This window comes from Arachis ipaensis, chromosome B4 (genome assembly GCF_059453495.1).
Source record: "Arachis ipaensis isolate K30076 ecotype BB chromosome B4, ASM5945349v1, whole genome shotgun sequence".
In the NCBI taxonomy this organism is placed as follows: domain Eukaryota; kingdom Viridiplantae; phylum Streptophyta; class Magnoliopsida; order Fabales; family Fabaceae; genus Arachis; species Arachis ipaensis.
In genome coordinates, this window is record NC_142439.1 from 39,724,761 (window position 1) to 39,796,849 (window position 72,089).

General features: G+C 38.8%; 1 protein-coding gene across 1 annotated transcript; it reads left to right on the forward strand.

Moving 5' to 3' along the window:
* Window positions 1-28,294: 28,294 nt before the first annotated feature.
* On the forward strand, window positions 28,295-29,200 carry LOC148567274 (uncharacterized). Its single transcript, XM_088484548.1, has one exon. The coding sequence runs from the start codon at window positions 28,295-28,297 to the stop codon at window positions 29,198-29,200; it is 906 nt and encodes a 301-aa protein (XP_088340674.1).
* Window positions 29,201-72,089: the final 42,889 nt, after the last annotated feature.

Sequence of the window (72,089 nt, forward strand, 5' to 3'; positions counted from 1 at the left end):
CCATGGAAGAACACCCACATCCATCAATCCAAAAGCAAGATGATCCCAATTATGCTATTGATATGGAACAGGAAAGAAGGAATCATCTTCGCGAATCCATACTTCATAAAGAGCTAGAGGAGGCCCTACGGGTAAGGGTAGGAGAGACCCTTGAAGATGAAAGAATAGTTGAAAGGAGTTGTCATAGAAAGAAAAACATCGAGGATGAGTACGATTTTATACTTAAACAACTGGATAAAGCAACAATTATTAAAAAGGAAGAAGTGGTTGCAGACTTAAGAGATACTGTACCTCCATTGGAAAGTCCAGTCACGGAGCCTCCTTCCACAGTGTTTGATGTTGATGTTGAGAAGAGAGTACAACCTCCAAGGTAGATCATGGTTGAAGATTTTGTAGAGGTTGATTAAGAGGTAGAAGATGTCAAAGAAGAGCACAAGGGAGTGGAGCTCGAAATTACCTTGCCAAAGTTGTTGGAAACCCCTCCCCCTAAGTTGCCATCATCCTTCACAACATTCAAGTGGGTAAATTTCATATCCCTTAGCTTTCTAATCCCACTTGAATATGGGCTACTAGAGATGGATGGTCAACTTAGAGCACTTTGTGGCATTAAGAGTAAGAGGAAGATGGTCAGTTGTAAGAACTGTCCTGCAAGGTTCATTATGGTTGGAAGCTTTAAGTTTAAACGCAAAGGTTGGTGTAGAGCTCAATTGAATGGGTCTAGGAAGTTGTTTGGACACTTCAGTGAGAATTCTAAAGCTGAATCACCCGGATGGAATCATGATAATCAACTTGAAGACGGGTGCAAAAGCAAGATTTGGAACCCCAGAATTCATTCTGGAAATCAACACTCTTGGGGCCTTGTAACTTGCTTCAACTTACTTGAAGGCTCTCTGCGCCTAGTTTGGGACCCCGGAGGTTACTGGAGATACAAACATTGGTGGAGATTCCTGGATGAATACAAGCATAAGCCACCATAACAGGAAGCTCATCAAATGTCCAACTTAAGGACTCTAACTAAAAGTGCTAGGTGGGAGACAACCCATCATGGTATGATCGTTCATTTTACATTTTTATTTAGTTTTATTTGTTTTCAAGTTTTATTTTATTTTATTGAACCTGGAGTTTTGCATCACATTCATATTAACACTGTATTTTGCATCTTTTCAGATTAAAAAAAAAAAGCGAGCACGCGACGCGACCGCATAGCGACGCGTCTGCGTCGCAAGGAGATGGGAGACAATATTAATATGAACAGAGAGTTACACAGGAGCAGCGCTGGAGGCGTGCCAATGGCACCAATTACCCCACGCGACCGCGTCATATGGGAATATTGGCCTCCCACGCGATCGCATACCCCACGCGGCTGCGTGACCTGGATTTCGACGTCAAAAGGTGCATGGCCGAAAGTTGAGCTGGAGTTGTGCTGGACTCGTGCTGGAAGCTTAAGCCTTACCACGCGAACGCGTGCCCCACGCGTCCGCGTCGTTTTTAAAAGATGGCCATTCATGCGATTGCATGCCCCACGCGATCGCGTCACCCAGAATTTCGGCAAAAAGAGTTTCGAACAGAGAGTTGCGCGACCGCGAGGCTGCACTCGTGCCAATCACACAAAACAGGCCACGCGATCGCGTGACCCACGCGTCCGCGTCACCTGACCTTCTTGCGCACCACCTGACCGCGTCACTCACGCGTCCGTGTCACAAGCGGCGTACAGAATATCCAGATCAGCCAATTTTCTTATCTTTTCTTCTCTAATCCTTATCTTTTCTTATTTCTTTCTTCTTCCTTTCTTATTTTCTCTCACCTCCATTCTATTTTATTTGCATATTTCATTCATTTCATCTTAATTTTGTGCATATTTTTATTTTCTTTTCTAAATTAATTATTTTTCCTTTGGTGTTAAAATTTTCATATTTAACTGTTGCATCTTCCCTTGAATTATTTTTGGGTGCTTAGTGACTTGTTTTATTCTGGATAGGTAATATTATTTATATCAATGCCAATCTTTTATACCTGTATTACTTTTTGCATTGACATGAATTTACATTACCTCTCCTTACCCACACTCTCTTCCCTATTGTTGCAAATTATTGCACTCTTGAGTTGCCATGTGCTTTTATTTGTTTTCTCACGTACATGTTGAAGCTTCCATGTAAATGAGACCCTTATCATTTGGCATTAACCCAACCATACTTCATTTATTTTCCTATCTCTATTATTGGGTTAACTTTTTTCCCTTTTTCTTTCAGGATGGCCACCAGGAAGAGAACCAGAAGACGCTTAAAAGGGGAGACAAACAAGTCCATCTGCACAATCCTTGAAGAAAAGCATCAGTTGGAACAGCCCGTCCACTTGTACATCTTAGCATGCACCGAAGACGGTGCAATCTTTAAGTGTGGGGAGGTCGATACCAATCTCCGTGGGTTAGTACCTTCCTATCTCAAACACCAATGGTTTATTTTTTGTTAGTTGTTGCATTTGCATATTTAATTGCATATTTGTTTGATTTTTTTTGCATATTTTACCACTTGGTTAAAGTAATATTTTCTTTTTCAAGAAACCTTTTAGAAAATTTCACTAATTTGAATAAAATTTAATGTTACAATTGTTTGAAGAAATATTATACTGGAACATGGTTTAGAGCTCGAACACACAAAACCTATGAGATTTTGAGCCTATTTGAATTGGTTGCATTTTTCAACCAGTATTTTATGTGTGTATTTTTCTCTCTAAAATTGTGATCTTTGTCTTGCTTAATTCTATATTTCCATTATTTTATGTATGCATACACTTACATGATTGAGGCCTTTGTTTCACTGAGCTTACATACCCATATGGCCTTACCTTTCATTATCCTTTGCAAACCAATTTGAGCCTATTTTACCCCTTTGTTCTTTACTTTAGCTCATCACTAACTCTAAGCAGAAAAACAATAATGTCCTTAATTTGAATCCTTGGTTAGCTTAGACTAGTGAGAGTGCTCATGAATTAAGTGTGGGGAAAAGTGGGATTGAAAACATTTGGTTTGAAAAATTGAGTATGTTAGAATTTTCTGAAAATGTGAAAGAAATGTTTAGGACATGTTCATGCATTCAATAATTTAATCATATGCATTGAAAAATATATATATATATATATATATATATATAATATAAAAAGAAGAGAAAAAGAGCAAATAAGAAAAAAGGGGACAAAAATGCCCCAAAGTAAGTGGTGAAAATAATGCATATGTACTGTACTTGAAACTAGAATGCATGAATATGTGGAAAACATGGTTAATGGATAGTTAGATGTGGTATTATGATTACATGGATTGTCTAAAGTTAGGTGGAAAGTTTAAGTTAATTAAGGATTCAGATTTTAGTCCACTTGGCCAAATACAATCCTACCTTGACCCTAACCCCATTACAACCCTTAAAAGACCTCTTGATTTGTGTATTTATGCATTAAATTTATGTTGATTGTTAGATAAAGAGCAAGCCTTAGAAAGTAAGGTTAGTAGAGAATTGAGAGAATCGAACCTAAAAACACTTGAGTGATTGGGGTGTATACACTACCAGTGAGGGTTCGATGCTCAATTCCTTGTTCCCTGCTTTCATGAGCTATTTTCTTCTTGCAAGTCTATTTGTACTTCATTTTCATGATTTGAATTAGTGAAATCCAGTTCATATTTCTTCTTGAAGGATTTGTTTACTTTTAACTAAGTAGGTAGAATCATTTTGCATGTAGTTGCATTCATAGGTTGCATTGCATACTCTCTATCATTCCTCTTCATCTTTATAGTTTCTCTTGAGCTTAGCATGAGAACATGCTAGTGTTTAAGTGTGGGGTGGTTGATAAACCACTATTTCATGGTTTATCTTGTGCTCAATTGAGTGGATTTTATCAACTCTTTACCCACTTATTCATACTATTTGCATAGTTTTATATTTGCCTTCCTAATTATGTGCTTTGATTGAAAACATGCTTCTTTGGACTTATAATTGCTAATATTAATTCTCTCTTATTACCATTAGATGCCTTGATATGTGTGTTGAGTGATTTCAGGGATTACAGGGCAAGAATGGTTCAGAGGATGGAAAGAAAGCATGCAAAAGTGGAAGGAATACAAGAAGTTGGAGAAATTGCTAAGCTGTCCAGCCTGACCTCTTCGCACTCAAACGGCTATAACTTTAGCTACAGAGGTCCAAATGACGCGATTTTAGTTGTGTTGGAAAGCTAACGTCGGGGCTTCGATTTTATATATAATATGATATAGTTTTCCTGACGCTAGGCGACGCGACCACGTGCTCCATGCGGCCTCGTCGCAGTGACGGAAATCAGCGTGTTTGAATTCTTCTCTAGCGATTTCCGGGCTGTTTTCGACCCAGTTCGTGGCCCAGAAAACACAGATTAGAGGCTATAAAGTGGGGGATTGCATCCATTCATAGGAGGCTCTCATAATTCACTTCTCATGATTTAGATTTAGTTTGGAGTGAGGTTCTCTCCTCTCTCTCTTAGGATTTAGGACTTCTCTTAGTTTTAGGAGTAACTCTCAATCCCAGGTTCTTTATTTTTATTTATTTTCCCAATTTAGTTTATGAACTGTTCCAGATTACTTGAATTAATGTTATTTGAGGTATTTCAGTTATTATTGCTCTCTTTTATTTACATGATTATTACTTCCCATCTGAAGGGATTCTTATTCCAGTAGATTTACTTTTCCCCTTTTGATCTTGGTTAAGAAATTAGTAACTCAGGAATTATCTAACTCAACAGCATAATTGATAACTGTTATCTTTGCTAATTGAATTGAGCTTCAATAATCCCAACCTTTTCTTAGGAAATAAATAGGATTCGAAGATCAAACTAATTAGTCCCTTGACTTTCCTTTATTTTAGTAAAGGCTGACCAAGTGGAATTAAGATTCGACTTTCATTGTTATTGATAAGGATAACTAAGTCTGGACTTCCAATTTCTTATACCTTGCCAAGAGATTTTATTATTATTGTTTTATTTTACTTTTCATATAACATATTCCCACCTTACTTCCAAAACCCCCAATTTACAATCTTCATAACCAATAATAAGAACATACTTCCCTACAATTCCTTGAGAAGACGACCCGAGGTTTAAATACTCGGTTATCAATTTTAAAGGGGTTTGTTACTTGTGACAACCAAAACGTTTGTAAGAAAGGTTGATTGCTTGGTTTAGTAACTATACTTGCAACGAGAGTTTACTATAGCCTCTAAACCATCAATCTTCAGTTCTTCACCGCGTCACTTCTCGCTGGTTATCTCCTTAATTCTTGTGTTCCTCCCATTTTTGCTAGCTTCCTTTCCAATCTCCAACTCATTCATGCCCTATAAAGTCTGAAACAATCAACACACAGATCACGGCATCGAATGGAATAAAGGAGAATTAAAAATACATAATTAAAGTCTCTAGGAAGCAGTTTTCAAACATGTTATAAATTCAGGAAGGAATTATAATTTCATGCTAATTTAATGAATAAGTGGGTAAGGATCATGATAAAACCACACAATTAAACACAATATAAACCATAAAATAGTGGTTTATCAGTCCTTTCAGGTTTAGTGTCAGCTTCAACAAGAATGTTCTTATCCTTGTTCCTGCTCATATGAAAAATAAGAAAACAGAAAAGAAGAGGAATCCTCTATATCACAGTATAGAGATTCCTTATGTAAGTATAAGAAGAGAATAATGGAGGAAGGAAAAGATAAGAATCCAAACACAAGGGAGAGGAATGAGTTCGAATTCTTGGGTGAAAGAGGGGTGTTAGTAGATGAATAAATAATTAGAAAGAGATAAGGAGAAGAGAAATTCGAAAATTAAATAAATTAAAATAAAAGTATTTTTGTTTTTAAATTGAATTTAAAATAAAAAATAAAAATTAAAGTTCAAAAATTAAGAAAGGAAAATTGAATCAAATTAAATTAAATTTAAAACAATTAGTTAATTTAAAAAAGAATTTTGAAAAAGAGGGAAGGAATTTTCGAAAATTAGAGAAAGAATTAGTTAGGTAGTTTTGAAAAAGATATGATTGAAAAAGTAAACTTTTAAAATCAAACAAAAAGTCAAGCAGTTAATTGAAAAAGATTTGAAAATCAATTTTTGAAAAGATAAGAAGTTAGAAAAGAAGTTGGAAAAGATTTTGAAATTGATTTTGAAAAAGAAATTTAAAAAGATTTGATTTTTGAAATCAAAGTTGATTACTTGACTAACAAGAAACTAAAAAGGTATTATTCTAGAGTTTAAAGATTGCACCTTTCTTACTAGGCAAGTAACAAACTTAAAAATTTTGAATCAATCACATTAATTGTTAGCATTAATTTCGAAAATATGAAATAAAAATAAGAAAAAGATTTTGAAAATCAATTTGAAATTTTCGAAAATCATAAAAGAAAAATGAAAAAGATTTGATTTTTGAAAAAAATTTGAAAAAGATAGAATTTTTAAATTGAAAATTTGATTTGAGTCATAAGAAACAACTAAATTTTAAAAAGTTTTAAAAAAGTCAACTCAAATTTTCGAAAATTTATGAGAGAAAAAGGGAAAGATATTTTTTTTATTTTTGAATTTTTAATGATGAGAGAGAAAAACACAAAAAAAAAAGACACAATGCATGGAAATTTTAGATCAAAATACATGATGCATGCAAGAACACTATGAATGTCAAGATGAACACCAAGAACTTATTTTTGAAAATTTTGAAGAAAAGAAAAATATGCAAGACACCAAACTTCGAAATTTTCAAACTTTAGACACTAACAAATTGAAAATGCATATGGAAAACAAGAAAAGACACAAAACAAGAAATTTTAAAGATCAAACAAGAAGACTTACCAAGAACAACTTGAAGATCATGAAGAATGCAATGCATGGATTTTCGAAAAATGCAAGAAAGAGATAAACATGCAATTGACACCAAACTTAAAAACTGACACAAGATTCAAGCGAGAAACATCAAATTAATTTTTTGGTTTTTATGATTTTATAATATTTTTTGGTTTTTTTTTTGGAAAATTATTTTGGGAAAAATGAAAAAGAAGAAATTTTTTTATATTATTTTCAAAAATAAGAAATAAAAAATCTTAAAAATAAAATAAAATTATCTAATCTGAGCAACAAGATGAACCGTCAGTTGTCCAAACTTGAACAATTCCCAGCAACGGCGCCAAAAACTTGGTGCGCAGAAATCGTGACGGTTCATTCCTTGGTAACGGCGCTAAAAACTTAATACGCACGTTCATAATCTTAGTTCTTTGTCACAACTTCGCACAACTAACCAGCAAGTGCAGTGGGTCGTCCAAGTAATAAACCTTACGTGAGTAAGGGTCGATCCCACGGAGATTGTCGGCTTGAAGCAAGCTATGGTCATCTTGCAAATCTCAGTTAGGCAGATTCAATTGATTATGGAGATTTAATAATTAAAAGATAAATAAAACGTAAATTAAAGATAGAGATACTTATGTAATTCATTGGTGGGAATTTCAGATAAGTGTATGAAGATGCTTGTTCCTCCTGAACTTCTGCTTTCCTATTGTCTTCATCCAATCATTCATACTCCTTTCTATGGCAAGCTGTATGTTAGGCGTCACCATTGTCAATGGCTACATCCTGTCCTCTCAGTGAAAATGGTCCAATGCGCTGCCACTGCATGGCTAATCATCTGTCGGTTCTCGATCATACTGGAATAGGATCCATTGATCCTTTTGCGTTTGTCACTATGCCCAGCACTCGCGAGTTTGAAGCTCGTCGCAGCCATCCCTTCTCAGATCCTACTCAGAATACCACAGACAAGGTTTAGACTTTCCGAATCTCAAGAATGGTCGTCCATGGATTCTAACTTATACCACGAAGACTCTGATTAAGGAATCCCAGAGATATTCATTAAATCTAAGGTAGAACGGAAGTGGTTGTCAGGCACGCGTTCATAGGTTGGGAATGATGATGACTGTCATGATCATCACATTCATATTGAAGTGCGAATGAATATCTTAGAATCGGAATAAGCTTGAATTGAATAGAAAAATGATAGTACTTTGTATTAATTCATGAGGAACAGCAGAGCTCCACACCTTAATCTATGGTGTGTAGAAACTATACCGTTGAAAATGCATAAGAGCAAGGTCCAGGCATGGCCGAGTGGCCAGCCCCCATAAAGGTCTAAGATAGCATAAAACTGATCAAAGATGTCTAATACAATAGTAAAAGGTTCTATTTATATCAGACTAATTACTAGGGTTTACAGAAATGAGTAAATGATGTAGAAATCCACTTTTGGGGCCCACTTGGTGTGTGCTTGGGCTGAGCATTGAGCTTTACACGTGTAGAGGCTTCTCTTGGAGTTGAACGCCAGTTTGTAACCTGTTTCTGGCATTTAACTCCACTTTGCAACCTGTTTCTGGCGTTTAACTCCAGAATGCAACATGGAACTGGTGTTGAACGCCAGTTTGCATCATCTAAACTCGGGTAAAGTATGGACTATTATATATTTCTGGAAAGCCCTGGATGTCTACTTTCCAATGCAATTGAGAGCGCGCCATTTGGAGTTCTGTAGCTCCAGAAAATCCACTTTGAGTGCAGGGAGGTCAGAATCCAGCAACATCTGCAGTCCTTCTTCAACCTCTGAATCTGATTTTTGCTCATGTCTCTCAATTTCAGCCAGAAAATACCTGAAATCACAGAAAAACACACAAACTCATAGTAAAGTCCAGAAATGTGATTTTTTTATTAAAAACTAATAAAAATATACTAAAAACTAACTAAATCACACTAAAAACTATGTAAAAATAATGCCAAAAAGCATATAAATTATCCGCTCATCACACGCCAGCTTCAAATTGTTACTTGGGTGTGCCACTTGAAGGCCCAGGCGTGGCACACCAAGCTTAAAAGAGCCACACTAAAGGGGCGTGCCACTTGAGCATCAAGGCGTGGCACACTAGTACAAGTTTCTAGAGAAGAGGTTGAAAGCCCAAAAGGCTGGGCGTGCCACTTGGTGTCGAAAGCGTGGCACGCCAGCTCTTAATTGTTACTTGGGTGTGCCACTTGAAGACCCAGGTGTGGCACCCCAACACTCAAGGAGGCCAAAGCAAAGCTAGGCGTGCCACTTGGTGTCGAAGGCATGGCACGCCAAGATCTCATCCTCACTTAGACGTGCCACTTGAGCATCCAGGCGTGGCACGCCAATGTTAAAAAAGGCCAAAGCAAAGGCTGGGCATGCCACTTAGTGTCGAAGGCGTGGCACGCCAGCTCCAGATTCTCACTTAGGCGTGCCACTTGAAGGACCAGGCGTGGCACGCCAGCTACTGGACCAAGGTGAAATGCTGGGCGTGGCACACCACACACTAGGCGTGGCACGCCAGTTCTATTATCCAGAGAAGAAGAACCAAGCACACATAGTGGGCGTGGCACGCCAGAACCTGGGCATGCCACGCTAGTTCAATGGACCAGAGAAGAGGAACCAAGCACACATAGTGGGCGTGGCACGCCAGAACTTGGGCGTGCCACGCTAGTTCAATGGCCCAGAGAAGAGGAACCAAGCATACATAGTGGGTGTGGCATGCCAGACCCTAGGCGTGCCACGCTAGTTCAACTTTTCAGAAGAGAGAAGAAGAAGAAAAAGGGCTGGGCGTGCCACTTGGGTTCGAAGGCTTGGCACACCAGGCTAACACCAATACTTAAGAAGACCCTAGGCGTGCCACTTGGGCTTGAAGGCGTGGCACGCCAGGGACATTAACATATGGAGCGTGCCACTTGAAGAGCTTGGCATGGTGCTTCAAGCCAAATTGGAGGTTGGGCGTGGCACGCCACTCAAACGCTTGTCACACGCCAGCTGGAAGGTCATGCTTATTGAGTTTTTTTTTCTCCAAATTGTAATTTTCTTTTCTTTTTTGTATTTTCTTTATTCTAGTGCTAGGAGTAGTATAAATAGTCCCTGGAAGTAATCAGAAAGGGAATGGGGTTGTTGAGTAGAGTTTTTAGTTAGATTTACTTTTCACTTCATCATCTCTTCCATCTCTAGTACTTTTCTCTGAGCTATGAGTAGCTAAATTCCCTCTCATTGAGAGAGGGAGCTCTGTTGTACTTGATGGATTAATGATAGTGAATTTCTTCTTCTCTTCATCTTCTCTTTGATTTGCTAGAAAAAATTTCGTTTTAATGTTAGTGTTCAATCATCTTGGGAAAGAGGTTGAATGCAAAATGGGTTTCATGGGAACCTTGGAAAAGGAAACATGAAATCATGCTAGAAATCCCTTCTTACACTTGAGTAGGATCTGGGTTTTGGTGTTTGGATATGGTGACATATAATCCTCCCTCTACTTGGACCTATGATGATGTGTGGTATAATCAAGGACCAAGCATATCTCTCTTCATGAACAATTAGATCAAGGAATTGGTTATTGATCAAGATCTGAGAGATTGAGTCACCAAGGGATTTGGGCTCAATCAATCATGATTGCCAAGAGGTCAATGAGTTGCATGATTGAAGATGAGATAAACTAGATTTAATCCAAAGAGAACAACATATCCTGATCTGAATGAATTCCCCTATTCTTACCTTCCACTTTCTTTATAGCTTTCTTTACATTCTGTCAAATCTCCATTCCCATTTACAATTAAGTCATTTATGTTTCTACACTTTACATTGTTGCCATTTCCTTTTCTGCACTTTACTGTTTCTCTTTACTTTTGAGTCATTTATGTTTCTGCCCATTTACAATTCTGCAATCACAATCTATTTTGCTTAGCTTAACTAATTCACCAATTGATTAAAATTTCTCAAAAATATCAATGGATACGATCCAACTCCATTGTGGGCTATTACTTGACGAAATTTTTTAGTGCGCTTGCCAAAAGAACGGATTCATCATTTTTATATGGGGTGTGAATTCCGGTCATCAGTCGACCAATGTTCGGTGAAGGTTGGCATTGGCTAGTTGATAAACCCGAATTTTGTGGTTTATCTTCTGCTTATTTTAGGGGTTTTTATCACCTTTTTCCACATTTATTCAATGAAATAGTATGGTTTTGTAATTCTCCCTTAATTTGTGCTTAAGTGTAAAAACATTCTTTTTAGGCCCTTAAATTGGTGAGTTTAATTCACTTTAATTCCATTCGATGCCTTGATGTGTTTGTTGAGTGATTTCAGGTTCAGAAGGCAAGTATTGGATGGAAGAAATGAAGAGGAAAGCATGCAAGTGGAGAATTCATGAAGCAATGAGCAAAATGGAGAATTGAGGGTGATGCCAGGGCATCTTGGCTAGTTTTACTAGCCATTTTTTGTATGCTTTAGGTTGGTTTCATGCATTTTCTTAGGAAATAAGCAAGTATTTGGTTAAAAATGCATTCATACCATGATTCATGCAAACATTATGAATTTTGAATGATTTCATGATAATTATGCATGAATTGAATGATAAAATGAATGATGCATGATCTCATGATTTAGAGTAAGACTTTGATGTACTTTGTTTGATTGATTTCAGGTAACAAGAAGCAGAGAAGAGCCATGTTAGTGCCACTAATGTGGCCAATAAAGTGGAAGGAAGGAAAGCTTAGAAAGTTAGTGAGAATGATAACGCCACTAACGTTAGCGAAGGGCAAGAAGGCCCACGTTAGTTGCCCCGTTAGCGTCACTAACGTGGGCACTAACGTGGAAGAAGAGAAGAAGCCTCAACATTAGTGAGAAAGTTAATGGTATTAACGTGGAACAAAGGAGGCAGCTGTGAAAGTTAGTGGAAAAAGTGAACACCACTAACATTTGCGAAGCAAAGAAGGCCACGTTAGTGCCACTAACGTGGACACTAACGTGGGCAAAATCTCACCCGGCAGCCTGACTGTGCCTTCTTCAAACAAGAATAACTTGAGCCACAAAACTCCAAATGAGGTGATTCTAGTGGCATTGGAAAGTAGGAATCCAGAGCTTTCCAAGCATATATGGCACTACATGGTGGACACTAAATTTGAGGGAGAAAACCTGCCGCGAAAGTGCAAAGATGAACATGGTATCAACCTGTAGTAAGGCCAGCTGACCTCTTCACGTTCCAAGAAGTGTAACTCGAGATGAAGAGCTCCAAATGATGCGCTTCTAAAGGCATTGGAAAGTAGACATCCAGAGCTTTCCAACAATATATAATAGTATGGGGTGCACATTAAGTTTGAGCTCCAGAACCTGGCAATATTAATCCCCTGAACGCGGACGTTATTGGCACTCACTTTTTCCAATAACGCCAGCGACTATGCCAGCGACCTTGTCCACTTCAAAGGAGCATAACTTGAGTTACAGAGGTCTAATTGAAGTGATTTCAGTTGCATTAGAAAGCTGACATTTAGAGCTTTCCAACGATATATAATACTCTATAGTGGGCATGAAATTGAAGCACAAACAAGGTCACACTAACTGGGTAGCAATTGTGACGTTAGCCACACTAACTTCAGCACTAACGCCACACTTGTAGCATTAATGTGGCTAACGGTAGCACTAACATTAGCGCCTGGACCTCAACTTGATTCACTACTCTTTCATGGACCACCCAACCTCAAGCAAGCAAGCCCACAAGTGTCAACCAATCAAGGCCACAAGAAGCATCTAGAATAGGAGTTTTTATTTAATTATAATTTGCTTTTAATTTCATTTAATTTCGTAATTTAGGAGAGCCTATATAATGGCCTTAGTTTTTACTTTGAAATCATTCCGGAATTGGGGATTGAAGAGGGGTCTTCGGACTCCCTCCCCTCACACGCTTTTCCTTCTCTTTCTTTTCTTTGTGCTTTTCATTTATGAATTTTGAAGTTTCACTTTTAGTTTTAATCTTCATCTTTACTTTTCTGCACTTTCTTTCTTTTCTATTTTGGTAGAGCAATGATCAACTAACTCTTTTCATTGGGTTAGAGAGCTCTATTGCATTTAATGGATCGATTGTAGTTTTCATTCTTCTTCCTATTTCTTGTCTCTTGATTTTACTAGAAAGCTTTCGGTCTTCATCCAATTGGTTAGCTATCTTGGAAGAGAAGCTCTCCATAATTGGATCTCCTCTGAGCCTTGGAAAAAGGATGAGGAGATCATGCTAGAATTTCTTTCTCATGTTGGACCAAATTGGGATTTGGATGGATATAGTGACATATAATCCTACCAACACTTTGATTTGGAAATACGTGTGGTATAATCAGTGACCAAACTTCATCTCTTCCCATGAGCAATTAAATCAAGGAATTGGGAAATTGTTCAAGCTTAGAGAGATTGGGTTGCCAAGGAATTGGGACCTAATCACTTAAGATTGCCAAGGAGATCAATGATTGAGGAAGAGATGAGAATGAACTTGATCCGGAGGATTGCAATATCTCTTGATCCTAATGTTCATTTTATTTTTAGTTCTTACATTTATTTTCCTTGCCATTTTACTTTTCTGCACTTTATAGTTTCCCTTTACATTCATGTTATTTACACTTCCTGCTGCCCATCATCCAAATCTGAACCGTCTAACTAGGATAATCAATCAACTATTGATTGCTTAATTCGTTAATCTCTGTGGGATTCGACCTCACTCTTTTGTGAGTTATTACTTGACGACAATTCAGTATACTTGTCGAGGGAAATCTGTTGAGAGACAAGTTTCCGTGCATCAAGTTTATGGCGCCGTTGTCGGGGATTAATTGTGATTAACAAACTACCGGTTGATTGATTTACTAGATTAGACACTTTTCTTTTGTCTTTATTTTCTTTTGCTTCTTATTTTCTTTTGCTAACTAACTGTTTGTGATATTGCCTCACTAAGAATCCCTCATTTATTACAATGGAGATTCCAATTTCTTTTGGTGATTATTGTTTGAGACAGAGCTTTTTGCAGGAAAGAAAAGAGCATCCATCATATTTTAGCCAATCAAATTTCATGGGAAACTCTCCACCAATACAGAATGATCCACTTTACTATGCTCATGGTGGGTGGGAGTATCAAGAACATGAAATGGGGTACTTTCCAGAGCCACAAAATGGTCCATATTTTGGTAAAATTGATCACTACTCAAGTTGTGGCTGGGAAGATCAAAATCAAAGATATTTCACTCATTCATACCCCATTCATCAAGAGCCATCACCTCTCAATTATCCAACCTCACCTCCAAGTTTTACATGCCTAAATTCTTCATCACCTGAGTATACCTCAACACAAAATTCTGTCCCAAATCCATACAATTTATTTCACCATCCACAAAACTCAATCCACTACCCACAAGAGTCATACCACTTTCAGAACACACAACCACAAAATAACCAATTCCATTCACAAGCCAACCCCGACCAACCATTACAACCTACCCAACCTCCTTTAGATAGACTTTCTAGGATGGAACTCATCATTGAAGAACTCAAAAAAAGTAGAGAAGAAAAGAGACTCACTAGGATAGAACTCCTCCTTGAAGAAATGATAAAAACAAATGAAAAGGAGAAAATAGCAAAAAGAGACCATGAAGGAAAATTGAGACAGAATGCACAACTCTATTCTGAAAAACAATTCATTGAAGAGCTGAGATTACAAAGAGAGACCACTTCACTCTCTCCAGAAATAGAGGAGTTCATTCAAAGGTCAAAAACAAGGGAGGAATCAGAAAAACAAGAAAAAGAGGCAGCCATACCAAGTGAGATTCATATGAAGAAGGAGGAGGTTGTGAGAGTATATCAGCCCAAAGCTCCATACCCACAGAGGCTACTAAGGGTGACAAAGAAACATACAAACTTACTCCCAAAAGGCTTAATGCAACATCATGCAGTAGAAAGGGAGGAAGTCAATCAAGGGAGTCCACACTACTCCAATAAAACAGAGAGTTGCATAAAGGATGAGTTCATTGAACCACCAATTCAAAAAGCTCTTGATGAAAAGGATGCTCCAACCATCATACAACACCCAAGTACTGAAATTAAGGTGGTAAAGGCAATCAATATGAGCACTAAAAAGAGGATGGTGACCAAGAAAAGAAGGACAATATCCATGAAGAAGAAAAGGTCAACCAAAAGTCATCCCACCCCTACCCCAACAAGCAAGTTTACTCAAGCTAACAACAAAAGAAGGCTTGCTAGGGAGAGGCACTCAAAACAAGGGGAATTAACTGGTTCCTCTTTCCTCTTGAGGTCATTCCTCTTAACAAACTGGAAGAAGAGGAAGAAATTCATGAACAACATGTCAAGCTAATGACATTAAAAGAGCGCTTGTTGGGAGGCAACCCAACCGTAGTTAACATTTTCTTTCCTTGCTTAGTTTACTTTCAATAATTTGGCATATGATTGCATTCTAAGTTTGGTGTTGCCATGCAACAATTTAATTTTCAATCTCCACTAGGTACTTGCAACATTCTAAATTGAGAGTGTCATACTAAGTTTGGTGTTGCCACTTATCTTTCATGCAAGGTACCAAGCACACCACTTATTAATGCAATCAAAATGTCTTTGTTTGTATCTCTTGTGCCTTTATTGTATCCTTAATCTTGCTTGCTGAAACACATGCATACTCACACTTCATTTTAAGACATTCATGATCCATCATAGACCCCATTACCACTGCTTTAATTGTTGCTTGAGTATAAGCAATCATTCTAAGTCTGGTGTGGGAAGAGGAAGAATAGGAGGAAAAGGGCAACAACAATGAAGATGAACTACAAGGTGGTAAAGTTCCTTTTTCTTCTTACTTATTTCCAGTACTTTAAATTGCATGATTGTCTTCTATTTTCTGTGTATGCATGTGTGGTTACTCCGTGTGAATAAGCATAATTTGATATTTGATTTGTAACATGTTGCTATGATATCATGATTATCATCTTGAATTTTACTTGCACCCAATATCTCTAAGAATGCAACAAGGAAATCATTCTTTTGAAAGGAAAATATTGAAGAATTTTATAAATCTTGGGGCAAGCAAAAGAGTAAGAGGAGTGGAGGTTCTGATTGTATGATTATGTATTGAGGTTGCATGTTTGTGAAAACTTGCATGGGAGCTCATAGACAGGAATTGAAATTTAGAAAAGTATTATGGAATTTCTCAAATATCTATTGATCCAAGAAGCAGCAACAAAAGAAAACAAAAGAATAAGAAAAACAAAGAAGAAGCCTAAGGCTCTGAGCATCAATTACTAGGAAAAAAAGAAAGAAACAAGAACTCAAAGAGTTATTGTCCTAGTTACATGCTTGTGGTGGATTTGTGTCAAAGAGAGAGGCTTGAGCAAGTATATCCTAAGGGGTGCTTCAACACCTAATACCTTAGACCAACTGGTTTGGGAGTATTGATTGAAAGCTTATCTTAAAAAGCCGCTTTGAGACATGATACCTAGAGTCAAGGCCAAGATACAAAAAGAAAAGAAAAATTCTAGAAAATAAGTGCTGCTTCAAAGGTGACAATCTATAAAGAGGATTCCATAATATCATTTGAATGAAAGTCCTAAGATCTAAGACCTCCAAAATGTAAGGACTAATGAGCACTGGAATCCTTGCATAAGCATACAAATTAGAGTTAGGGCTTGTTTGGGTGAGCTTTTAAAAAAAGATATTTTTTCGAGTTATCTTTTTTAAAAGATCTTATAGAGAAGTAAAAGTAATTTTATGTTTGGATATCTCATGTAAAAAGGTCTTTTTATCTATCAATTATGTTTGGGTATAACAATATAAAAGTACTTTTTTGTTCATTTATTACATGAAAAACATCTTTTTTTTAAAGAAAAAATATCTTTTAAAAAAAGATGTAAATTACAGCTTCTCAAAAAAGATCTTTTTTTTATTTTACTAGTGCTTTTACTTTTACTACTAAAAATTTGCCAAACACGTTAAAAAATAAAAAAAAAGATCTTTTTTCACTGAAAAAAGATCTTTTTTTAACAAAATAATGGCGCCCAAACATGCACTTAACCTCACTGTCACTTATTCACTTCAGCCACTAAGGCATCATAAGCAATTCTTCAATACATTCCAATTAAGAGAAATCTTTATGCATAGTTCTTTTCTTGCTTGGGGACAAGCAAGATTTAAGTTTGGTGTTGTGATGCCAGGGCATCTTGGCTAGTTTTACTAGCCATTTTTTGTATGCTTTAGGTTGGTTTCATGCATTTTCTTAGGAAATAAGTAAGTATTTGGTTGAAAAAGCATTCATACCATGATTCAAGCAAACATTGTGAATTTTGAATGATTTCATGAGAATTATGCATGAATTAAATGATAAATGGATGATGCATGATCTCATGATTAAGAGCAAGACTTTGATGTACTTTGTTTGATTGATTTCAGGTAACAAGAAGCAGAGAAGAGCCACGTTAGTGGCTACGTTAGTGCCACTAACGTGGCCATTAAAGTGGAAGGAAGGAAAGCTTGGAAATTTAGTGAGAACGTTAATGCCACTAACGTTAGCGAAGGGCAAGAAGGCCCACGTTAGTTGCCCGTTAGCGTCACTAACGTGGGCACTAACGTGGAAGAAGAGAAGAAGCCTCAATGTTAGTGAGAAATTTAATGGTATTAACGTGGAACAAAGGAGGCAGCTGTGAAAGTTAGTGTACAAAGTGAACGCCACTAACGTTTGTGAAGCAAAGAAGGCCACGTTAGTGCCACTAACGTAGACACTAACGTGGGCGAAATCTCACCCGGCAGCCTGACCATGCATTCTTCAAACAAGAATAACTTGAGGCACAAAACTCCAAATGAGGTGATTTCAGTGGCATTGGAAATTAGGAACCCAGAGCTTTCCAAGCATATATGGCACTACATGGTGGACACTAAATTTGAGGGAGAAAACCTGCTCAGAAAGTGCAAAGATGAACATGGTATCAACCTGTAGTAAGGCTAGCTAACCTCTTCACCTTCCAAGATATGTAACTCGAGATATAGAGCTCCAAATGATGCGCTTTCAAAAGGGTTCGGAAGTAGACATCCAGAGCTTTCCAACAATATATAATAGTATGGGGTGCACATTAAGTTTGAGCTCCAGAACCTGGCAATATTAATCCCCTGAATACGGACATTATTGGCACTCACTTTTTCCAATAACGCCAGCGACTATGCCAGCGACCTTGTCCACTTCAAAGAAACATAACTTTAGTTATAGAGGTTCAATTGAGGTGATTCCAGTTGCATTAGAAAGCTGACATTCAGAGCTTTCCAACGATATATAACACTCTATAGTGGGCATGAAATTGAAGCACAAACGAGAGGCATCTTTTAAGCCCTAAAAACACCAATTGGGTAGCAATTGTGACGTTAGCCACACTAACTTCAGCACTAACGCCACACTTGTAACGTTAGTGTGGCTAACGGTAGCACTAACATTAGCACCTGGACCTCAACTTGATTCACTTTTCTTTCATGGACCACCCAACCTCAAGCAAGCAAGCCCACAAGTGTCAACCAATCAAGGTCACAAGAAGCATCTAGAATAGGAGTTTTCATTTAATTGTAATTTGCTTTTAATTTCATTTCATTTTGTAATTTAGGAGAGCCTATATAATGGCCTTAGTTTTTACTTTGAAATCATTCTGGAATTGGGGATTGAAGAGGGGTCTTCGGACTCCCTCCCCTCACACACTTTTCCTTCTCTTTCTTTTCTTTGTACTTTTCATGTATGAATTTTGAAGTTTCAATTTTAGTTTTAATCTTCATCTTTACCTTTCTGCACTTTCTTTCTTTTCTATTTTGGTAGAGAAATGATCAACTAACTCTTTTCATTGGGTTAGAGAGCTCTATTGCATTTAATGGATCGATTGTAGTTTTCATTCTTCTTCCTCTTTCTTTTCTCTTGATTTTACTAGAAAGCTTTCGGTCTTCATCTAATTGGTTAGCTATCTTGGAAGAGAAGCTCTCCATAATTGGATCTCCTCTGAGCCTTAGAAAAGGGATGAGGAGATCATGCTAGAATTGCTTTCTCATGTTGGACCAAATTGGGGTTTGGATGGATATAGTGACATATAATCCTACCAACACTTTGATTTGGAAATACATGTGGTATAATCAGTGACCAAACTTCATCTCTTCCCATGAGCAATTAAATCAAGGAATTGGGAAATTGTTCAAGCTTAGAGAGATTGGGTTGCCAAGGAATTGGGACCCAATCACTTAAGATTGCTAAGGAGATCAATGAATGCATTGATTGAGGAAGAGATGAGAATGAACTTGATCAGGAGGATTGCAATATCTCTTGATCCCAATGTTCATTTTATTTTTAGTTCTTACATTTATTTTCCTTGCCATTTTACTTTTCTGCACTTTATAGTTTCCCTTTACATTCATGTTATTTACACATCCTGCTGCCCATCATCAAAATCTGAACCGTCTAACTAGGATAATCAATCAACTATTGATTGCTTAATCCGTTAATCTCTGTGGGATTCGACCTCACTCTTTTGTGAGTTATTACTTGACGACAATTCGGTATACTTGCCGAGGAAAATCTGTTGAGAGACAAGTTTCCGTGCATCAGAGGGCCACGCGCACGCGTAATGCACGCGTATGCGTGCATTGAGGATTCACAAGCCATGCGCATGTGTCAAGCACGCGTACACGTGAGTAGAGGTTTTGCCATCGACGCGCATGCGTCAAGCACATGCACGCGTGATGCTCGGCATGTGACGCATTTAAAGTGAAATCGCTGGGGGTGATTTCTGAGCTAGCCAGGTCCAATTCCAACTCGTTTCTGAGGATATTTCATGCAGAATTCAATCTAGAGCAAGGGGGGAGCACTTAGTTAGTCATGATGAGCCTTTAGTTAGTTTTCTAGAGAGAGAAGCTCCCTCTTCTATCTAGAATTAGGTTAGGATTAGGTTAATTTCTCTTAAATCTAGGTTTGATTACTTGATTTCATCTTGTTTCCTTTATAATTTCTTGCTTTTACACCATTATTCTCTTAGTTTGTGATGTTGATTTGACTTTTATGCCTCTTTTATGTTCATGCACTCATGTTGGATTTGGATCTCTTTTAATGAAATTTGATGTTGATGTTCTTTTATTGTTGAATTGAGTTGTGAATTTTACTTTCCTTGCAATTGGTAGTTGGTAGATTTATATTTCTTGCACTTTTACTATGCTTTACTTTTATTGCACACTAGGTGTTTGATAGAATGTTTCCTCTAATTTTTGAGTAGTTCTCTTTACTCTTGGCATATGCTAAGGGTATTGTGTGACCTTGAGTCATTGGGTCTCAGTGAATTGGTGATTTTAGAACCCTTGGTGATTAATTTGATAACCATTGACTCTAGCCTACTACTAAGTCAATTAGTAGCTAGGTTAGGACTTATGGATTGATGTTGATCAAGCTATTTGACGTACTTCAAGCCTAGGAGTAGATATCACGTACTTAAGGCTTTTGTAAGTAGACTTAATGAGTTTGGCTCCTCATAATTGTCAATACATGGTTTGTAGACAAGGATGGTGATCCCAATTTCCCATGTCTTAGCCAAGAGTTCCTTTCCCTTCTTTATTAGTTAATTGTCATTCAGTTCCTTTCTTTTATATTTTCTTGAAATTATAAAATCAAACCCCCTGCGTCTTCATAGCCAATAACTAAACACTTCATTGCAATTTCTTGTGAGATGACCCGGAGTTTAAACACTTCGGTTAATTCTTATTTGGGGTTCGTTACTTGTGACAACCGAAATTTAATTTGATACGGGAGTTGTTTGTTGGTTTGGAGCTATGCTTACAACGAAATTCTTCCTTCTATAAGAGAAATTCCTAACCAACGTGATTCTCGGGCATCAAATTAATGGCGCCGTTACCGGAGAGTTGCAATGGTGTTATATTATTGGCTATTGTATATAGTGTGAATAGTTTTGGCTTGTTTGTTAGTCTTTGTTAGTTTTAGGATGTTGTTGCTTATTTTTGCAGCTTTGGTTTTTATTTGCTATTATGAATTCTCATCGTCACTTTGGCTATGAGTTTGGTTCAAATTATGTTGCAAGAAATGGGAGCTACAATGATAACATGCATCAAGGATGGAACAATCAAGGATGGAAGGAGCCTCGAAGGATTCATCAACCCTCTTGCCAACAATCCCCTCCGATTCCTTATAGGTATAATTCCAATCCTAATGCATATCAACCTAATGTGGTGACCCTTATTGTGATTGTCAACAACCAACACCATATGCCTATACACCACTTCCTCAACCTAATTTTGAACCACCTTACTCACAAGCCCCATATCACCAAACCCTTCCGTATGAACCTAATCCTTATCCATCATACCAACCATCCTACAAGCCATATGAACCATACATGGAACCAACACCATTCCAACACAATTACTCTCAAGAACCACCTCAATATACACCACCTCCACACCCTTACCAAGATGAACCAACTTCCAATTATCAAACCCTCCCAAACAATGAACCATCTTTTCCCCCTCCACCTCTGATGGATGATTCTCTTCAAGAATATATTAGCTCTTACCTCCAAAGGCAAGAAGAGACCCAAAAGGAGTTCAAGGAGTTAGAAGCCAAGATTGACACCATGGCGGAAGCCGTTTACAACATAGTCTCCTTCCGTTTAAACCTACGTGATCAAGGCACTTCTGTTGATGAATGTGGAGAAGCAATCAAAGAGCTTAGTGAGGGAGTGAATTCGAAGCTTCAAGGTTGAGAAAAGGAGTTGAAGCAAGATTTGCATCAAGAGGAGGAAGTTAAGGTTATCAATGTTATTGAAGTGGATAATGAGTTGAGAGAAATTGATCAAGAAGTGGATTCCATCGTTAGCAATTTTTTGTCCACCTTGACCAATCCCCTTCATATCAATGTTGAGAAGGGTGTGCAACCTCCAAAGCAAATCATGGTCGAAGATTGTGAGAAGATTGATCAAGAGAGGGATTCAATCATTGATAACTTCCTCTCTATAATTGAATCTTCTTCCGTTGAGCTTGGTGTAGAAATTGGGGAAGAGGTGGAAGTTGTAAAGGAAGCGAACAAGGGAACGGATCTTGCATTGGCCAAGTGTGGGGAAGTCTCCCTTCCGAAATCACCATCACTCATTACAACATTTAAGTGGGTAAAATTCTTATTCCTAAGCTTTACCTTCTCACTTGAATATGGTTTGATTGAAAATGATGGTCAACTTAGAGCTATTTGTGGAGTTAAGAGTAAGAAAGAGTTATGTAGTGGTTGGAAGCATCACTCTAAGCTCATGATGGTTGCATGCTTAAAGCTGAATTGCAATGGTTGGTGTAGAACCAATTTGCATGGGTCTAGGAGAATGTTTGGATGCTTAATTGAGAATTCACAAGCCTTGTCACCCAAATTTCATTATGGCAGTCAACAAGAAGATGGGTGCAAGAACAAGATTTGGGACCCCGGAATTTATTTCAACAACCAATACTTTTCGGGCCTTGCCATTTACCTACGCTTACTTGAAGGCTTTATGCGCCAAATTTGGGATCCCGGTAGACATTGGAGATGCAAACATTGGTGGAGATTCCAGGATGAATTAAAAAATATGGTTAATTTTGCATTTTGGCTGGTTTTTGAGTCATAGGGAAGGATAGGAGAATTTTGAGCTATTTTTAGTGTTTTCACCAAAAAAAAGAGGAGAGAGCGATGCACGCGGACGCGTACATCACGCGTACGCGTCGATGCCTCAGTACAACATCCATACTTTCTCTAGAGAGTTGTGCCAACTCTGGGCCCACCTTGTGCCCCTGGCCCAATTCTCAACCCACGCGGACGCGTACATGACACGTATGCGTGGAAGCACCCTTTCCCTGTCGACGCCTAAGCGTACGTCACGCTCCCGCGTCCATTGTATTTTCACCCAACCCACGCGGGCGCGTACATGACGCGTACTCGTCGATATGTTGGCACAGCCTCATACTAATGACCTGAGAGTTGTGCCACTCTGAGCCAACCTTGTGCCTCTGGCCCAAATCTCGACCCACGCAGACGCGTGTATCACGCATTACAAGAAAAAGGCCTATGGCCACGCTTTTTTCTTGCCACGCTTCAAAATCGTGGCCAAAAGTGGTCTATGGCCACGCTTTTATGAGGGTGGCGATAGATTAGAGATTTGGCCACTTTTTTTATTGCCACGCTTCAAAAGCGTGGCAAAAAGTATCAACGGCCACGCTTTTGTAAGGGTGGCAATTGATTAGAGAAACGGCCACGTTTTTTTTGCCACGCTTCAAAAGCGTTGCCATAGAGAGAAACAGGGACGTTTTGAAAGCGTGGCAACAGGGTTTTATTATGGCCACGCTTACAAAGCGTGGCCATATCCTAGTACTCTTTTGGCACGCTTTAAAAGCGCGGCCAAAAGGTTCTTTTCTGCCACGCTTCAAAAGCGTAGCCGTAGAGCAAAACAGTGACGTTTTAAAAGCGTGGCGAGAGGGGCTCCAACCCATTGACCCCAACCCGGCCCCCAACCCGGCTCCCAACCCGAGCCCAACCCGGTCCCCAACCCAAAGACACTAACCCTAATCACTCGAAACCCTAAGCCTGGAAGAGCGCCTCCCATTACCCTCGCACTTCGCCCTTCACCCTTCGCCCTTCGCCCTTCGCCCTTCGCCCTTCGCCCTTAGCCTTCGTCACTCGAAACCACTTCTTCTTCATCTTGTTAATCTTCATCTTCGTCTTCATACTCTTCTTCTCTTTCTTGTTATTCTTCTGATCTTTCTGGATCTCTCTGTTCACCTTCGAGCTCCACCAAACATGGGCGACGGCAAGGTCAATCTCCCCGGCGATCTCTTCTCCTCCAAGCCCTTCGATTCCAAAGGTCTGATCGATTTTCCTCTTTTTATTTTCTCAATTTTTTTCGATTTGTTTAATTTTAGGGCTTTCCCTTTCCATTTTCATTTTCCCTTGATTCGTTCTCTCTGATCGCATGTTCCTTCTTGGTTAATTGATAATGCTCAACACGCGTTGCTTGCGATGTTGTGGACGTACATGGTTTTTTTCTGGAATGACAAAGCCACAAAGGTGCACTCTGTTTGTTGCCACCACTAGGCCGCCACCATGTTGCTCCGGCCATTCACTCATCATCATCAATCTTTCCCATGTATGTGTACTAATAAAAATAGAAAATAGACTTAGAATATTGAATAACTTTTTAGTATGCTAATTCAACATATGAATGGGATAGATAATACTGCTGCAATACTTGCGACATTCAGGATACTTAAAATGATCAACTAATTATCATCAATGTAGAAGTCAATACCAAATGCCTTTTATTACACCATTTTGATTATTAATATCCCGTGAATTATTTTTTAGAAAGATTATGACTGTGAATAATCTTAACTTGTCCAGGTTGTAATATTTAGAGATGGGACATATCTGACCTTAAAAGAAGTTTTTGAGAGTTTGGACTAGACTGGGTAAAATCTTATTCCTAAAGCAGGATAATCTCATTCAAGGTAACTATTTTTTATGCTATAGAAAGAAAAAGCTGCTCAATTATGCTAATATAAATATCTCTTCAAATTTTGTGTGAATTTCCTAGAAATTATTTATTGATTGATTTTTGGTGATGTTTTTCAGGTATAGAGAGGGAAATTGGAGCATTACAATTGGAAGTATGTGAAGCAGTTATTCATTGATCACTAATTATTTTCTTGCTGAACTTTGGGATTATCTCTAATGTTTTTCTTTCTTACTGTTTTTAGGAAAAGAAGCTTCTTGCTGAGATAAAGAGAACTGCTAAGACGGGAAACAAGGTATGATCCACATTTTCTCATAGGTTTCTTATGCATAATTACTTGATAAGCTGTCACGTTGATCTGAATGTGTTCGAATTGGCTTACTTTTAGTTCGAAACATCTTATATATTGAAATAGCCTTCTGTCAAAAGTTTTAAAAGTATTAAAAACTGTTATTTCTCTCTAGTCTCTGGATAATTTATTGTGCCAAACATGCTAATATATTCTTCATTTCTTGTGCAATATTCAGGCTGCAACTAAAGTTCTTGCTCGACAGTTGGTAAGGCTTACGCAGCAGATTGCTAACCTTCAAGGTAGTCGAGCTCAGATGAGAAGCATAGTAACTCACACACAAGTAAAGAACAAGCATTCAGAATAAGCAAAAGTTGTATGGACAAGTAAATTTAACCAGTTCTTGAACAAGTAAGGACAATTATGCTATTATAATTGTTTTATTTTGGCAAATGAACTTAAATACTTAATACTGAGGCAAGTTGAATGTTTAAATATGATTGTTCCATCCAATAGTTTGTAACTAAGTTATGTTAGAGCTGGAAGAAGTTTAAAAGAATGACTATACTTTTAGTATTCAACAGCACAAGATTAAACAAATAATGGGACAACTTGATTTTTTTTGGTACAACTTTATAAAGAACAAGCATTCATAATAGGGGATCTGCTACCTATATGGATTATTTTTATATTGTATGTGTACAATTTTATAGTAGTAACATGGCAATTAAATAAGGAAATATAGATTGGAGGGAACCCTACCTATAGTCTATAGGCAACTCTTACCACTACTACTATATGTATTATGTTTTCTCATTTAATTTCAACTTCTCTTTTTGTATTTAGCACTTATTGCAATGAAGAGACCTAGTAGATCTATAAATTATGCTATGTTTAACTGTATATAGCATGCTGATAACTCTGATTCCGATCTTTTACTGTGGAGATCTAAGATCTGGTTGAACTTGACTGATTTTATTTAATGTGCATAGCTTGTGTGTTTATTTTTGGTTTTTCTTGTTGTCTTAACTGTTCGCCGGCCTTATTGTCTGATATAATTTTTCTTCTGATCTGGTTGCTGGACGGCCTTTTGTTTGATAGAGTATCATATTATGGTGTAGCTCATATTTTTCTTGGCCCCTTTTTTTCTTTAAATAATATAGCTCATATGTAATTTATGGTGTAGTTTGTGTAATACTGCAGTCTATTGTTTCCATGCTCTCACCAATAATTGATTGATCATGCTCTCACCAATATTTCTGTTTGATTAATCTGGTTTAGCTCATTCTGTTTAGCTTGTTTAGTTCAACTAATTTAGTTTAGTTGAATTAGGTGGTTAATTAGAGAATCTGGACTGTTATATGAACTGCAATGATTTCAGTTTGTGGAACTGGTTAAGTCTATAAATTCTGTTTGCTGCTTGCTTGAACCTGGGAAACAGCTATTTACTACTACTGTTTAATAAGTGTTGCTGCTTTGTGCCATGTGTTAGAGACCTAGTAGATCTAGAAATTGTGCTATGTTTAATTGTATATAGCATGCTGATAACTTTGATTCTGATCTTCTACTGTGGAGATCTAAGATCTGGTTGAACTTGACTGATTTTATTTAATGTGCATATCTTGTGTGTTTATTTTTCATTTTTCTTGTTGTCTTGACAGTTCGCTGGCCTTATTGTCTGATCTAATTTTTCTTCTGATCTGGTTGCTGGACGGCCTTTTGTTTGATAGAGTATCATATTATGGTGTAGCTCATATTTTTCTTGGCCCCTATTTTTCTTTGAAAACTGTAGCTCATATGTAATTTATGGTGTAGTTTGTGTAATACTGCAGTCTATTGTTTCCATGCTCTTACTAATATTTCTATTTGATTAATCTGGTTTAACTCATTCTGTTTAGCCTGTTTAGTTCAACTAATTTAGTTTAGTTGAATTAGGTGGTTAATTAGAGAATCTGGACTATTATATGAACTACAATGATTTCAGTTTGTGGAACTGGTTAAGTCATATGAATTCTGTTTGCTGTTTACTTGAACCTGGGAAACAACTATTTACTGATGCTGTTTAATAAGTGTTGCTGCTTCGTGCCATGTGTTAGCAACTCGTTTCCTCGTTGCGATTCTTTGTGCTTATTATGCATTCGTGCTTATTATGCATTCATGCTCATTACATCCGTAATCATTGGCTGCTGCTGATTTCTCAATTTGCATTTCCTCTTTTGCTCACTAATTAACAAAGTAATGTTATTATGCTTTGTGTTTTGCAGTAACAACCACTAACAACACTGAAGCTATTGAGAGAGCAGAAGAACAAGTTTGAAGAGGTTCCGCTGTTTCCGCTTTGCTCTTTCATCCCTGCTAGTGCATTCGTCTTTGCCATTCCCTACTCAGTCTTCTCTGCCATTAGTCACTGAGTGTGCAGTTTATTGGTTAGTTTCAAGGTGTAATGTAGTTTCTATGTTTTTAAATTTATAAGGTTTAGAGTGTGATGAAATTAAAAGATGTAGAGCCTGGACCATAGCAGTATTTTGATTGTTGGATATTCCAGTTCAAAAAGCTTGATGACCATTTCTATATATGCTATGAATACATTATGCATATGGTTTTTTGTTCTCACCACTGGCCAATAATTGGAAATTGCGACAACTAGATTATAATTCTTTTTTTCAAGCCTTTTATTTGCGTTCGAGTTCTAAAAAAAAGCTTTAGATAAAAATGGTTATCCCTTCACTTTTTTGTCTAAGAAAAAACAAATTTAAAAAAATAATATTTTAAAATTGGGAATGCTATTAAATGGGTCATATCAGTTAAAATAAGCCTTATTTAAATTTGAATTTTCTTTTTACTTATTCAAAATTTGAATTTAAATTTGCTTTTTTAAAAGGGGTCCTAATGCATTTCCCCATCAGCAATGAGTAGCTCCCAACACTTGCTTCTATTTTCCCTTTTTTATTCCTTCACAATCACATCAACCCACTTTATACTTTGCATTAACTAGCAAATTGTATTAAAGTTTAAGAAAATTGAAAACAAAATTATGGGTTAGGACTTAGGAGTATAGAAGTATAAATGGCACAGCATGATGAGTGGATTTTAGTAGTAGTAGAAAGAACAAATGAATTAGGCCATTTAAGGACATTCTACTATCTTGCTATTTTTAATTAGTAGTTTGGGTTTCAATGTAGCTTATTTTTGTTCAGGCTTTTGATAGTTATCTATCCAATACTGCTGCCACTTCTTTGTTCTGCTGCTCTTGTGGTAATATAATAGTCTGCTGCTACTGAATAGCTGTTCCCTGCCGCTGCTACCTCTCTAATTCTGCTTCTGCTGTGCTACCACTTTGCTACTGTTGTGGAACGGATTAAGACAGTAATTAAGGTTGGTTTATAAAAATTTAAATACATCTATTAATTTGTTATTGATGTTATGCGTGCAACTTAGTGCTTTCCTGTTGAGCATTGCTAAAATTCAATTTTCTCTGTTATTTTATGTCTAATGCCTTCAAAGTATTTTGGAGGCTTGCACAACATTGTCTCTTAGTTAATTAGAAAGTTAGATTTGCAGTTAGTGAGACTAATAGTAAGGACTTCAATTTAGAAACTTAGCTATCTACGTGAAATATATAGGTTTTCGATGGATATGTCGAAAGACTGGATGGATACACCACGTCATGAGAAAGAATATCAAGTTGGTGTAGAAAGATTTTTACACTTTGCTTTCTCATCAAAGGGAGTTCCTCAAGGGGAAGAAATTCAATGCCCTTGTGCAAAGTGTTGTAATATATTTTGGTTAAAGAGAGATGACGTATATGATCATCTAATATGCCAGGGTTTTGTAAAAGGTTATAGGCGGTGGTTTAATCATGCGGAATCACTTTTTGCTATAGATATTGACAGTGACATAGGCAGTGAATATAACTGCAATAATAACATTGATGAGTTGTTACGTGATAAATTTCGAGATAATACACAAATTGATGGACAAAACATGGGGCCTAACGAATGTGCAAAGGAATTTTATAAATTGGTAGACGAGGCAAGCCAAGAACTATACCCCGGGTGTAAAGGATTCACAAGATTATCCTTTACCATTCGTCTTTACTTGTTAAAATGCTTGCATGGTTGGAGTAATGCGTCATTTACTTCTCTCTTGAAATTATTGAAAGAAGCAATGTCATATTTGAATATTCCTATTTATTTTGGTAAAACCAAGAATATGGTGAAGAACTTGGGTTTTGACTACCAAAAGATCGATGCATGTCACAATGACCGCATGTTGTATCGGAACGGGTATGAGAATGACTCATCTTGTCATGTCTGTGGAACATCCCGTTATATTGAGCATCATGAAGAAGAATATAATGTTACCTCATCTAGAAAGCCTCGCAAAGTTGCTGCGAAAACTCTAAGGCATTTCCCTTTGATTCCCAGACTTCAACGGCTTTTTATGTGCACAAGAACTGTCGAAGCTATGTTTTGGCATCACAAGGAGCGTGTTAAAGACGGGTCCTTAAGGCATCCTACCGATGGTGAATCTTGAAAAGTATTTGACAATCGACATGAAGATTTTGCAAAGAAGCCTCGTAATGTGAGACTTGGGTTAGCAAGCGACGAATTCAATCCATTCCGAACTTTGAGCAGTACACACAGTACATGGCCTGTTGTTTTGATAGTGTATAATCTACCCCCTTGGATGAGTATGAAGCCTGATTATTTTATGCTATCTTTACTTATTCCTGGACTACAATCACCGTGAAATGACATTGATGTCTATCTTCAACCGTTGATTGAAGAATTAAAAGAATTATGAGAGTCAGGTGTCGAAACATATGATTCGAAAGAAAACAAAACATTCAACATGAGAGCATGCCTTTTGTGGACAATTAATGACTTCTCTGCGTATGCTATGTTATCTGGGTGGAGTACAAAGGGAAAATTGGCTTGTCCATGTTGTAATGATGAGACTTCTTTTATCTATCTGAAACATAGTCACAAAACTGTTTATATGGATCACCGAAGGTTTTTACCCATGAATCATCCATGGAGGCATAACAAAAGATCTTTCAATGGAAAAACTGAATTCAGGTCTGCACCGCAGTTGTTAGAAGGTTCAACTGTATTTGATATATTGCAAGAGGTAGATAATTCTTTTGGGAAGAAGTAAAAGAGATCAAAAAATGGCATATCAAATTGGAAAAAACGGTCAATCTTTTTTGATTTACCATATTGGAAGTCCAACATGTTTAGACACAACCTTGATGTCATGCACATAGAGAAGAATATAGTTGATAGCATAATTAGAACTCTTTTAGATATTCCTGGAAAGACGAAAGATCATGCAACTGCTCGTTTTGACCTTAAAGACATGGGTATCAGGAAAAACCTTCAACCAAAAGATACGAAGGATGGAAAAAAAACTAAGTTAGCAAAGTCACGCTTTTTAATGACTTCAGCAGAGAAAACAATCTTTTGTAGTGTCTTGAAAGCGGCAAAATTACCTGACGGTAGCGCTTCTAATATTGCTCGATGTGTGCATGAAACAGAAAAGAAGATTTCTGGTTACAAGACCCATGATGCTCATTTCATGTTGCATTACTTGTTGCAAGTACCAATCAAGAGCATACTTCCTGACCATGTTGCCATCGCTCTAGTTTGATTATGTTCATTTTTTCGTTGAATATGTCAGAAAGTAATTAGCCTAGATGAGGTAGTTAACTTAGAAGCAGAGATTGCTGAGACATTATGCCAATTGGAGAGGATTTTCCCTCCTAGCTTTTTTGACATAATGGTGCACTTGCCTATTCATTTGGCAAATGAGGTGAGGTTAGGTGGTCCAGTTCAATATCGTTGGATGTACCTTGTTGAACGGTATATGTGCACACTAAAATCGTATGTTCGTAATAGAAGTCGTCTAGAAGGATCTATTGCCGAAGGATATTTGGCAAATGAGTGTATCAATTTTTGCTTAAGATATTTGCATGAAGATGTTCAGACAAGATTTAATAGAATCCCTCGGAACAACGATGAGTGTGTTTCAGATGAGGTGTGAACTCCTAGTTTGTTTCCAAGCAAAGGATGTCCTCTTGGTGGAAGAATAGGAGATTTATTTATTTTAGATGAAAAATCAGAAATACAAGGTCATGCATACATCCTAAACAATTGTGATAAGATCGAAGTCTACATGAGGTATTTTCTTCGATTCATTATCATTTGTTAGATCTCAATCATCATATTTAACTTTACTAACAACTAAGACTATGAATATTTAATCTCTTCAGAAAGCATGAGGAGGCAGTTAATGATAACAATCCATGAAGAACAAAGTGGGAGAAAGCCAATGACCGCAGTCAACAATTTTCAGAATGGTTTAAAATTCGTGCCATGAAAAAAGATGTGCCTGGTTGGGCAAAAGGGTTGGCTAGGAGTCCAAATCGAATTGCAAAAAGATTTTCAGGTTATATTATCAATGGGTATAGGTTCCATACAAGGCACCGTGATGTGAGACGTAAAACTCAAAATAGTGGTGTCACATTAGAGGCATTGACTCCTAGTTTTGCTAGTGTGAAAGATAAGAACCCAATTGAAGCAAAAGTAGCCTACTATGGTAGAATAGTTGATATGTTTGAGTTAGATTATTATGGCCAATTTAAGGTAGTCTTGTTTAAGTGTGAGTGGTATACAGTTGCAAAAGACAACTTTGGTCTTTCATATGTGTATTTCAATAAAAAATTCTACCAAGAAGAACCATTTGTGCTAGCATCTCAAGTAAACCAATGCTTTTATGTACAAGACCCATATGTTAGGGACAAGCACTATGTTATGAAAATAATTCCAAGAGATTTATTTAGGGTAAGTGATGACCTTGAGTCTAATTCTCCCATAATATATGCAAGGGAGCCATGCGAACCTGAAGTGATTCCAAGTCTTCCAAATGATAATGGCGAAATTGATCTAGTGAGGAATGATCTACGAGCAACTATTATAGATATGGATCAAAACATGTTTGCCAAACAATATTGTGAGGAAGACGAGGAAAGCGAATATGAGTACATAGAGGACCTTGACTCTGAAACATCTTGACAAGTTTTTTTGGTAGAATCCTAAACAACCCACTTTCCTTAGTTGTTTTGCTTAGTTAATTACTTGCTTCAGTTGATTATGCTCATTTTATTCATTGTTATTATTTTGTGTATGCAGAATGGAGAAAGGGGAGATCACTAAAAGAAAACGGATACTTACCTTAGGCCAAAAAATGAAAGGAAAAAGCCCAAAAAAATAACAATTCCTTTGAGGTTACACAAGTGAAGTCAAGTGCTGAATTGCTAAAACAATACAATATTAAGAGAGAAAAGATCATGGCTGAAAATGAGAAGGTTAGCTTGCAAGCTCAAGCTCCAAAGGATCCAACAAGCAAACAACCCATCACAATAGTAGAGGATGCATTTGAAGAGCAAGTTAGGACTTCGAAGAAAACAAGGAAGGCTCAACCAACGGCACTTTTTCAAGAATGCACGCATAATGGAAATGGGAGAATGTTTGAAGTTGAAAAGAACTCTAAAACTAGGAATCAAAGGACTGCTGAACCTGATGCAATTGATCAAAATGACAGAAATTCTGATGATGACGGAGAAGATACAAGCGAGATGAGTGCAATTTCAAATAAAAAAGGAATGAGTCTTGACATGTATTTTAAGGTACATGGGATAAATTTGGAAGATGAAGAAGATGAGGAAGATGAAGAAAATGAGCTTGATGATAATGCAAATGATGCGGGTAGTGGAGGACAAACTAGTAATGAAGGTACTTTTCTTGTTTAGTTTATTGTCTAATTAGAGCTTATATTACTTCTCAATTGAATTATGTTATTTTATTCGGACTTAGGCACAATAAAGAAGAAAACCCGTGGAAAAACTACGTGCAAAAAGCTTCATGCCACAGATTTTAATGATCGACGGGAAGTGGAATTTTTTCAAGGGCAGCCTGTAGGTCCAACCAACGAGGTTGTATCTGACCTCAACCAACTATTGGGCACAACAGTTAGAAATCCTCGTTTTGTGACTTTGTTATATACTAGTTGGAGTGGTGTGCCTAGTAAACTCAAAGAGGAAATGTGGGAGTATGCCAATGTATGTAAATATGGCATTATAGATAATTTTTTGTTAATTTATTTGTCACATTATTTGTGCTAACTGTTGATATTTTAATGTGTTGTGTTGCATAGCAAAAGTTCATTCTTCCCATAAGATCAAAGCCGTGGGTAATGCAGGGATTTTGTGGTGCATGGAAAAAATATAAGAGAGAAATAAAAAAAGAGCATTTCGTGAAGTACAACACAAAGAAAGAAATGATAAAGAACCGACCATTAGAGATTCCCGAGGTTCAATTTCGCAAACTAATTCGGTATTGGAGTCTTCCGGCCATCAAGGTAATATTGCCTTTTATTTCTTCCTATACCGTCAAGCATACTATCATTGATTCTTCATGTTTCTAAACTTAGGTGTTTTGGAAGAAATTTGATTCTTCATTGATTCTTTATATTTAGGCTATCTCTGCTAAGAATACTGAAAATAGGTTAAAACAAACATCTCCTCACCGAATGGGATCCACAAATTTTGGAATAGTTGTGTAAGCAGCTGGTAATATAACTTATTCTTTGTGATTTCTCTTTTATGTGTATTCATGGTGTAGTTGCCTAGTTAGTATGCTTCATGTAAACTTTTCTCTATATATTCTAGCGCAACTCTAAAGAGAACAGTGAAGAACCATCAAGGGCTTAAGTTTTCATAGCAACTCGCACAAGTAAAAAAGGAAAAGAAATTGATGCTAAAACACAAGCCACAATTGTGAGTTGTTTGTATTTTTATTTTGGATATGTACATTTTGAATTCTGATGTGATTTCTATCTAAATTGAGTTAATGTGACTTTGAACCTTATTGGTTGTTGCTTTTTGATAGACTGAACTTCAGAACCGCTTAGAAGCAGGAGAAAATGAAGAGGATGCATTTGTAGGAGTGTTAGGAAAGGACCAACCAGGTCGAGTTCGTTGTTATAGGGCTTCGATTACAAGAAGCTCTCTTAAAAAAGATGAGGAGATTCGCCACATAAAATTTGAATATAACACTAAGGTCTCATCATTAGAGAAGAAGATGGATGGTGTATGTGGTTTATTAAAGGTATTGGTGCACCAACTCAACCCTGGAATGAGCGATGAAGAGGTAACAACCTTAGTTCAAGCTGCCCAAGATTCTCCTTTGGATACCTCAAGTAGCAAAGCAAGAAATACTCCTCGCTCCTCCGAAGCAACTCACATTCCACACAAAGATGATGTAGGTAAAATTATAATATTTTTATTAATAAAAATGTTGGAATATAACCAAGTACTTCAATTTTGTTTGTTGTTGCTGAATTCGAACTTGGAAGGTTCTAATATGATTTTGAATAACTATGACTGGTGGAAAGAGTTAAGTTTCTTAGAACTTGGAAGGTTTGAACTAGTTGCCATTGTTGTATGTTTTACATCTTCTTTTTCACTTGTTTCACTTATTGGTTCCTTCTATCTGAAAATTATGAATGCACGATTCAAATTTCATAGTGTGTTATGAAGTTTTAGAGAGATATTAATGGTAATGGCTGATATCATCATACTGTGTAGGCGCATGATTCACATCTTTATTTTGTTAAAAGTAAGTAATATATGTTTCAGTTTTAGTTTGTTAGGTTTAGGCTTGGCTCAATAATAGAATATCAAACATTGGCTGAGGGAACATGAATGTTGTATCACGTTTTCATTGATGCTATAAATCAGATTTATTTATTGAACAATAAGTTGTTTGTTTGATATCAAATTTAAAGAAGATTTTGAGAATCCTTGTGCAGATTAGTGGATATATGTAGCAAAATTAAATCTGATTGTTAGAATGCTTTTTATGTTACAAAAATTAAGTTTGATGTCAAATCTAATTGTTAGAAAAATTAGTGGGCTGAAGTTTACTGCATCATCCATTTTTCATTTGTAGTTGTTCATTTGTGTTTTTTATTTTGCAGGGCACAGGTCAAAACAATTTAGCTTGCAATGATACATGAAGTTTTTATATCTTGGCATGAAGTACAAGAAGACTTTGATTAGGAATTCTAATTCATGTATTAGGAATTTCATGAGAAGTTATGACTTTCACTTTTGGTATTTTGAAGAAGATTTTGATTAGGAATTCATGAGTAGTTATGACTTTCACTTTTGGTATTTTGTTAGTGTATGTTGTTATGTGATCACACACTTATTTTGGTGACAATTTTATGAAAGTTGGATTACTTGATTATTGGTCATTGACTAAACTATAAAATTATCTATGAATTCATATAAGGTTTTATTTATGAAGATTAAAAAGGGAACTAGGTTACTGACCATCTTTTTTGCCACGCTTTAAAAACGTGGCCATATGGCCATATCTCTATCTATTGCCACGCTTAGAAAGCGTGGCTGTATCTAAGCTTTTTTGCCACGCTTTTCAAGCGTGGCCATACCTCCTCTACTACTACGCTTTCGCCATGCTTTACATGCGTGGCCGTACCTCCCCTTTTGCCACGCTTTAAAAGCGTGGCCGTATCTCCTCTTGTTGCCACGCTTTACAAGCATGGCCATATTTGCTCTTGTTGCCACGCTTTAAAAGCGTGGCCATATCTGGTCTACTGCCACACTTGAAAAGCGTGGCCAGATCTGCCCTATTGCCACGCTTTGACAGCGTGGCCATACCTCTACCTATCGCCACACTTTAAAAGCGTGGCCGTATTTTCCACCTACAGCCACGCTTTTACAAGTGGCAGTTTGTACAAAAGCGTGGCAATAGGCTGCAAAAAACGTGATGATAGAGCAACTGCCACCCTTTGATAGGTCACCCTTTCAAAAGCGTGGCGGTAGCTCAAAAAGCGTGGCGAAAAGTTATCGCCACGCTTTTTTCAGCTTTTCGCCATGCTTTAAAAGCGTGGCAATAGACGTGTTTTCTTGTAGTGACATGTACGTGTTCCTCCATACACCCTCATCCACGCTTAAGCGCACCTGGTACTGCTGCATCCCTCTATTCCTTCGCCCATCCACACGCACGTGTACTGGACGCGTACGCGTGGATTCAAAACTCCTTAATCCCATCCACGTGAGAACCCTAACACTCGCGTGCTTCACCCATTCTCTCTCTCTCTAACATTCCCTCTTCGTTTCTCCGATAACCACCATAACCGCCACTGTCTGGCGACTCCATCCCGCCACTGGCCGCCCACTTCTCTCCCCTTTTTGCCTTTGCAATTTCTCCTCCCTTCCCCTTCTCACCTCTGTCTCTCTTGCCCTCTCTCACTACTCTCCGCCAGCGCCGCCGCAGCCACTCACTGTCGCCGGCAAACCACCCCTAGCCACAAACACCCTCGCTCTCCTCTCCTCCCTTTTTCCCTCTCTCTCCTCGTGGCTTCACCACTTTTCCGCCCAGAATCCAAGCCTCTGCCCCTGCCCTGTTTCGGCGACCCCTGAGTTGCCCTGCTGCACCACTACTGCCACCACTGCTAGCAGCACCACACTGCAGCACCCGCACCCCTCTTCCCTTCCCTTCATCTTCCATTCTCTCAGCTCTATTTCTCTTCTGCTCTATTTTCAGGTTCCATACTGCCTGCTGCTCTGTTTTTCTTTCTTTCATTAATTTTGTTTATTAATGACTAGATTAGATTAGTTAGTTGATTATTCTATTTGTTAGGTTAGATAGAAATGCATGCTGTTAGGTAGTTAGGATGTGGTTAGAGGATTCTAGGTCTGATAAGTGCTCCGTTCTTGTTTACTTTTCGAATAGTGCATGCTTTGCTGAATGATGGTTGCTGTGGTGATTTCTGTTTTACATGCTATTACCTACTGCTGCTTTGCTGAGATTCAATTGTATGATTGTGTTTGATACTGTCTGAACATATGTAATCCATGCTATTACCATGCTTGTTGTAATTCTTGGATTCATATGTGATTTTTGCTGCTATTTGCTATCCGGGAACGTCCAATTTACTGTCGGAATGCTACCCAAATTTCTGGAAATTGTTTTGTCCTTAAACTTGCTACCTAAAATTGAACTTGAAATCTTGAAATTGAGATTTTCTTGACCTCACCAAGTTCAATTCTTAGGCTACTCGGTTGGCACTTCCGTGTTTATTTTGATTCCCATTGATACGTATTGAAAGGGTTGGTCCAAGGAACTCTTTGTCGGATTTCAATGACAAATAGTATCTTGCCTAACCCTATTTCTTCAATTTGAACCTTTTTGTGTTTTCACTTTTCAAGTCAAGTCAATTGCCTTTTGACTCATGCTAAACTTATTATTTGACTTTAACTTGTGATTTTCTCCAATAAGGTTCATTCATTTGCATTAATTGGTGGATTTCACTAGTGTGACCCTGTTGATTCAAAACTATTCCCAACTTGTTTTTCGTTACACATAGTGCATATTTCAATCTTTCCACACCAATTGTTACAATTTTAGTGACCAGGGCATTGTTAATGACTTGATTTTCCAATATATACTTTGATGAAATTTCATATTTCATCATCAATGACTGTATCTTCCTCATGAATGTGAGTATGCTTCTTTTCCATACTTTGTGCACTTCTTTTGATTGAGCCAATAACCGTCATACCACTAATCTTTGAATCGGTTCTCTAACCTGTAACTCAATTAACCAATTAACTTTTCCTTTTGCTTTCAAACTAACCCTTTAACCATTCTTCTGGGTATGACATTTCTTAGGCTTAATAAACAAGCATTGTGCAAATATGTCTTGAACTCTTGGTTGGTAGGTTTGTCTGAATTCTGTATTTTGTCTGCTTGCATTCCAAGTTTTCATTTTTTTTACTCACTTCATGAATATGGCAATCCTCTTGCCTTTTGTTTATGTTCAATGCCTTGCTTTGTTTTCCTCTATGTGTCTTAATTGTTTATATCCTGTATATCTCATTTTCAGGATGGCCAACAGAGGAAAATCTAAAGCTACTTCAAGAAAGAGAAAGAAAACTCAACCATTCACTCTTTCTCCTTACCACAACTATGCTAAGAACCCTCTTAATGAGGAGGACAAAGCTAACCAGCAGCTGCCCGCCTATAGATGCACATAGGTTCCCTAACCTATACTGCGAGCTCCGCTTCCCGACATACCGAAAGAAGAATCTGAATATAGAAAAGAAACTGGCCATCCCAACTGACTTAAGGCGAGCCATTCAGACACGTATTCAGGGGATGGGACTAGGATTTTTTGATAGGGAGCTAGGCAGGGTGAACTCATCCTAGGTGAAGGAATTTTACTGTAACTTCTTCAGACACACCCTTGAGTTAGTCCACCTGCGATGTGGTCAGATATTGGTTACGTAGGCAGCTATTAAGGATAGACTCAGTTGTCTGCCTAGGACCGGTGGCACAGATGCCATTGAGCAGGTAGAGGTGGTGATACATTGTATGACCTTTGATTATGATGCTCTGAGGGATGTTATTGCCACCCCGGATGCCCCATGGGTGATGGATGCTGACAACAAGAAGCCCAAAGAGATGCTGTTTACTTATCTTTCGAGTGAGGCCAGGACGTGGCAGCAGATCTTTGCCCATTACATCATGCCTACCACCCAATTTACCGAGATCCTGATGGACATGCTCGTCCTGATCGGATGTGTTATGGAGGGAAAAGAGGTATATTTCCCCCGACTGATCAGGAGATATATGTGGTGAGCACATGTCCGTGGCCTACTTCTATTTCCCACTTTGGTCACCGAGATGATTCAGCTGACTAGTGTCCCATGGGAGGTAGATGATGAGACACCACCCCCCGACCACGGAAGGGAAGAAGTGATTCCATGGGGGACTTAGGTGAACGAGAAGCCTCCATCCCGGTGCCGGTCTAGAGCCAGAGCAATAGCAGCCGGACCCTCTTCTTCATCAGCACCAACAGCATCCATTGCACCACTACCAGCACCCCAGCTGACATATTTCTTGGTAAAGCATCTGATCCGCTTCATGGAGCGCAGTGAGCACCGCATTATGCAATGCTTAGACAGAGTGGATCAGATGTTTGTGGCGCTGGATGTTGAGTTTCCCTCTCCTCCTGACTCTTCCGCATCCGAGGAGGAGGAGCACGAGGAGGAGCCAGCTCAGATAGAGTCACCTTTACAGACACAGGCCGTTCTAGAGGCTCAGCAGCCCCCTGAGGAGCCACAACCTCAGTCCCAGCAGACAGATGCGACTGTTGACCCCCACTCTGAACCTGAGCAGTAGCATCGAGGACGATGCTCCATTTTAAGTATGGGGAGGTCACCGTCGTCGACGTCAGTGGATAGTAATTTTGGGTGAACATCTCTGGACATTTATCTCCTAGTTTATGTTATTTTGCTTTATCTTGCATTTTTTTAGGATTATTGTATATACTAGTATTGTCGATACTTATACTCTAGTTGTTACATTTTGCACCTTAGATTGGATACATTTTATATTTTTAGTAGATTTTCTTTACATAGTTGTTTTTTATTGTCTTAGCTTTTTCGTTGTGATTAGAAAAATATTTTCGATTATTGAAACCTAGTTAACCCTTTTTGTTTATGAATTTTGTTTTGATTGAAAAAGGGATAAACTAAGGAATTTTTTTTAAATTCTCAATCACAACATTGCATCAATAAGCTTAGTCAAAATAATCAAATTTTCCAAGAAATTCATTTATAATAGGGCACCACCCCAATTGATTGAAATTTTATTTTTAGAACTTGCTTGAATTATACACTTTGTGGATCATGTTTTGAGCTAAGAACACAATCTTGTGAGATTTGAGCCTAATGGTGTGGTTACATCTTATAACCACTTATTTTCCTTCTTGTGTGTAATTATTCTCTTTCTATGATTGTGATCCTTGATTTGCTTAAATCTATATGTCCATCATCCCTTGCATACATGCACTTATATGATTGGGGCCATTGTTTTATTAGCTCACTTACCCAAATAGCTTACCTTTTACTCTCCATTTTTAGCCAATTTTGAGCCTATGCTTAACCCAATTGTTCTTTATCTTAACACATTACAAGCCTAAAGCGAAAAACAATAAAAGTCCCTTGTTTGGATCTTTGATTAGCTTAGGCTAGTGAGAGTGTTTATTATTCAAGTTTGGGAAAATTGGGAACATTGGTTAGGATGAAAGGGTATTTTTATATCTCTATATTTGAGAATTGGGTGCATGCTCATGTATAGACTAAATATATTAACCTTATGCATTGATGTTCTTGTGAATAGTTCCAAAAAAAACAAACAAACAATAAATAAGGGGACAAAATGCCCCAAAGTAAAGTTCAATAAAATCAATGCATAAGTGTTGTAAAATGAAGAGAAAATGCATGAGCATGTGAAAAGTGAAGAATGGGATAGTTAGGTTAGCATTTAATTGTATAGGTTATTATATAGGTTAGGTGGGAAGTCCAAGTTAATCAAAGATTCAAATTTTAGTCCACTTAACCATATATGACCCTACCTTGACCTTAACCCCATTACAACCTTGTGGAAAGTCCTCATAATGATTGTATGCATGCATTGAATGATTGTTAGATGAAGAACAAATCTTGGAAAGCATGATTAGGGGAGAATTGAGTGAATCAACCCCTAAACACTTGAGTGGTTAGAGCGGATACACATCCGGTGAGGGTTTGATCGCTCAATTACATGGTTTTATTATGATCATTCTTCTTCATGCAAGTTTGTAAATCTTTTCTTTTTTTAATTCAATGCAATTGTGGGTTTGGTTTGGTTCGAATTGATTCCTATTGCTCTAGCCCTTATGCCTAGAAGTTGAGTTATTTTGACCAAGTGGTTGCATTCATATAGATAGTTACATTTAGATAGGTTACAATTAGGTAGTTTACATTGAATAAATATTGATACCCTTTTGCCTCTTTCTTGATTTTTAGCATGAGGACATGCTTAGTTTAAGTGTGGGGAGGTTTGATAAACCCCAATTTTGTAGTTTATCTTGTGCTTATTTTAGGGGATTTTATCACCTTTTCCCACATTTATTCAATGAAATAGCATGGTTTTGTAATTCTCCCTTAATTTGTGCTTAAGTGTAAAAACATTCTTTTTAGGCCCTTAAATTGGTGAGTTTAATTCACTTTAATTCCATTCGATGCCTTGATGTGTTTGTTGAGTGATTTCAGGTTCATAAGGCAAGTATTGGATGGAAGAAATAAAGAGAAAAGCATGTAAGTGGAGAATTCATAAAGAAATAAGCAAAATGGAGAATTGAGGGCCACGCGCACGCGTAATGCATGCGTACGCGTGCATTGAGGATTCGCAAGCCACACGCATGCGTCAAGCACGCGTATGCGTGAGTAGAGGTTTTGCCATCGACGCGCACGCGTCAAGCACGCGCATGCGTGACGCTCGGCATGTGACCCACTTAAAGTGAAATCGCTGGAGGCGATTTCTGAGCTGCCCAGGCCCAATTCCAACTCGTTTCTGAGGGTATTTCATGCAGAATTCAAGCTAGAGCAAGGGGGGAGCACTTAGTTAGTCATGATGAGCCTTTAGTTAGTTTTCTAAAGAGAGAAGCTCCCTCTTCTCTCTAGAATTAGGTTAGGATTAGGTTAATTTCTCTTAAATCTAGGTTTGATTACTTGATTTCATCTTGTTTCCTTTATAATTTCTTGCTTCTACACCTTTATTTTCTTAGTTTGTGATGTTGATTTTACTTTTATGCCTCTTTTATGTTCATGCACTCATGTTGGATTTGGATCTCTTTTAATGAAATTTGATGTTGATGTTCTTTTCTTGTTGAATTGAGTTGTGAATTTCACTTTCCTTGCAATTGGTAGTTAGTAGATTTATATTTCTTGTACTTTTACTATGCTTTACTTTTATTGCACACTAGGTGTTTGATAGAATGTTTCCTCTAATTTTTGAGTAGTTCTCTTTACCCTTGACCTAGGCTAAGGGAATTGTGTGACCTTGAGTTATTGGATCTTAATGAATTGGTGATTTGAGAACCCTTGGTGATCAATTTGATAACCATTGACTCTAGCCTACTACTAAGTCAATTAGTAGCTAGGCTAGGACTTATGGATTGATGTTGATCAAGTCATTTGACGTACTTCAAGCCTAGGAGTAGATATCATGTACTTAAGGCTTTTGTAAGTAGACTTAATGAGATTGGCTCCTCATAATTGTCAATACATAGTTTGTAGACAAGAATGGTGATCTCAATTTCCCATGTCTTAGCCAAGAGTTCCTTTCCTTTCTTTATTAGTTAATTGTCATTCAGTTCCTTGCTTTTATATTTTCTTGCAAATATAAAATCAAACCCCCTTGCGTCTTCATAGCCAATAACTAAACACTTCATTGCAATTCCTTGTGAGACGACCCAGAGTTTAAATACTTCGGTTAATTCTTATTTGGGGTTTGTTACTTGTGACAACCAAAACTTAATTTGATGCGGGAGTTGTTTGTTGGTTTGGAGCTATGCCTACAACGAAATTCTTCCTTCTATAAGAGAAATTCCTAACCAACGTGATTCTCGGGCATCACTAGTATGATGGTAATGACCACGGGATCATCATTCCCCGGGATGATACCCGCGGCGTCTTCTTAAGTGAAGGTGATGGTGGGGTGATGGGTGAAAATTAGATTTCCACACAAACTCACCAGCAAGTGTATCGGGTCACATCAACTAGTAATAACTCACAAGAGTGAGGTCGATCCCACAGGGATTGATGGATCAAGCAACTTTAGTGAGTGATTAGTTTGGTCAAGCACATAGTTGTAAATTGAATGAAATTAAACTAACAGAGAGTGAGTTGCAGGGAATTGTAAATTGCAGAAGGTAAATTGGCAGAATCTTAAAGAGCAAGAAATGTAAATTGTAGCAAATGTAAAGAGAATTGGGTGCAGGGAAATTAAATAAAAGCAGTAAAGCAGAACTCAGAACAATTACATAAGATATAAATTACATGAAAAGTAAATTCAGATCATAGCATACTCAAATGTAAAGTTGCAGAAAGTAAATGTGCAAAAGTGAATTTGAAATAAAACTGAATTCAATATTGGAATGTAACAATTTGCAGAAAGATAAAAGTGTATCAAACTATGCTAAGCTCTCCGGAGTCTCTAATCCTCCAAGAGAGATCTGGAGTCTCTAATCCTCCAGCCTGAGCCTCTATTATAATCCTACTCCTACTGTGCGCTCCTCCCTCTTCTAATAGAACTAAAACCTTTTTATAGGCATTCCTAAATTACAAATGAAATTCAAATTGAAAACAAATTACAATTAAATGAAAAATTCCTATTCTAGATGATCCTTGTGCCTTTGAGTGATGTCAATTTGGGCTCTGCTTTCTTTTGTGTGTTGATGGGCTTGGAATCAGATCAAATGAATCAAAATTCTGCTCCCAGGAGAACGTAGAGTTCAATTGGACAACAGAGCGTTTGGTTACCGACGCTGACGCGTCCTTGGTGCATGCGCGTCCCTGGCATTCCTCATCATCGGCGCGAGTGCATACTGTGCGCGAGCGCGTCCTTGAGCAGCGTTCATTAACTGAACGCTCCGTTCGCGCTATGAACGCTATGTACGCGTGCGCGCCTTGTGCGCTTGCGCGTGTATAACAACATATCAATTTTTCCTTCCAGCGTCTTGTACGCGTCTGCGTCCATCACCACTTTTATTCCATCGGTGCAAACGTGGTAGGTGCGCCCGCGCGTCGATTTCCTTCTTCAAGTTCGAATTCTGAAAGTATCGCAGACGCTCACTCAGACTGAACGTAGCGTTCGTTGTTGGTGAACTTTGATCCTCAATCCGTACGTGCGCGTGGATCTCCAACATGTTATTCCGCGCTTAAGCGCCTAGTGCGCGTGCGCATCACGGATGAACGTGCCAAGAGTGACCTCTCTTTTTAACTCATGTGCCACGCTTTTAAAAGCGTGGCCTAAGGCTCCAAACGTGCTCAAACTTTAGAAGTATGTCCAGAATTCTTCCTTTGAGCTTATTTTGTACTTTCTGCTTCTTTTCCTTCATCTTTTCACCTATCATCAACCAAACAGATACATCAAAGCCTTGGCATAATCATCAAATCTTTCATCATTCATATTATTAACAAAATCTTGCAAGAAATCTAATGAAAATGCATAAAATTACCAATGTTTGATTGAATAAAGACAAGCATGAAATTATCACTCAAACACTTACTTATTGCCTAAAAATGCATGAAAACCAAAAAAAAATTAATGAAAAAGGCTTGTGAAACTAGCCTAAGATGACTTGTCATCACAACACCAAACTTAAATCTTGATTGTCCCCAAGCAAGCAGTAAAGCATAAGGAAAATTAATGGCAGCAGAGAAGTGTATAAGCCCTTTATTGGAAGACATTGAATACTGATTAATGGGGTTTTCATGCATGGTATCTTATAGACTTTTATTCTGTGACTGAGACATCAACATTCCTTTGAATCCTTACTTGAATTACACAAAAAAATGAGACATGTTATTGCTTGGTCCTTAGTTTTTCTTGTTCTCTTTCTTGGCTGAGATTTCTTGTTTGCTGAGGCTTAATGCTATATGGTGAGGCAGCTTTTTAGAGTAAGCTTTCAGCCAGCATTCCTGCCCCGGTTGATTCAAGATGCAAGGTGTTGAAACACCCCTATGGGCTTACTTGCTCAAGCCTCTCCTTAGCACACACACATCATAGGCATTTAGCTTGTTTTGTCCTTTGGAAATTGATGTCCAGCACCTCTTTGGGTCACTAAATGCTTTGTCTCAAAGTAGCTCTTGATGGTGGACTTTTGTTTGGCAATCCCGAGTTAGTTAACCCAAGTTGCCAGGTGATGAAGTACCCCTTAGAACCTAGTTATCCAAGCTTATCTTTATACAAGAACATCACAGGTATTTATCCAAATTTCCAGCCATTGGTGCCCAGCCTTGTTTCTTTCTTTTGCTTTTTCTTTCTTTTATTTTGGACCTTTTTTCTTTTGTCAAGTCTCATGAAATGTTACTCAAGTTCATATCACAAAATCATGCCAACATTCAGTCTTATTTATAAATCAACTAATGAACCAACACATACCACCACATAACCTCATTCTGTCTCATATCATACCAGACTTTTACTCTTTCTCTGTTTCACAGTAATTTTTCTTTTATTCAAGCATGAGGAACAAATGATATAATTCAAGTAAGATGAAAATAAATCAAGCACTTAGACTCGCAAGCCATAACAACATGAAAACAAACAGACAATAAATAAATCTAATAGAACACTAATCAACAGGGGACATTTGTACTTTCAATCAGCATATTTGAGCTAAAGTTAGTTAGAGAACAACACAACCTCTTGGAGTCCATTTGTTTTGTCTGTGTTATCATCATTGTTGGGTTCCATGTCCTTCCTTTGTCGATGATGATGTATCTTTTCCTCGAAGAGATTGAATGACTTCCTACAAAAGATATTGAAAGTTGCTTCTTCCCAAGCACTTGAGAAACAGTTAGCATGCATGTATGCTTGTAATTCTCTGAACTCAAGTTAGTGTGGAAACACCAAACTTAGTTCCTTACCTACTTCTATATGCAGCAAAATGGATACATGCATGAAACATCAAGTACTTCTTATTAAGAAAATAAACTATGAACTAGAAAACAACCATGAACTAGAAAACAGATGTAAACTAGAAAACAAACTAAAAACTAGAAACATAACAATTATTAAGTAGTTTCTCTGATTGTTTGGAGTCGATACTAGTCATGCTAATGGTGTAATGTGTCCTTAATGAAATTTTTGGTGGAATACTAAACTTAGAATCCAACATCCACCCCTTAATTATTTTGGTGTGTAACACCAAACTTAGCTCTTTGCAATACAGAGAAATCTACTTAACTTCTTTATTGAAATAACTAAGAAAGGAAAACTACTGACCTGTAGCTGCTGACTTTCTTCCTCTTCTTCCAGTTTGTTAAGAGGAATGACCTCAATGATAAAGAGGAGCCAGTCAGTGCCCCATTTCTTGGCCTCTCCCCAGCAAGCTTCCTTTTGTTGGTTGTTTGATTGAGCTTTCTTACTGATGGTCCAGGGGTTGGATTGCTTGTGGTTGACCTCTCTTTCTTCCCTGATATGTTCAATGGTAGCTTGGTCACAATCCTCTCTTCGGTGTTGTTGTTGGTTGCCTTCAATTCTTTAATTTTAATACATGGTTGCTGTGTGATTATTGGAGTTGTATCTTCATCAAAAGCCTTTTGAATTGATGGTTCTATAAGCCCTTCATCTATGTGATTCTCTGCTTCACTTGAGTTTGGACTCCCTTGATTGTCTTCCTCATTTTCTTGTTCCTCCACTTCCTCTTTTGTACTCAACATCTTATTTAATAGCACTTTCAAGGAGGAGGTTTGTTGATCTCCAAGATTTCTTCATCTTCTCTTCATATCTCTTAATCAAGGATTCAAGTGCTAAGACTCTTTGGTTCAGGGGAGTTTGTGAGGGTTATGATTTTTCATGTTCCTTTGTCATCTCAAGTGGCTTCTGTAGATCTATAGTCTCAGGTTCAAATACCTCCACAACCTCCTCCTCTATTAAAATTTCACTTGATACAGTAGCCTCTTTATCTTGCTCTTCTACTTTCTCCTTCACATCCACCAATTGGTCTTTCTCTCCCTTTCTTAGCACTTCTTTATTTCTTCTTGCTTACTCCAAATATCCATCCATCTTATTGCAGAGGGTTTCTTGCTCTTTCCAAGAGTCTATATATGTTTGTAGGTATTGTTCAAATGCTAGCTCAAGGGATGAAGGTTGAGAGTAATTTTGTGGGTATGGATGTGTTGTGGTGATGTTTTGAGGGACATGGAATGAATTTTGTGGATTGTGGAATGAATTTTGTGGTTGGTATGGATCGTGGCGGAAACTTTGTGTTGAGGTATCATTAAGTGATGAAGAATTTTCACATGAGAAACTTGGAGGTGAGGCTGGACAATTTTGCATAAATGAATTGAAGGTTTGCTCAAGTGATGATGGCTCTTGTTTAATGGAGTATGGCACATTGAATGCTCTCTGATTCTGATCCTCCCAATCACAACTTGAAGAATTGTGGAATTCATCACAATATAGATCATCTTGTGGCATTGGGGGACAATCTTGCATGAATTTTTTGAAAGTACACTCCAGTGAAGATGTCTCTTGATGAACAAAGTATGGATCACCAAGATCTCTTTGATTTTGATCTTCCCAGCCACAATATGAGTAGTTGTTAGACTCATCAAAATCTGGATCATATTGTGTCTCTGGGAAGTGTCCCATTTCAACTGATTGTTCACACTCTTGTTGACATGTCCAGACACCATGAGGGTAATGACATAAATCATCTTGTGATTCTGGATCATATCTCATGTGAATTGCTTGATCATCTATCATTTCTTGGTGATATTCCCAGTCATCATTAAGATAATGACTTGAATCATATTGTGATGGTGGGCAATATCCCATGAAATTGTCTTGCTCATCTTGTGGCTCTAAAGCATATCTCCATTGATTGGAGTGCTCAGAATCTGTGATTTCTTGGTGATATTCCCAGCCACCATTAGAATAGTCAATTAGTGATGGTGGGTAATATCCCATAAAATTTGTTTGATCACAAGATGAGTTGAACTCCATTTGAATTTTGTAAAACACATCACCAATGAAAATTGAATTTTATATCTCAGAGAAGAATTTCTTAGTGAGGCAATAACTCACACACCTTGGTTTCAGTAGAAAACAGAAAATTAAAAGGACAAAAACAAAGAAAATTGTTAATCTAGACTTCTCACCCACTTAATCATTGTCGATCTATATCAATCTCCGGCAATGGCACCAAAAACTTGATGAGAGAAAAATGGATTTTCACACAAACTTACCGGCAAGTGTACCAAGTCGCATCAAGTAGTAATAACTCACAAGAGTGAGGTCAATCTGATGGTGGCGGAATACCGTAGGTAAGGAATTTCACAAGATTTCCGCGTTGTAAGTATAGCCCTCAACCGACAAATAATCTGCGAATCAAATTTCGAAGGAATTGGTTGTCACAAGTTCAACCCCAATAAAAATAACCGAAGTATTCAAACTTTGGGTCGTCTCACAAGGAACGGGCAAACATGTGCTTCAACATTGGTTAGAAATCTGGGGTTGCAGGTCATGAGCAAGAAATTAAATAAAGAATCCTAACAAGCAAGTAATCTTGGAGTGTAAGAAACTAATTCGAACAACTAAAGCAAGATGTGAACAATTCAAAACTAATAAGATAACATCCAATATAATTCTACTCTAAGACTAACCAAATAACTATGACTAAGACAAAGCAATGAGGATTTTTGGGTTTTCAAATATGAATAATAAAGCAACTCTTGGCTAGACATGGGAATTGGGGTCACTATCCTTGTCTAGTAACCATATCTTGACAATTATGAGGAACCAAACTCATTAAATTTACTTCTATACTTGAAGTATGTTAAATGGTTTAGTCAACATCAACCCATAAGGTCCAACCTAGCTACTAATTGACTTAGTAGTAGGCTAGTGTCAATGGCTATTAAATTGACCACTAAGGGTTCCCAAATCATCAAATCCATTAGACCCAATGATTCAAGTTTACCCAATTTCCTTAGCCTAGGCCAAGAGTAAAGAGAACTACTCCATAATCAAAGGAAACATTTCATCAAACACATGGTAAGCATTACTAAAAGACATATTCAATGTGCAATTAAATTGAAATTAACAAGTACCCACTAACAATTATCAACATACAATCACTCAAACAACACAATTAATCATGAAAATTATCAATGTAACATTAGCAATTCAAGATCCACAAGATTCACAAAATGGGTATAAAATGACAATTGACAAGAAAACATAAATCTAACACAAGATCTAAACAAAATTATGCTAAGGAATTCAAATTAAACAATCAAAACTAGTAATTAACAAGATCCAATTCAGAATTCAACAAGGGAAGATCAAATTAAACTAGATCTATAGAAGAACAAGGGTTTCTCTCTCTAGAAGAACAAAAACAAAAAACTAGCTATAAATTGTGTCTAAGTGTGAATGAATGATCCCCCTTTTCCCCTAGCATCCTTGGGTCTTTTCCATGCAGAACCAACTTGAATTTGGGCCTCTTGAGCCTCAGAAATCACCATGCACGATTTTCTTTAATGAGGTCACGTGCAGCTTGTCACACGTACGGGCCATGCGTGCGTGTGCGCCAATTGATTTTGTGATCCACGCGTGCGCGCCATGTACGCGTGCGCGCCGGTGTGGATTTCCCTAATCTGCGCGGATGCGTCGATCTTTGTGCGCCACTTCCAGCTGTCCACATCCACGCGTGCGCGCCATGTACGCGTGCGCGCCCATGCTGAAATTTCCAAAATCCAAATCTTCATGTTCCTTCCTCTTGTGCATGCTTTCTTTCTCTCTTCTAGGCCATCCTTGCCCTATAAATTCTGAAATCACTCAACAAACACGTCATGGCATCGAATGGTAATAAAAGAGGATCAAAATATAGCAATTCTAAAGCAGAAGAAGCATGTTTTTCATCATGGAGCAATATTAAGAAGGGAACACAAAATCATGCAATTCTTGTGGATAAGTGTGAATAATATTGACAAAACCCCCAAATTCTACACAATACACAAAATTGGGGTTTATCAAATCTCTCCACACTTAAACCAAGCATGTTCTCATGCTTAAAAATAAAAAGACCAAAGATCATGGTAAGAAAGGGTTCATGAGGTGCAAATTACCTAAATGAGTGCATGCAACTAGTGTAAAATCATCTATCTACTTGGTCAAGGGTAAATCTATCCTCCATGAACACATATGGGTATACGAGGTGAAAATAATATGTAGTTCATAAATCCTACCAATTTGAACATTACTATGAAGTGCATGGAACTTGCTAGATGAATGCTTATGAAAGCCGGGAACAAGGAGTTGAGCATCGAACCCTCTCCGGAAGTGTATCCGCTCTATTCACTCGAGTGTATAGGGTTCATCACTCAATCCTCTCCTAATCATGCTTTCCAAGATTTATCTTTCATCTAACAATCAACAATTACTCAATGCATGCTCACAAGTATCATGAGGTCTTATTCATGGGTTGTAATGGGGCTAGGGTGGAGGTAAGGATGTATATGGTCAAGTGAGCTTAAAATTTGAATCCTTGATTAACCTAAGATCCCACTAGACACATAGAACAACCTATACAACTATAATACAATACCTAGCTACCCATGGGTTTCACTTTTTCCATACTCATGCATTCTTTTCAATTCACATCCCATATGCATTGTTATTATTACTTTGTCTTGGGGCATTTTTTGTCCCCTTTCATTGCTTTCTCTTTTTTTTTCATATTTTTTTCTTCTATTTTTTCTATTTCTTTTTCTTACATTCTCATGCATACACATAAAATTTTTTTTTGTCTCCTTTTTCTTGGGGTTTCATGTACAAAAGTTTCAATGCATATGGTTCAATCATTCAATACATGAGTATGTTCTCAAATCCCAGAATTTTCAATTACAATTACAAATACACCTCTTTACATCTACCCAAGTTCTCAAGTATACCCTCACATTTGAATGATACACACCTCCACTTACCTAAGCTTAATCAAGGATCCAAATCTAAGGACATTCATTATTTTTCACTTAGGGTTGTTGATGTGCTCTATTAAGAACAAAAAGGGTTTATCATGGGCACAAAATTGGTTAGCAATGGTAGATAAAAGGGTTAAGGCCATTTGGGAAAAGTGACTATTAAAATGATGGCCTCAATCATGTAAATGCATTCATACACAAAGTAATGGACATATAGAATCAGACAAAGCAAGGATTACAATCATAGAGAGAGAGTTATGCACACAAGAATGGGAAATAGTGGTTAGAAGATATAACCACACAATAGGCTCAAAACTCACATGCTTGTGTTCTTAGCTCAATCACTATGTTCCAAAATACATTCTTGAAGCAAGTTTACCACAAAAAAATTCAAAATTGGTAGGGTACCCCAAAATTACAGTTTCTTGGGGAAGAAGTCATTATTTGACCAAATAACTCTATAGAGATTAACTATCATGCAAAGGAGTATTTACAAGCAAGACTAACTACACATGCAATGTACTAACTACTAAGCAAAAGATAAATCCATGGGTGTTGAAAGGAAGAGATTGTTACCCATGGAGATCGGTCGAACGACCTCCCCACACTTACAATTTAGCACGGTCCTCCGTGCTACCAACAATGCGCAAGGGACGGTCGGGACCGGAACCTTCACTGTCCCCTCCATCAGAGCTCCCATCACTTGGGTTTGAGGTAGATGTGAATATTTCGGGTTCCTCCATGCTAGGGGTAACATAACGCAGAAGCTTCTTGATGTAAGTGTATCGGCGTTGGTTGCGCCACTCATATCTATCAATCTTCCGGTGTAGATCTTCTATCCTTTGATGGGTGGATCTTTGTCATGGTGGTGACGATGAGGTGGAAGGAATAGTAGATGGGAGGCTATGTCAAGGCTTGGGATGTTCATAAAAAGCTGTAAGTATTTCCCGCTTAGGACCACATCACCCTTAGTCGGAATTATAGCCTTCGTGTCCATGGCTTCCCAAGGAACACCCGCAGCAGCAACTAAATCAGATACCAATGCTGGAAATGGCAAATTTTCCCGGGCGTGGACTTTACCCATCGCTTGCTTGATAAGAAGCGAAATGTTCACCGGTCTCTCTGTGAGAACACATTAAACAAGCAAGGTGAGATCCGCCGTGAAGGACGACTTGTGGGTGCTAGATAGCAGATAGTGGGATAGGATCTGGGCCCAAGCTCTAGGTTCTACAGTGAGGAAACGTGCGTCAATGCACTTGGGCCTCATCCGGAGTCGACCATGGGTCCAAAATGTCTCTGGTTCAGCAATGACTCGGAGGATCGAATCCCAATCAAATCCAATTTTTTTCTCACTGACATAAGACCTCTTGGTAGCCATCCATGTCATTTGGTACTGGTAAGACATTAAGCACTTCCTGAATAGCCTCTTCTAAAACTGAGACTTGCTTCCGGCGCATCTATACCAATTGAAGAGAGGGAAGATGGTAGTTAGTATAGAATTCTACCACCCATGAGAGGTTGACCTCCTGTGGTTTTCTCAGAAAAAACTCCCATCCTCGCCGTTCAATGCGGGGTAGAATGTAAGGAGCCACCTTGTCCGGCGGGGCGAGCAGATGCTCGGCATGATAGTTCCTTTCAACCATGGCGGGGAACACAAGTTCACAGAAGCGGTTGGGGAACCTTGAAGAATCCTTTGCCGGTTTGCTTTTGTCTTTTTCATCAATAGGAGCGGGTGCCTTTGCCTTCTTAGATAGGGGTTTGGCTCCTAATGAAGAGTGCGCCTTAGAGTTTGACTTTTGGGGTGCCCTCTTTGCGGCTAGTTTCCTTGAAGCTTTCTCCTTGCCTTTCTTGGTAGCCATCCTGAAAAAGGAAGGAAAAGAGGGAAAGCATTAAACCCAAAGAATCATTTCAACAAAAACATGCAAGTGAAAGATAGTGCCCAAAAGAAATAGTGCAACAAGTAATCATAGAGGCATGTGTCACAACACTTGGCATGGGATGCAAGAGGGAGTAAAGCATACAATATGGCATGAGAATAATAATCTCAAGCATCCATAACAAAGAGCAAGTCATGTTCAATGAGTATCTAATTAGCAAGTATGAAGCAAAGTGGACTCAATGCACTTAGAAGAGAGCAAGTGAATGAGGAGGAAGCACCAAATTGAAGGTGTATGACTAAAATAAACCAAAATGGCATTCGTGCAATTCCTCAAACACTTGGTGTGCAGTTATCAAGCAATGAGCAATTATGAGATACTCAACCAATTAGAAGCTCAAAATAAAATATCAATCATCACACAACATCACCTACTAACAAAGATAGTGAAAGACAATCAAGAAGATTTATTAAAGAAAATGAAAACTCCAATTCAACATCCATGGAAAAGCAAGAAGAAGAAAAGGTAAACAAACAAAAATAAGTAGTATAATCATGCGAATAAAAGAGAAAATAAATGAATCAACAAGAAACATCTAACTAGAAAAGAGACTATGCAAAGAGAGTAAGATATGAGATATAGAAGAAGTAGAACCTTGAGAGATGTAAAAGAACAAGGTGGAGTTTTCCCTTTGTGAAAACGAGAAAGAGATAGAAGAGATGTAGTGCCACCGGAGGTGGTGGTGGTCGCCGGTGAGTGGTCGGAAATGGTGGTGAAGTATGGAAGAAGAAGGAGAAGAGAGAAGGTGGTGGGAGGAGAAGAAGAAGAAAGGAAATAAGAAAAGAGGTGAGAAAGAGGGAAGAGACAGGGCGCGCCAGGTTTAAAACTGGGTCACGCAATCGACGCGCGCGCGCACGGTGCGTTAGCGCGTCGATGAGGGTGGAGCGAGGGGCACATACGCGTCCAGGGCGCGTACGCGTCCAGGGCGCGTACGCGTGAAGTCAGTGGGGCTCTTGGCACAGAGTTGGCACAAAGTAGGCCTAACTCTCAGGTTAATTGTACCAGAGTTGACATGCAACACATGTGGCGCGAACGCGCATAATGCGTGGGCGCGTGCTTGATCGAGTTGGCGACCAACGCGGACGCGCCAAGTACGCCTGCGCATCAATGATGGCACAGAATAGGCACAATTATGGCACAACTCTCTGGTTTTTGTACCAGAGAGTTCAGATTGCACAACCGACGCGCGCGCACAGTGCGCTAGCGCGTCGATGGCCAAGTTGCAAGGGGCGCGCAGGCGGCATACACACTGGCGCGCGTTGCTTGGCACGAAATGAGCACAAATATGGCATAACTCTCTGGTTTTTAGACCAGGAGTATGAAATGCACCTCTGACGCGCGCGTGCACAGTGCGCTCGCGCGCGGATGCCCCTTTTTCCTTTTTTTTTTAACATAGAAAGGGCTATTCTAACATATTCTTGGCAGGTGTTTAAGCTAGTTAGTCAAGAAAACACTCACAAATTTATGCACTATTCAAAACATAGCATTCTCTTTACTTCAACAATTCATCCATACCAAAATAAGGAACTCTATATGAACATCCTAGTTATCCAACAAGATCAACAAAACTAGCATTCCTATGCAATCAACAACATCAAGAAGTCACAAAATATACAAAAATCTAGAGCTAAAAACAAGAAGGTATACACAAGGAAGATCTTACCACGGTAGGGTGCCTCCCACCAAGCACTTTTCTTTAACGTCCTTAAGTTGGACGGTCAGTCGCTCAGGCTTCTCCTCCTCTAGCTGCATCCATTAGTAGGAACACCTCTAGCTCTTTTGGGAGCTTGTAGCCGTGGTACTTCTTCACTCTATGTCCATTCACCTTGAAAGTTGCTTCACTTTTAGGATCAAACAATTCCACCACCTCATAGGACTTTATCTCCTTCACCTTGAAGGGTCCTTCCCATCTAGAACCGAGCTTGCCAGGCATGAATCTAAGCCTCGAGTTGTAGAGGAGAACCTCATCACCTTCTTGAAAATCATTCTTCCGGATGTGATGATCATAAAATGCTTTAGTCTTTTTCTTGTAAATCCAGGCATTCTCATATGCTTCGTTCCTCAAACACTCGAGCTCCTCTAGCTGTAATTTCCTAGCTACACCCGCCTTGGTCAAAGCCATGTTGCACTGCTTTACCGCCCAATAGGTTTTATGCTCAATCTCCGCCGGAAGGTGGCACACCTTACCATAGACGATCTGGAAGGGACTCATCCCTAACAGAGTCTTGTAGGCCGTTCTATACGCCCATAGTGTATCTCCTAACTGGAGGCTCCAATCCTTCCTTTGTGGATTGACCACTTTCTCCAAGATTCTCTTAATCTCCCGGTTGGACACTTCCGCTTGTCCGTTTATCTGTTGGTGATAAGCAATGGCAACCTTATGCAATACTCCATAGCGCTTGAGCAGTGCCTCTACTTTCTTGTTACAAAAGTGGGATCCTTGGTTGCTCACGATTGCTCGTGGCGACCTATAACGGCATACAATGTTATTCCTAATAAAAGAAATGACGGTGTTGGCATCATCAAGGCGGGTAGGTATTGCTTCTACCCACTTTGACACGTAATCAACCGCTAACAGAATATATAGATACCCACTTGAGTTGGGAAACGGTCCCATAAAGTCAATGCCCCATACATCAAATATCTCACAGAACAACATAGGTTGCTGAGGCATCTCATCCCTTTGGGATGTGTTTCCCGACTTTTGACACTGATGGCAAGACACACAGAACCGGTTAGCATCCTTGAATAAGGTTGGCCACCAGAATCCACAATCAAACACCTTTTTAGCCGTCCTTTGTGGGCCAAAGTGGCCACCACATTCGAATGAATGGCAAGCTTCAAGAATGGGTTGGATTTCAGATTCCGGGACACATCTTCGAATTACTTGGTCCACTCCCCTCCTCCAAAAGTGAGGGTCATCCCGAATATAGTATTCATAATCACTCCTCAACTTGTCTCTTTGGTATTTAGAAAAGTTAGGAGGGAAGATTTTTGCAACCAAGTAGTTCGCCATTGGTGCAAACCAAGGAAAGCTACCTGACACAGCATGCAAACTATCCAATTGGAATGAGTCATCGATCGAAAATGGGTCAAATTTTAAATTCTCAAGGCAGCTTAAATGATCTGCAACTAAGTTTTGAGACCTACACCGGTCCCTAATCTCAATGTTGAATTCTTGCAAAAGCAAGATCCAAAGTATGAGTCTAGGTTTTGACTCATTCTTTGTCAATAAGTACTTTAAAGCTGCATGATCCGTTTATACCACTATCTTGGACCCTAGCAAATAAGATCTGAATTTATCTAAAGCATGAACAATAGCTAAGAGTTCCTTTTCTATAGTGGTATAGTTGGATTGTGCTGCATCCAATGTTTTAGAAGAGTAAGCAATGGCATAAGGGAGTTTACCATCGCGCTGTGCAAGCGCGGAACCTACAGCATGGTTTGACGCATCGTACATTATCTCAAATAGTAGCATCCAGTTGGGGCCTCGCACAATCGGTGCTGTGGTAAGAACTCTCCTTAGCTCTTCAAATGCACTCACACATGCACTGTCAAACTCAAAGTCCACATCTTTTTGGAGTAGGCGTGACAATGGCAAAGAAATCTTGCTAAAATCTTTAATAAAGCACATGTAGAATCCTGCATGTCCCAAAAATGAGTGGACCTCCCTCACAGATGATGGGTGAGGTAAAGTGGTGATAACATCGACCTTGGCCGGGTCTATAGAAATGCCTTCATGAGATACTACATGTCCTAACACTATGCCTTGTCTTACCATAAAGTGACATTTTTCAAAATTTAAGACAAGGTTAGTTTCAACACATCTAGCTAAGACCTTGGCCAAGTTCTCTAAGCAACAATCAAGTGAAGTTCCAGAAACACCGAAGTCATCCATAAAAACTTCCAGACAATTCTCCATCAGATCAGAAAAGACACTTGTCATACACCGCTGAAAAGTAGCAGGTGCATTACATAGTCCAGATGGCATCCTTTTGTAGGCAAAGGTGCCAAAAGGGTAGGTGAAAGTGGCCTTTTCCTGATCCTCAGGGGCAATGTGAATTTGGAAGTAACCAGTGAATCCATCAAGAAAACAATAATGGGATTTACCTGCCAAACGGTCCAACATCTGATCGATAAAGGGCAAAGGGTAGTGGTCCTTGTAGCGGAATTCAATCTTCTATAATCGATGCACACTTGCCACGCATTTTGTACTCTCTTGGTGACCACTTCACCATCATCCTTTTTAACCGCAGTGATGCCCGATTTCTTGGGAACAACCTGGATCGGGCTCACCCATTCGCTATTAGAAATTGGGTATATAATACCTGCATCAAGTAGCCTAGTGACCTCCTTCTTTACCACATCGATGATGGTCGGGTTGAGCCTCCTTTGAGGTTGCCTAACCGGCCTAGCTCCCTCTTGGAGAAATATACGATGCATGCACTTGTGGGGGTCAATCCCCACAATATCGGCTAGGCTCCAACCAATTGCCTTCTTGTACTTTCTTAGAACATCTAGGAGCTTCCCTTCTTCTTCACTAGAAAGCTCACTAGCAATAATGACCGAAAACTTTTGGTTATCCTCTAAGAAAGCATACTTCAAATGAGATGAAAAAGGCTTCAATTTGCTCTTTGCCTCAAGCTGAGGTTCCTTTTCATCAAGCTCATGGAGTTCATTCTCAACAACTTTTGCTTGTTCATCCTCTTGGTCATTCGTCTCTTCAACAATAGGGTAGCATAACTTGTGGTAGTCTTCTTCTCGCACTTCCACTACCACTTCATCGATTACATCACATCGAAGAACGGAATGCTCTTTGGGATGATGCTTCATGGCTTCTTCCAAATTGAACTTGATAGTCTTGTCTCCAACCTCAAAGGAATATGTGCCGGTGAAGGCATCTAACTTGAATTTAGAGGTCTTAAGGAAGGGTCTACCAAGTAGAACGAAGGATGAGCTTCTATTTTCTGTTGGAGGCATTTCAAGGATGTAAAAGTCAACCAGAAAGACCAAGTCCTTGATTGCCACAAGTACATCTTCTGCTATTCCCATCATAGTGATCACACTTTTATCAGCTAATGCAAACTTTGCCGCCGACTTCTTTAATGTAGCTAAATTCAACCGCACAAAGATAGAAAGCGGCATGATGCTTACGCAAGCTCCTAGATCACACATACAGTCATGAAAAATAAGCCCACTAATACGACAAGACACCAAACAAGGTCCAGGGTCACTGCATTTCTTTGGAATAGGCTCCATCAAGGAAGAAATTGAACTACCCAAGGATAATGTCTCCAACTCTCCTATCCTATCCTTGTGTGTACACAAGTCTTTCAAAAATTTTGCATACTTCGAAATTTGTTGGATAGCATCAAGAAGTGGTATGGTTACCTCAACCTTCTTGAACACTTGAAGCATGTCAGATCAAATTCTAGGGTCTTCTTTGCTTTCTTCACCATGGAAGGGAATGCAATTGGAATGGACTCATCCACTATAGCTTTCCTCTTGGGTTCCTTAAGGCTTACTCCTTCTTCCTCATGCCTTTTGTCTACCTCCTCTTCTTCATGCGGAGCTTCAACAACCATTTCTTCCTCATGAATGTCTTCCATGACCCTAGGAGGTATCTCCTCCAATGTAGTCCCCGACCGTAGAGTGATGGCGTTGAGATCGCCCTTGGGGTTTGGAAGGGGTTGGGATGGAAGGTTAGAAGAGCTTGAGGGTTGGTTGGTGTTGTTGTTGGAGGAGGGCATGGACATCTTTGAAAGCATGTCGGCGAGGTTGGCCAATTGAGCACCCAAGGCATCAAATTGAGCCTTGTTGCTCTCGTCCCGTTTCTCCATAGCGGCTCTAAGCTCATCAACTTGATTGGTGGAAGATGAAGAGGGTTGGTTAGATTGTTGTCTATGGTGTGGTGCTTGGTATTTGGTGTAGTTGCTTTGGTTTTGGTTGTGGTGATTTTGGTTGGCTTGATAGTTGTTGTTGTTATGGTGGTATTGGGATGAAGATTGGTTGTTGTTGTGATGATAAGAAGAGTTGTTCCATCTTTGGTTTTGATTGCTCCCTTGTGTATTATCCCTCCACCCTTGATTTTGATTACTACCATGAGAGTAGTTGTTTTGGCTTTAAGAAGGATAGGGCGGACGGTTGTTGTAATTCACATTGGCCACGACAAGGGCATGCTCCTCTTGAATTTGATGGCATTGATTGGTGTAATGTGTGGTGCTAGAGCACAAACCACAAATCCTAGGAGGGCCTTCAAGTTGAGCAACTGGAGGTAGGGCTTGGATAGCTTGGATGGAGTAGTATTCCTTTTGATCTTTTTATATTTGCGTGAGGATAGTGATTATATCCCCAAGCACTTTGGTCAAGCTTGCTTCGGAAGGGGATGGTTCTACCACACCCTTGAGAGGATTACTTCTCACCCTTACATGTTGTGTAGCCTCGACAACATCATTTATCAATTTCCAAGCTTCTCCCTCTGTCTTGTTTTTTTAAAGGGAACCACCATTAGAAGCGGTGAGCAATCTTCTATCTTCCACACAAAGACCTCCGGTGAAATAACTAATGAGCAAGTGAGTGTTGAATCCATGGTGTGGACAAGATTCCAATAGCCTCTTGAACCGAGTCCAATACTCATATAAACTCTCTTGGTCCCTTTGCATTATACCCGAGTTCTCCTTCCAGACGTAATCGGTCTTTTTCGGTGGGAAGAACTTATCTAGAAACTCTCTTCTCAAGAAATCCCAATTGGTCACAATCTCATTCGGTAGCGAATAAAACCATGTCTTTGCTTGCCCTTCAAGAGAGAAGGGAAAGGCAAAAACCATAATAGCCAACTCATTGGCTCCATGCCTTCGAGCCGTAGAACAAGCAACTTGAAAGTCTCTTAGATGTCGGATGGGGTCTTGACCCGGCAACCCATGATACTTAGAAAGTAGATGTATCAAGCTACTTTTCAACTCAAAATTTAGATCAAGGTTCGGATACCTTACTTGCAAAGGTTGAAGTATGATATCTGGAGCTCCTTGCTCATGCAAAGTGATCCGTCGTGGCTCCGCCATGTATGGTTCACCTGTAGGATGCAAAGATGTATTAGTAGTGCCAACAGAAGAATAGGAAATAGCGGACTCTAAATCACTCTCGGTACCGTCTAGTGATTCGGTATGTTCCTCAAGAGAGGCCGAAGTACTAGCCGTATAGTCCAACCACCGTCTGACTTGCCGAGTATGTAACAAAGTTCTTTCAATCTCAAGGTCAAACTTGGCTAAGCTAGAATTTGGTTGAGACCGAGTCATCAAACTTGGGAGTCATAGCACACATACAAAAGAAATCTAAACTATAGCTAAGTATTGAAAGAAAGTAAACTATCTACAATATCCATATATTCACAAAACCAATATCAAGGCATATGTTGCAACCATTCCCCAGTAACGGCGCCAAAAATTTGATGGTGGCGGAATACCGTCGGTAAAGAATTTCACAAGATTTTCGCATTGCAAGTATAGCCCTCAACCGACAAATAATCCGCAAATCAAATTTCGAAGGAATTGGTTGTCACAAGTTCAACCCCAATAAAAATAACCTAAGTATTCAAACATCGGGTCGTCTCACAAGGAACGGGCAAACATGTGCTTTAACATTGGTTAGAATTCCGGGGTTGCAAGTCATGAGCAAGAAATTAAACTAAGAATCTTAACAAGCAAGTAATCTTAGAGTGCAAGAAACTAATTCGAACAACTAAAGCAAGATGTGAGCAATTCCAAACTAATAAGATAACATCCAATATAATTATACTCTAAGACTAACCAAATAACTATGACTAAGACAAAGCAATGAGGATTTTTGGGTTTTCAAATATGAATAATAAAGCAACTCTTGGCTAGCATGGGAATTGGGGTCACTATCCTTGTCTAGTAACCATATCTTGACAATTATGAGGAACCAAACTCATTAAGTTTACTTCTATACTTGAAGTATGTTAAATGGTTTAGTCAACATCAACCCATAAGGTCCAACCTAGCTACTAATTGACTTAGTAGTAGGCTAGTGTTAATGGCTATCAAATTAACCACTAAAGGTTCCCAAATCATCAAATCTATTAGACCCAATGACTCAAGTTTACCCAATTTCCTTAGCCTAGGCCAAGAGTAAAGAGAACTACTTCATAATCACAGGAAACATTTCATCAAACACATGGTAAGCATTACTAAAAGACATATTCAAAGTGCAATTAAATTGAAATTAACAAGTACCCACTAATAATTATCAGCATACAATCACTCAAACAACACAATTAATCATGAAAATCATCAATGTAACATTAGCAATTCAAGATTCACAAGATTCACAAAATGGGTATAAAATGACAATTGACAAGAAAACATAAATCTAACACAAGATCTAAACAAAATTATGCTAAGGTATTCAAATTAAACAATCAAAACTAGTAATTAACAAGATCCAATTTAGAATTCAACAAGGAAAGATCAAATCAAACTAAATCTAGAGAGGAACAAGGGTTTCTCTCTCTAGAAGAACAAAAACCAAAAACTAGCTATAAATTGTGTCTAAGTGTGAATGAATGATCCCTCCTTTCCCCTAGCATTCTTGGGTATTTTCCATGCAGAACCAGCTTGAATTTGGGCGTCTTGAGCCTCAGAAATCGCCAGGCACGATTTCCTTTAATGAGGTCATGTGCAGCTTATCGCATGTACGCACCATGCGTGCGTGCGCGCTGATTGATTTTGTGATCCACGCATGCGCGCCGGTGTGGATTTCCCCTAATCTGCGCGGATGCGTTGATCTTTGCGCGCCACTTCCAGCTGTCCACATCCACGCGTGCGTGCCATGTACGCGTGCGCGCCCATGTTGAAATTCCCAAAATCCAAATCTTCATGTTCCTTCCTCTTGTGCATGCTTTCTTTCTCTCTTCTAGGCCATCCTTGCCCTATAAATTCTGAAATCACTCAACAAACACGTCACGGCATCAAATGATAATAAAAGAGGATCAAAATATAGCAATTCTAAGGCAGAAGAAGTATGTTTTTCATCATGGAGCAATATTAGGAAGGGAACACAAAACCATGCAATTCTTGTGGATAAGTGTGAAAAATGTTGACAAAACCCTCCAAATTCTACACAATATAAACCATAAAATTGGGGTTTATCACGATTCCACAGGAATTGATGGATCAAGCAACTTTAGTGAGTGATTAGTTTAGTCAAGAAGACAGTTGTAAATTGAATGAAATTAAACTAACAGAGAGTGAGTTGCAGGGAATTGTAAATTGAAGAAGGTAAATTGGCAGAATCTTAAAGAACAAGAAATATAAATTGCAGCAAATGTAAAGGGAATTGGGTGCAGGGAAATTAAATGAAAGCAGTAAAGCAGAACTCAGAACAATTGCATAAGATGTAAATTGCATGAAAAGTAAATTCAGATCACAGCATACTCAAATGTAAAGTTGCAGAAAGTAAATATGCAGAAGAGAATTTGAAATAAAACTAAATTCAATACTGGAATGTAACAATTTGCAGAAAGATAAAAGTGTATCAAACCATGCTAAGCTCTCTGGAGTCTCTAATCCTCCAAGAGAGATTTGGAGTCTCTAATCCTCCAGCCTGAGCCTCTATTCTAATCCTACTCCTACTGTGCGCTCCTCCCTCTTCTAACAGAACTAAAGCCTTTTTATAGGCATTCCTAAATTACAAATGAAATTCAAATTGAAAACAAATTACAATTAATTGTAAAATTCCTATTCTAGATGATCCTTATGCCTTTGAGTGATGTCAGTTTGGGCTCTGCTTGCTTTTGTGTGTTGATGGGCTTGGAATAAGATCAAATGAACCAAAACTCTGCTCCCAGAAGAACGTAGCATTCAATTGGACAACGGAGTGTTTGGTTACCGACGCGGACGGGTCCTTGGTGCGTGCGCGTCACTGGCATTCCTCATCATCGGCGCGAGCGCATACTGTGCGCGAGCGCGTCCTTGAGCAGCGTTCATTAACTGAACGCTCCGTTCGCGCTATGAACGCTATGTACGCATGCGGGCCTTGTGCATTTGCATGTGTATAGCAACATATCAATTCTGCATTCCAGCGTCTTGTACGCGTCTGCGTCCATCAGCACTTTTATTCCATCGGCGCGAACACGACAGTTGCACATGTGCGTCGATTCCTTTCTTGAAGTTTGAAATCTGAAAGTATCACAGGCGCTCACTCAGACTAAACGTAGCGTTTGTTGTTGGTGAACGTTGATCCTCAATCTGTGCGTGCGCGCCATGCGTGTGTGCGCGTGGATCTCCAACATGTTATTCCGCACTTAAACCCCTAGTGCGCATGCATGTCACGGATGAACGTGCCAAGAGCGCCCTCTCTTCTTCATGATGATTTGGCCAAAATCTTTAAGAAGAGGTCGGGTAATCCTGACATGAAGAGGTCGGTTGACTTGTCGTCAATCAGCCCGGGTCGGACAGCTCGACCCAGGGTATGAACAGTGCCCCTGCTCGAGTGTGGTCTTCCTTTTGAGGTTGAGTCCTTAGTTTTAGGACTTCAATCCTTCTCTGGAGAAGCCAAGCTCGAGCATTTGTTGATCTCTTTTTGTAGAGCTTCCCTCTGAATGTGGAATATTTTTCTTTATTCCTTTAATTTTGAAAACGTGTGTTCCTTGCCTTGGGAACGCGCAAAGGCTTTAAATGCCCCTTAACTTCCTCCTTCGCCGTTTCCTTTGCTTCCCACTTCTTTCTTTATTTCAAATTTTCAAAGAGTCTCTCTTCTCTGTTTCTCCTCTTCTTGCTTCACAGCAACTTCTCCTTCTTTACGTTCTCTCTCTTGCATTTGAAGAGGCAATCGTTGGTGTTTTTGCTGCTTCCATTCTTTGATCAATTTATCGTTCTTTCCCTACTGCAGGTAGGTCTTTTTTCTTCCTCTTTTCTCTTCTTTCTATGTCGTTCCATTTCATGTCTGTCTTTACAGAAAGTTTTTATCTTTGTTGGGAAAAGTTTGAATATTTCTGTATTTTGCTGTGTCTTGACTTTTTCGTGCTTCCTTCTAGTTAGGGTTTTGAATGTTTGGCATTATCTTCTGATTGTATCTTCTTGATTTGCACTTTTGATGATTTTCCCTTTGAAATGCCAAACCGTTTGATTCTGAGAAAGGTTGTGCCCTTTGATGATTGCTCCTTTGCATGCTTTGATGTTTGATGATTTCGCTTTTGCTGATAGGCTGTGAAAGGTGATTACTTTTGATAAATTTTTGCTGATAGGCTGTAAAAGGTGATGACTTTGATAGAGTACTTTGTCTTTTTTCTTGTGGAATATCGCTGTCAAAGGAGGGTTGTTTTCTTGTTTGAGGGATGTCGAGACATAGGTTGCGTTTTTCTGAACCCTTACTCTGTTGTTACCTCCAAAGGGTGCCCCTGGAACTTGGTGTGAGTCCTGGGGTCTCCTTTTACTGTTTGTATGCTTTAGCCCAAGTTGTATCCATATTTGTCCGAGATGTTTTGGTTAGTAATCCATTTCCTTTTTCTTACTGTAGGACTAGTTGAACCATGTCGTCCCACAAAAATATTATCGAGACCTCTTCTAGAGTTCCCGAGGGCATGTCCGATTGGCTGGACTCCCTCGTGTTGATGTGTGTCTCTGTGGTAAATGTTGAGTATTGTGTAGAGTTGAGAAAACATCACAGGATTTGTAGTAGTCAGGAACAAAAGAAAGCTTATGAGCTAGTAGCGCCTGATCCCGATGAGAGGGTTTGTTTCCCGACTTCGGTCCAGGGGGAGCGTCCCTTCTTCTATGCCTATGACTATTTTTTCAACCAGCTGAACATTACTTTTCCTGTTACTCCTTTTGAGACCAATTTGTTGTGGTCATGCAATGTATCTCCATCCCAGCTTCACCCATATTTGTGGGGTTTCCTTAAGATTTTTCAATTACTGTGTCAAGAGTTGGGTATTAAACCATCTCAAACCCTTTTTCTCTACCTCTTTGTTTTAACTAAACCCAAGGTGGCTAAGAAGAAGGCTGCTTGGGTATCTTTTCGAGCAGATTTAATTAATTGATGAATTAGTCAAGCGGATCAATAAGATTGTGAGGTGCAGAATTGTAAATGACATAAATGTAAATGATTAGAATATAAAGAAAAGCAATAAAGTGTAGAAATAGAAATGGCAGAATGTAAAGTGCAGAATCATAAATGACTTGAATATAAATGGGAATGGGGGATTGCTGAATGTAAAATTAAGCTGTAAAGAAATGGATAGACAAGAATGGGGAAATTCATTGAGATTGGGAGATGTTCTCTCTTTGGATCAAATCTAGCTTATATCCTCTTCAATCATGCAACTCATTGACCTCTTGGCAATCATGATTGATTGAACCCCAATCCTTTGCTGACTCAATCTCTCAGATCTTGATCAATAGCCAATTCCTTAGTCTAATTGCTCATGAAAAGAGATATGCTTGGTCCCTGATTATGCCACACACCATTGTAGGTTCAAGCAGAGGGAAGATTATATGTCACATATCCAAACACCAAAACCCAGATTCTACTCAAGTGTGAGAAGGGATTTCAAGCATGGTTTCATGTTTCCTTTCCCAAGGTTCCCATGAAACCCAATTGCATTCAATCTCTTTTCCAAGATAATTGAACACTAAGCATTAAGAACGAAATTCCTTCTAGCAAATCAAAGAGAAGATGAAGAGAAGAAGAATTTCACTATTATCAATCCATCAAGTACAACAGAGCTCCCTCTCTCAATGAGAGGGAAGTTAGCTACTCATAGCTCAAAAAGTACTCAAAAGTGAAGTGTAAAAGTGGATCTAAAACTGACTGCTTAACCCCCTTCTTCAGTACTCCTTGGGGGTATTTATACTACTCCTAGTAAAATAAAAGAATTACAAAAGTAAAATAAGAAAATTACATTTTAGTGGGAAAAGAAGCTCAATAAGTGTGATCTCCCAGCTGGCGTGTGATTGGCGCTCTAGTGGCGTGTCACGTGCTCTTTGCTTTTAGCTTGGCGTGCCATGCCCAACCCTTCAAGTGGCACGCTCGTCTCTTTAACAACCTTGGCGTGCCACGCCTTCGAGCTCAAGTGGCACGCCCTAGCCTTTTTCCTTTTCCCTTGTCCTCTTGCTTCCCTCTTTAATCTAAGGAAGGTCCTCTCAAGTTCAGAATCAAAGGAAGTTGAAGCCCCGCTTCTTCTACCTGTCATACAACCAATAAGGCAAAAAGCAAGAAAGAAAATGAATGAAGAAATTACTCTTGTTAGAGTGGTTGTTAGTGTGAGTGGTACAATTAATCAAACAGTTAGAAGAGTGGTAATATGGATGATGAATAAAAATAATTGAAAAAGAAAGAAATAGGACTCAAAATAAAAAAAATTAAAGGTGCTAAATAAAATAAAACAACAAGGAATCTAAATTGCTTAATCTAGCTCTCCAATCAATTTAACCACTGTCAAATTTAAGCCAATCCCCGGCAACGGCGCCAAAAACTTGATGATGAAAAAATTATTACTTCTTCCATTTTAACTACCGGCAAGTGCACCGGGTCGTATCAAGTAATAAAACTCACAAAGAGTGAGGTCGATCCCATGAGGATTAACGGATTAAGCAAGCAATAGTTGATTAATTATTCTAGTTAGACGATTCAATTTTGAGTGATAAGCAACAAGGAAATATAAATGACATAAAAGTAAAGGAAAGAAATAAAGTGCAAGGAAAGTGAATGACAAGAAATTAAAGTGCTGAAAATTAAAGTACAAGAATGTAAATTGCTAGGAATGGAAAGTACAAGAAAGTAAAGAGCAAGAAAGTAAATGACTAGAAAGTAAAACCAAGTGAAGCATTTCTACAAACACTTGGAAGGCACAAATGTGTAAAAGTAAATAAAGCCATAAATGTGCATAAGTAAATGACAAGAATTAAAGACAAAAAGTAAATAACAAGAATTAAGAATGAAATTAACATTGGGATCAAGAGATATTGCATTCTTAGGATCAATAGTTTTCATCTCCTCTTCAATCATGCAACTCATTGACCTCTTGGCAATCATGATTAATTGAACCACAATCCCTTGGTGACTCAATCTCTCATATCTTGATCAATAGCCAATTCCTTGGTCTAATTGCTCATGAAGAGAGATATGCTTGGTCCCTGATTATACCACACACCATTGTAGGTCCAAGTAAAGGGAGGATTATATGTCACATATCCAAACACCAAAACCCATATTCTACTCAAGTGTGAGAAGGGATTTCAAGCATGGTTTCATGTTTCCTTTCCCAAGGTTCCCATGAAACCCAATTGCATTCAATCTCTTTTTCCAAGATAATTGAACACTAAGCATTAAGAACGAAATTCCTTCTAGCAAATCAAAGAGAAGATGAAGAGAAGAAGAATTTCACTATTATCAATCCATCAAGTACAACAGAGCTCCCTCTCTCAATGAGAGGGAAGTTAGCTACTCATAGCTCAAAAAGTACTCAAAAGTGAAGTGTAAAAGTGGATCTAAAACTGACTGCTTAACCCCTGGTATGCGAAATTGCTACTCAGGTTGTGAATTGTTGTTCAAAATTGATTCCCTGGCAATGGCACCAGAAACGGATGCACAGGACCATGGTCTAAACATATCTTCACAACTTCGCATAACTAACCAGCAAGTGCACTGGGTCGTCCAAGTAATACCTTACGTGAGTAAGGGTCGAATCCCACGGAGATTGTCGGTATGAAGCAAGCTATGGTCACCTTGTAAATCTCAATCAGGCGGATATAAAACAGTAATGGGTTTTCGAAAATAAAAAATAGAATAGGGATAGAGGTACTTATGTAAATCATTGGTAGGAATTTCAGATAAGCGAATGGAGATGCTTTTCGTTCCTCTGAACCTCTGCTTTCCTGCTATCTTCATCCAGTCAGTCTAACTCCTTTCCATGGCTGGCTTTATGTGATACATCACCACTGTCAATGGCTACTTTCGGTCATCTCTCGGGAAAATGATCCAATGCCCTGTCACGGCACGGCTAATCGTTTGGAGGCATCACCCTTGTCAATGGCTTCATCTTATCCTCTCAGTGAAAATGGTCAACGCACCCTGTCACGGCACGGCTATTCATCTGTCGGGTCTCGATCATGCTGGAATAGGATTTACTATCCTTTTGCATCTGTCACTAACGCCCTGCAATTGCGAGTTTGGAGCTCGTCACAGTCATTCATTCATTGAATCCTACTTGGAATACCACAGACAAGGTTTAAACCTTCCGGATTCTCTTGAATGTTGCCATCATTCTAGCTTACACCATGAAGATTCTGGTTAGGAGATCTAAGAGATACTCATTCAGTCTAAGGTAGAACGGAAGTGGTTGTCAGGCACGCGTTCATAGGGAATGATGATGATTGTCACGTTCATCACATTCAGATTGAAGTACGAATGAATATCTTAGAAGCGAAACAAGATGAATTGAATAGAAAACAGTAGTACTTTGCATTAATCTTTGAGGAACAGCAGAGCTCCACACCTTAATCTATGGAGTGTAGAAACTCTACCGTTAAAAATACATAAGTGAAAGTCTAGGCATGGCCGAGAGGCCAGCCCTCAAACGTGATCTAAGATAGCATACAACTGATCAAAGATGGTCAAAAAGACGTCTAATACAGTAGTAAAAGGTCCTATTTATAATAAACTAGCTACTAGGGTTTACATGAGTAAGTAATTGATGCATAAATCCACTTCCGGGGCCCACTTGGTGTGTGCTTGGGCTGAGCTTGAGTGTTGCATGTGTAGAGGTCCTTCTTGGAGTTGAACGCCAGTTTTTGTGCCAGTTTGGGCGTTCAACTCTGGTTTTGGATCCTTTTCTGGCGCTGGACGCCAGATTTTGGCAGAAAGCTGGCGTTGAACGCCAGTTTACGTCATCTATTCTTAGCCAAAGTATGGACTTTTATATATTGCTGGAAATCCCTGGATGTCTACTTTCCAACGCAATTGAAAGCGCGCCATTTTGAGTTCTGTAGCTCCAGAAAATCCACTTTGAGTGCAGGGAGGTCAGAATCCAACAGCATCAGCAGTCCTTCTTCAACCTCTGAATCTGATTTCTGCTCAAGTCCCTCAATTTCAGCCAGAAAATACCTGAAATCACAGAAAAACATACAAACTCATAGTAAAGTACAGAAATGTGAATTTAACATAAAAACTAATGAAAACATCCCTAAAAGTAACTAGATCCTACTAAAAACATACTAAAAACAATGTCAAAAGCGTATAAATTATCCGCTCATCACAACACCAAACTTAAATTGTTGCTTGTCCCCAAGCAACTTGAAAATCAAATAGGATAAAAAGAAGAGAATATACTATAAATTCCAAACTATCAATGAAACATACCTTCAATCATATGAGCGGGACTTATAGCTTTTTGGCTCTTGAATAGTTTTGGCATCTCACTTTATCCATGGAGGTTCAGAATGATTGGCATCTATAGGAACTCAGAGTTCAGATAGTGTTATTAACTCTCCTAGTTCAGTATGATGATTCTTGAACATAGCTTCTTTATGAGTCTTGGTCGTGGCCCTAAGCACTTTGTTTTCCAGTATTACCACTGGATACATAAATGCCACAGACACATAATTGGGTGAACCTTTTCAGATTGTGACTCAGCTTTGCTAAAGTCCCCAATTAGAGGTGTCCAGGGTTCTTAAGCACACTCTTTTTTTTGCTTTGGACCTTGACTTTAACCGCTCAGTCTCAAGTTTTCACTTGACACCTACACGCCACAAGCACATGGTTAGGGACAGCTTGGTTTAGCCGCTTAGACCAGGATTTTATTCCTTTAGGCCCTCCTATCCACTGATGCTCAAAGCCTTGGGATCCTTTTTATTTGCCCTTGCCTTTTGGTTTTAAGAGCTTTTGGCTTTTTCTGCTTACTTTTTCTTTTTCTTTCTATATTTTTTTTTCGCCTATTTTTTTTTCTGCAAGCTTTGTTCTTTGCTGCTTTTTCTTGCTTCAAGAATCATTTTTATGATTTTTCAGATTATCAAATAACATGTCTCCTTGTCATCATTCTTTCAAGAGCCAACATATTTAACATTCTTAAACAACAACTTCAAAAGACATATGCACTGTTTAAGCATACATTCAGAAAACAAGAAGCATTGTCACCACATCAATATAATTAAACTAAGTTCAAGGATAAATTCAAAACTCATGTACTTCTTGTTCTTTTGAATTAAAACATTTTTTATTTAAGAGAGGTTATGGATTCATAGGACATTCATAACTTTTAGACAGAGTTACTAATTACTAATGATCATGTAATGAAGACACAAACATAGATAAGCACATAACATAGAAAATGAAAAACAAAAGAAATAAGAACAAGGAATGAATCCACCTTAGTGATGGTGGCGTTTCCTTCTTGAGGAACCTGTGATGTCCTTGAGCTCTTCTATGTCTCTTCCTTGTCTTTGTTGCTCCTCCCTCATTGCTTGTTGATCTTCTCTTATTTCATGGAGCATGATGGAGTGCTCTTGATGTTCCACCCTTAGTTGTCTCATATTGGAACTCAATTCTCCTAGGGAGGTGTTGATTTGCTCCCAATAGTTTTGTGGAGGAAAGTGCATTTGAGGCATCTTTGGGATCTCATGGTGATGAGCTTCATACGCCTCTTGAGCTCCATGAATGGGCTCTCTTGCTTGCTCCATCTTTTTCTTAGTGATGGGCTTGTCCTCTTTAATGAGGACATCTTCCTCTATGTCAATCCCAGCTGAATTGCATAGGTGGCAAATGAGGTGAGGAAAGGCTAACCTTGCCATAGTGGAGGACTTGTCAGCCACCTTGTAGAGTTCTTGAGGTATAATCTCATGAACTTCCACCTCTTCTCCAATCATGATGCTATGGATCATGATGGCCCGGTCTATAATAACTTCAGACCGGTTGCTAGTGGGAATGATTGAGCATTGAATAAACTCCAACCATCCTCTAGCTACAGGCTTGAGGTCCAATCTTCTTAGTTGAACCGGCTTGCCTTTGGAGTCAATCTTCCATTGAGCTCCTTCTACACATATGTCCATAAGGACTTGGTCCAACCTTTGATTAAAGTTGACCCTTCTAGTGTAGGGGCGTTCATCTCCTTGCATCATGGGCAAGTTAAACGCCAACCTCACATTCTCCGGACTAAAATCTAAGTATTTCCCCCAAACCATTGTAACATAGTTCTTTGGATCCGGGTTCTTACTTTGATCATGGTTCTTGGTGATCCATGCATTGGCATAGAACTCTTGAACCATTAGGATGCCGACTTGTTGGATGGGATTTGTTAGAACTTCCCAACCTCTTCTTTGAATTTCATGTCGGATCTTCGGATACTCATTTCTTTTGAGTTTAAAAGGGACCTCAGGGATCACCTTCTTCTTGGCCACAACATCATAGAAGTGGTCTTGATGGGCTTTGGAGATGAACCTTTCCATCTCCCATGACTCGGATGTGGAAGCTTTTGTCTTCCCTTTCCCCTTTCTAGAGGATTCTCCGGTCTTAGGTGCCATCAATGGTAATAGAAAAACAAAAAGCTTATGCTTTTACCACACCAAACTTAGAATTTTGCTCGCCCTTGAGCAATAAAAGAAAGAATAGATGAAGAAGAAGAAGAAATGGAGGAGAGGGAGAGTAGGAAGTGTTTCGGCCAAGAAGGGTGTAGAGGGGTGTGTTGTGTGAATTTCATGAAGAATGGAGGGCTTTATATAGGGAAGGGAGGGGGGGCAAGGTTTCGGCCATATGGGTGGGTTTGGGTGGGAAATGGGTTTTGAATTTTGAAGGTAGGTGGAGTTTATGGGGTAGGTTTATGGGGAAGAGTGGATGGATGTGAGTGGTGAAGAGGTGATGGGGAAGAGAAATTGAGGTGATTGGTGAAGGGTTTTTGGGGAAGAGTATTTATGGGGTTGTGTGAAAGAGAGTGGTGAGAAGAAGTGAGTGGAGGTAGGTGGGGATCCTGTGGGGTCCACAGATCCTGGGGTGTCAAGGATTTGCATCCCTGCACCAATTAGGCATGTAAAATGCCTTTGCACACAACTCTGGGCGTTCAACGCCCATTTGTTGCCATTTCTAGCATTGAACGCCAGAACCTTGCTTGTTCTGGGCGTTCAGCGCCAGAATGCTGCCCATTTTGGGTGTTCAGCGCCAGAACCATGCTCTGTTCTGGCGTTGAACGCCAGGCAGATGCTCCTCCAGGGTGTGATTTTTCTTCTGCTGTTTTTGATTCCGTTTTCAATTTTTATTTTTATTTTGTGACTCCACATGATCATGAACCTAATAAAACATGAAAAACAAAGACAAAATTAGATAAATAAACATTGGGTTGCCTCCCAACAAGCGCTTCTTTAATGTCAATAGCTTGACAGTGGGCTCTCATGGAGCCTCACAGATGTTCAGAGCATTGTTGAAACTCTCCAACACCAAACTTAGAGTTTGGATATGGGAGTTCAACACCAAACTTAGAGTTTGGTTGTGGCCTCCCAACACCAAACTTAGAGTTTGACTGTGGGAGCTTTGTTTGACTCTGCTTTGAGAGAAGCTTTTCATGCTTCCTCTCCATGGTTGCAGAGGGAGATCCTTGAGTTTTAAACACAAGGGAGTCCTCATTCAATTGAAGGATTAATTTTCCTCTGTCCACATCAATCACAGCTCTTGCTGTGGCTAGGAAAGGCCTTCCTAGGATGATGGATTCATCCTCTTCCTTTCCAGTATCCAGGACTATGAAATCAGCAGGGATGTAAAGGCCTTCAACCTTTACTAACACGTCCTCTACTTGTCCATAAGCCTGTTTTCTTGAATTGTCTGCCATCTCTAGTGAGATTTTAGCAGC

Coding starts and splice junctions, on each gene's coding strand:
- LOC148567274 (XM_088484548.1), top strand. CDS start 28,295: ATGGATATGTCGAAAGACTGGATGGATACACCACGTCATGAGAAAGAA.